The sequence below is a fragment of the Lutjanus erythropterus genome, chromosome 9, assembly GCF_056507025.1.
Source record: "Lutjanus erythropterus isolate fLutEry1 chromosome 9, fLutEry1.hap2, whole genome shotgun sequence".
NCBI classification, from domain to species: domain Eukaryota; kingdom Metazoa; phylum Chordata; class Actinopteri; order Lutjaniformes; family Lutjanidae; genus Lutjanus; species Lutjanus erythropterus.
Window position 1 is genome coordinate 12,371,146 of NC_139325.1, and position 72,089 is coordinate 12,443,234.

Here is a 72,089-nt window from a genome sequence, read left to right on the forward strand (position 1 = left end):
TTGCATACAGTCAAGGAAACATTTGATAATATTAACACATCTGGAAATTAAAAAAAACAAAACACCAAAGACAAATTGCAGTATTGTGTAGGAGAGACCGGGGAGTGTTGTAACACTGGGTTAGTTGCAATGCTGTCAGTTTTACCAATTAGATACGTGCTATGGTGGCATCATCAATATCATACACTCACAATTCCTATTTTAGCTCACAGTGTTAGTGTCATGTCTCTCTGAGCAACACTGTGAATTTTACATCCCAAAAAACGATTTTCAGGAAAGACAGTAAATTTTTTATCGGGTATTTGTTGGTATTTGTTGCATTGTAGATACAATGGTTTGACATAGCAGTTTCTCTGCTTTAATTTGATACTTTACATTGATGCTACCGCCAGTGCCACTAGCTAAAACAGTTATGTAATTGTTGCTTCCAGTGGGGACTGTTGTAACCCAGTGTTTTTTGTCACTTTAAAGTGTTCGCTTTATTCAAAACTATTTATTCTTTACTCTTCAGTAAAGTTATTTCATGAATTGGATAGTGCAGATCTGAAATCAGCAAATTACCTCTTCATCTATCACCAGCTAGTGTTACAACTCTCCCCAGTAGTGGGGTTTGAGTTTTAACCAATGAACTCTTTGTATTTGACATCAAGTCACATTATTTGTGAATATGTAACAACATCCAATTGAGATTTATTTGAAGAAGACAAAATGGGTAATATGAACCAATGAGTTACTGATGCTTATGCAAAAAATACCATCCCTGGTCTCCCCTACATCCCTTTTTAGATTAATAGTAAAAAAAACAAAGGTTGTGGTACAAACAGAACCTGTTCTGATACTATACAGAACCCTTCTAGGTCAGTCTGTTTGATAGAATAGTCACAGATCCTGTCACATTTTACAGTATGAAGCTGAGCAAAATAATTGAATCAACTCTACAAAACTGACTTAAACCATCATAAAAATAGACTGAGGCAGGTAAAAAAAAAAAAAAGCAGAATACTGATAACTTTTTCGTGAATGCAATTTCAACAATGAGGCGTTTTATCAGGATCCAAACAGATTTCTCTGACTCTGGTTTGTGATCCAGTACAAAGGCTCTCAGTTGTCGTTGCTTTGTTTGTTGATTCTGTGTCAGACATTGTTTGTTTGGTTTGAGGTATTTTGGAAGGGTATTAAACTATACGTTCGAGTTATGTGCAAAGTTGGGGGGTTTATAGGCGGCAGGCACACGCCAGGATTCCTCAGCAGGAGGAGCTTTGTCTTTGTCTCATCGTTGACAATGAATTTCATGCCGCTATCATATACAAACCAGAGACAACTGCCATGAAGCCTCACAGAAGACTGGTAGGCTGCATGAATTACATACATTTGAGGAAATAACACACCTGGAAGCATTAGAGGTGAGAACAAACATCAGGCGCACTGGATCAACATGCCCTCACTTAGTTAACTTCACTTCTTTGTGACTCCTGCAATCTTAGAAATAAAGATGCTAACTAGAACCATAAAGGGTTCTCTGACTTGTGCCCATAGGAGAACCCTTTTTAGTTCTTGGTAGAAGAAAAAAAAACCTTTCCTGACATAAAGGGTTATAACTAAAAACATCTGTGAAATGTTTCATACTGAACTCCTTTTGACAAGTTCTACGGAGAACCCTTCTATATTGTAATGGTACCACCCAGAACCCTGTCTGGGAGTTCTACCCAGAACCTTTCCACTCTCTAAGGGAGCTAATAAGAATCCACCCCAGGGGTTCTAACAAGAACCCTTTTAAATTCCAAGAACAATTTTATGTTCAAAGGGTTTTATTTAGACCTCACACAGGGGGGTTGTAATGAGAACACTTTTATATTTAACTACTTTTTTAGCTAGAACCCACTCAGGGGATTCTTTGGAGAACACATTTAAATTCCAATATTTTTTATCTCAAATCCACTCTGGGGATTCTACCCAGAACCCTATATTGTGGTACAAAGAACCCTTCACAAAAGGGCTCTTCGAGATTTCAACAATTCAACATCATTCCAAAAGGTCTCTTTGGATAAAAAGACTTTTTAATGGAACCCTTAGTTTTACAAAGAACTGTAAACAGAAAAAGCCTTTCTTCCAAAAAGGGTTCTTCACAAGCAAATGGTTCTGAGTGGAAACTCTTTTGGAACCCTTATTTCTAAGAGTATAACCATAGAGCAACAGCAGATGACACAATGTTCCCATAGAAGAACCTTTGTTGGACCCTGGTTGAACCTTTTATAAAGGTTCAGCTTAGAAGCCACTCAGAGAGTTCTGCCCAGAACCCAACATAAAGATTTATAGGTAGAACCATCCAAACCACCCAGGGGGTCTACCGAGAACCTTTTTATATTCCAGGGGTTTTTATCCAAACCTTACTCTGGAGGCTCTACTTAGAACCATTTTGTGTTATGGCACAAAGAACCCTTGACAACCCTTGTTGAAGGATGTCAACAAACCAGCATCATTCCAAAAAGGGTTTTTAATGGAACCTGTAGTCTACAGTGAAAACTGTGAACCCTTTCTTCAAAAAAGGATTCATTACGAAAAATGGTTTTAAGTAGAACCTCAGCCCTTCAGGAAAAATCCTTTTGGAACCCTTGTTTCTAAGAGAGTAACCATAGACTGACACCTCTTGACTATTGTCTCTAACAGCTGACACATGTATACTTGATGTCAGTGTGTAACGTAGAGTACACATTCCCATGCAAACACCAGTATGTATATCCCTGTTCTATCTCAGCAGAGGCAGACGCGAGTTATGCAGGTTAATACTCCCTCCCCGTGTTCCCACCAGCCCAGGTAATTTTGTTATTCCGTTTGTGCCCTCTGTCTACACCCACCCCTGTCTGCTGTACATAATGGTCCCAGCCCTGAGAGGAAGCAGGCATTTACTTATACAAAACCTTGAGGAAATCCCTACCAATCCTCAGGGCTCACGTTCAGCAGCGCCCAAAACACAAAGGCTATGCAAATCTGCCCAGCCTGCGTTTATCTACCCTCGGTTTCCGTTTGCACCACGGGAACCAGCATTGTGCCGTGCGTGGCGATTATCGCATGTAATTTACATAGAATACGCACAGGAAACAGTGCACTGATCTCTAACAAAGCAGGAAGGAGTCTCTATCGGCTCAGCAGCTATCTGACGGCACAGCAAAATTACAGGTTTAGCTGTGGGGTATTAAACCTACAAGGTGTTTTTTATTTCTGGTGTGCAGGGAACACTATCTCCTCCAAATGTTGCTTGTTTATCTGCCTTGTTTGTTTTATAACCCAACTCTAGCAGCCCCTTTCCGAGGAAGCCGCATCTTCAGCCGGGCTAATCTGCCCTCTGCCTGTGTTTCCTTTGTCACTGAATCCGTGTATCAACACAGCGAGGTGCAGCCAGATCGAGGAGGTGTGTAATTGCACAAAGACACTCATGCTAATATAGCCGGGAGAGTGAGTGTGTGTGACTGACTCAGCCGACGTGAGACATGTTGTGAGTGTGAGGAATGGAAGTCATAACACTGCAGCATGGCGTCATCCATACAAAGGCTGGTACTGTAAGTACTCTATCAGAAACTTGAGACATGAGGGTGAGATGAGAGATCAAATTCCTGATGCTGACGCTTTACCTGCAGGGCTGCCCGAGGAAGAAAACCCCTAGCTTTGACTGGGGGTCATCTGGAGGTCATTATACACAATGAATCACTTTCACATCTCGCTAAAGCTGAACGTTAAGGCCGCGGTGTACATGAAATGAAGTCAGACCTGAAACAACAGCACACAAAGCAGAGGAAACTTGGGAAAAGCAAAATGTGTTGATAAAAAGCTGGGCAACAAAAGAGGCTGAAGGACTTGGATGTCGTAGCGGGTGTCTGACTAGTCAAAAAGGTGAAGATATATTCCGTCATGCTCTGCAAACAACTATGCAAACGTTCATTCAGATGAGCTTGAAGAGAAGTCAATGAAGTGGAGAGGGAAATGATTTTCTGGTGCTAAACGGCATCATTTTTGACTGACCTTAACAATCACATGCTGGCTGTGAAAATCAAGAAGGTTCAGGCAATAAACTCGTTCAAACAATGCTGAAGAGAGACTTTATCCTGCAAAGATGTTGTTCTATCTGAACATATCAACTAAAACACACATTGGTGTGTTGAAAATAGGGCATTTACCATCCCATTCTCATCCGAAAATGTCACATATCGATGATTTACCACTACTTCTCGGTGTCTGATACTGAAGCACAAGGTACAGGCAGTTTGGCCAGGTTTACGAGAAAAAAAAACGCTACTTGAGTGGGTTTAGGATAAGAGATAAGACCACGATTGGGGTAAGGGTGGGCACTGTGACCCCAAATAATGTCACAATATTTCAGGATGCTCTGCGATAATAAAATTCTTGATGACATAACACAGTCGTGAAAAATAATTTTGGTTTAGAACCCACAATAGCTGTTGCACTCTCTTCGAAGGATTTTCAGATCTCCTTGTGCTCAACTGGGTGCTTCTGCTTGACGAGGCGAAATCAATTTATTGTATTGCCCCCTTTCACTGTTAGTCTGCTTGCACTCCTTCAATGTAAAATTATCACAAATTAATTTATAATATTGCAATATTGCCATTATCATGATATGATTTTTTTTAAATGAAAAAAATATGACACACCCCTGCTTTTGAGTTAAAATAACTCTGTGACATTATGTTGCATTTTGTTGTGATACGATACGAGGTGATATGATGTGATACTGTGAAAGTCCTGTGCTTGTTTCAGTCATCCATCCACCCCACTATGTCCAGACATGGATGCTCTTGCTTTTTATCTTACATCAAAAACCCAGTGCGTCTCATACAAACGCAGAGAGGTTTACATCTAAGTACGTTTAATCTGAAAACGTTACGTCCTGTTTTGTTACGGTTTCCAAATTGAAAATAACATGTTTCCTCAAAATGGTGCGTAACAGAGTTTAACGGCCTTTCAGGTACGTTTTCTTTGAATTGGTGGGTGTGTCAGTCAGCAGCTATGTATATAAACACAGCCGTATTAAAAAGCCGTTGCGGTTAAGTGCACTGGCGTACACAACAGGGCATTCAACAAACCACTGTTTCTTTTTAAATAAACGTTTTGCTCCATTTTGTCAGGGTTGAACAAGGCCCTGGTGCGTCACTTTCAGTTGCTAACGGGCATTGTGTATGTCTGTATAAGTCGCCGTAGCGCCTGAACTATCCGGTTTATTTTATAATCCATGTTTGTTTATAGCTTCCACATTGCCAAGTTTCACAGTTATGCCCCTTAACTGTATCATTTTCTTGTTAGCAGTGTGTGGTTGTTCAGAGAAAAGGGCAGCTTACTGCTTATGTATCATCTGAATAGTTGTGTTAATTATTGGTTGGGTTCAGTGTGGCCAGTCAGGAGACTATATCAAGCAGAACAGACACCCATCTGATTTTGTTCCAAGTAGACAGGCAAAAGTACACTGCCGTCATTAATATAACACTGATTCTTTCAGAACGAGCCCTCCAAAGGCCAGTCACAAGCCTAGCATGGGTTTCCCTCAGTACAATAGGCACCCTTACAGGCTTATCATCCCCATCATCTTCATCATTATAATAATCATTGGCAGTATGATGTGGCTCAGTCATCAGTTATAAGTATGACACCAGTAACTTTTTTTTTCTGTTAGAACTGTGTAAACATAAAAGCAGGCCTGTTGAAGAGCTCATAACAGTGAAACAAGGAAAAATTGAATCTCACCTCTCAATGGATAGCTTTAACCAAAAAAAGAAATCCTCTTACACTGGGTTAGGATTTGATATGGGTGCGATCGCTTTAATTTGCCGCAAAGCAAATGCTACAGAGTTAGGTTTGATACATGTTGAGTTTGGTGCACCACCATGACAAATGAACACACAACCACAAATGTATGACTGTTAACAACTGCTTTGGGGTTTATTTTACAATTGAGAAATAAATGAAACAAACTAATCGGTGCTAAAAACTTTTTTTTTTTTTACAATATTGTCGATAAAACATTGAAATGTATAGTCATTGTGCATCGCTTATTTATTTTCCACACCATTTCATGCATCAAATTGGATGCGAGTATAATTAAAATCATTTCTGTAAACCAAGCCAAAGAAGCTAAATTTGTATTTTCTTTAAAAAAGGACATTTTGTAGCTCTACAGCATATATCTATATACACCATCTGTTTTTATTTTTTATCATTTTTGTATATAAAATGACAATATAAAAGTTAGAGAATGCACACACCTTAAGATACAAAGAATGTTGAGCCGTTTCAAATGGTAAGATATGTCTTATGGAGTACTGACATTTCACTGGTAATCATTTACATGTAACGGACTGTTCTCTTTACAGTTGAATAAAGCGACACAATTTAGAAAGAGAGAGTTGTAACAAACCATACAACTGGAAAATTGCTATAAGGTGATACTTCACAACAAGGAAAAGTTTTTTGAGCAAACTTGCATACTGACGGCCATTCATTTTTCACTGATTGACTCGTAACCAGAAGCAGCATTTCAGTTTTTCCAAATGTTCACATGATCTTTTTTCTAGTACACTGACAGATTTATGAGCAGGCCATTCATCATCAAAAAACATTGCAGTGACAGGAACCCAAAAAGGAGAGAGGGGGGAATGAAAATCCTTGATCTTTTTAAAATCAATCTGATTTTGACAAATGCAAGATATTTCAAAACATGTCCTCTTTACAAATTCAAAATTCAACTGTCTAAGGTGCTACTTCAGTCTCTCAGGGTATTCTTTCATTCTTTTGGTGTATACATTTAATTATCACCTTCTTCATATCAAGTATTATACAGTTTTCTCTTCCACCAATTCTTCTTCCACTCACCACTTTTACCATTGAAGCAGTAGTTGTATTTTTGCCATGAAAAGATTAAAATCTTGTGTTTAACCTTGATTCACTAAAATACATGCACAGATCAGACAAATAGCATATAAATATATTACAAAATAAGTGTAAAAAAGCTTGGCAAAACAAAAACAAATCAACATGAAAAGACATGGTCCAGTCAGGCAGTTATCACAACAAAAAATAATAAGACCGATTTTTTCTGGCGGCTCAGTTCGGCCCAGTGCAGTAACTGTGAACAATGTCATTTTAGTGCAATGAAATTCTAATCAGTTCCACAGCCGTCAGTCTCTACCCTCAGCTCGAGACCCCGTTTAAACCTTCTCCATTTTGTCTAGCTTCTCCAGTTTCTCCAAAGCAGTGACAAACACCAAGTGGTCCTCTGGAGACTTGCCGTGGGTCTTGCTGAGGTGCAGTTTGACTGCGTGTTTGCTGACGAATGTCCGATTGCAAAGTCTGCACTGGTACACAGAGCCTGTGTCGTCCTCTGGTGTGGTCAAGGCTGACAGGGGGCTGCCGAATGTCATTTTGTCTGTGATCACCTTTGAGGCAGCCTGCTGCTCCCGTAGGTGCTCAGCTGACAGTTTGGACAGGTCCTTCAAGCTGAAGCCCAGGTGAGACTCCAGGTGGCTGATGTAGGAGGAGGGAGTCCTGAACTGGGAGGCACAGTCACCACAGAGGAACACGGGCTGGCACGAGTCCATGTTCTTGAGAAACTTGGTGCCCCCAGTCCGTCTCAGCTGGTACTTGACATTAGCCAGCCAGTGGGATATGGTGGTCATGGAGAGGCCTGTGAACTTACAGATGTGGACCCTTTCCTGGGGGCCCAGGTCAGTCATGGCATAGCGGCCCTCTGAGGTCTCCCTCAGGCTGGAGGCGAACTGTGCCTGGAGGATGAGGAGGTGCTGGGGATTCCAGTTAGATTGCCTCCCTTTCCTCTTCTGCACAGGTGAGAGGTCCTCTAGGGCGTCCTCAAACGCACTGCCGTCAGCATCCGACTTCTCTGAGATGGAGGAGGGAGTTGAAGATTTAGGCGTCAGTCTTCCAGTGAGGTTCTTTACCATATCAGAAATGTCCATCAGAGCATTCTCTCTCAGAGGAGAAGAGACGGAGTCAGGGAGGGAAATAAGGGGTTTGTTACCATTTATACTATTATTGGTCAATAGCACACTGCTGCTGTTGTTATTGTTGTTGTTGCTGTTAGTGGTGGACTTATGTTTGCTCAGGTCTATGGGCTGGTCATTGTTTTCGTACAACGGATAGTGGTTGATGGGCTCAGCTGGCTTGCCCTGAGGAGTTGGGTTGAACGCTGGCTTATCCATCATGCTGTTGCTAATTTTGTAAAGCATAGATAGTGGGTCTGCAGCTGGGCTTACTGGTTTCGAGGCTTTACCCAGGTGAGTGTTCATGATTGACTGGAGTGCGCTGAGAGGGTTGATGAATGGACTTTCTGGAGAGTGATCGGTTATGATGCCAAGACTGTTACCATTAGTTACAGGGGATTGACATGCCTCAGAGCCGTTCTTTGAATGGTTGTTGTGGCCATCTACTAAGCTCTCTTTGGGCTCCTTCTTGCAGATGAGCTCTGAATCTACACTGCCTGGGCTGCTACTTCTCATACCGGACGGTTTACCTACAGAAAGGTCATTCGGAGATGGTAATTGCTCTCGCTGCTCTCTCAGTGCAGGAGAGGGGGATTTTACTAATGACGGGGCCCGGCATCGGTCCAGGCTCACCATCTTCTCCTCCTTTTCTTTCTTCACAGTGGCAGCTTTCCCTGTCACCTTCTCTACAAGCTCCTCCATGGCAGTGACATTGCTCCTGAGGGGGGTAGGGGATGAAGGGCTTCGTGGCGAGTGGATGACCGAGTTGGGGTCATTTACCAGGCCTCGTAGCCCACTGTTAAACATTGGCTGCATTTGGACACTCTGGACCATTGGGGGTAGAACAGTAGTGGAGCTCTTCATGGCACCCTGCAGCTGGTAGGCTGCATGAATGCTAGGGTAGCCACCCCATGTGGGTGTGCCAGTCTGGGCCTTGCTGATGGCACTGGATACAGTGTTCTCAAGGGATTTAAGAATATCTAAACCCTCTTTCGGTGTCTCCTCCAGATCTTCTTCTCTAAGGTATTTATATGATGTGGCGTCAGTCTCAGATTTCTCACCTGAGTCATCTTTCTCCTCCTTTATTTTTTTCTCCAGTGGCTCACCACCTTCGACCTTTTCATCCTCACCTCCTTCCCTCTTTTCCTCTGAGCCAGAGGACAGGGCAGGGGACACCGGTTGGGACTTAACACTCGTGGGAACAGGGAGTCTGGTGGTGGTCGGTGGCAGTGGGATAGATTGAATCTTCTCTTCCACCACTGGGTCAAAAACCAGCTGTTTGCCCTTCTTGGATGCAGAATTTGTAACCTTCAAAAAATGACCTGTAACCATCATGTGGGCAGTCAGCTGTTGCAGTGTATCATGAGAGCTCCCACACTCCATGCATTTGAGGATTTGCGCTTTACGAGCTTCAAATTGCCACGTGTAGCTGGCACCATTTTGGTAGCCATAGCGGTTGTTTGGCGTAACATAGGGGTTAGCTGCAGATTTTGTATCTTTGCCAACATCCCCAAGGGATACGCTGCCACCACCACCACTACCAGCATGGATTGAGTCTGGGGAGCATGGGGAGACTATAGCATCTTGGATAGCTCGTTTTTTAGCTGAACTGGGCACCAGTTTAGTGGCCAAGGCTGGCACTGGTTCTTTGAGAGGCACTTTCTGGTAATGCTTGGTCTTGATCATATGAACGCTGAGATCTTGCAGAGACTCGAACGAGTGGCCACAGTACATGCACTTCAGGACCTTCTGGGCATCCTCCTTCCCCTCCATCTCCATCAGGGAACGCTTGCGTGGTTTGGACCAGCGCTTTCCCTGCTCCTCCTCTTTGTCCTTGTTGTCGTCTCGATAATGGCCCGTTTCATTCATGTGGACCGTCAACCCCACCAGTGTATCATAGGCAGCGCTGCAGTCTTTGCAGCGAAATTTGCTTGCACCAGTGAAAACAGAGCCATACAGCTTGTTGTTCTGCCGGTAGAGCTGCACTGTGCTGAAGAGGCTGGGCTCTGGTAAAAGGTGGTAGGGGGTCTGCTGAAGAGTTTTGGCAAGTGCTGCCTGGTGCCAGTCATAGGCCACACCACTACCATTACTAGCTGCACCACTGCTGCTCCCACTGCTGCTGGTTGCACTGTGGCTGCTAACAGAGCTAGCTGCTGTGCCGTTAGTATTGCCACTTGCGCTGCCTGTGTGGTTGACAGTGGTGCTGGAGCTCCTGCCGTTATGGTGACTGCTAGCCATGTTTACCACACTGCTCTTGTTTGTGGTTGTAGTTGTGGAGACAGAAGCAGTAGAGGTGGGTTCTGGGGTGGCACTGAGGGCACTGTTGACACTGCCAGCTGCAGCAGGCTTAGATTTCATGATGTCCATTGTGATACTGGACCAAGAGGCATCTGAGATGAGGTTTGCATAGACGGCTTTCATCTGTGCCAGGCTATCCTGGAAAGAGAGGCCGTTGTTGGGGCGGAAGGGCAAGGCTGCGCCATCCCTCTCCTGACCGTCCCTGGAAGAGGTGCTCTTGAAGTCTGGAAGTCGGTCGCTGGCATCACTGAGTGGAGACCCATATCCAGCATCAGGGTTCGTGCCATTGCTGAGTGGAGAGTCTCTGTAACTAGGTGGCTGGCCTCCATCTGCATCTTCCTCTTCCTCGTTGCACAGGAACTCATTGTCCTGGCCGTCTAATGAGAGGCCGTCATCCTGCAGGTGCTCTTCCTCATCTTGAACGGCTGCTTTAAGCTCGTCCTCGGGCATGTACGCTGGAGAGAAGGATAGCAAAAGAGATAAGCCGAAAAGAGGAGGAAAGAAGACAGGAAAAAGAGGTCAGCTCAGTGAAATTAAAGATTTACAGCACACTAACAGGACCACTGTCAAAATAACATGGAATGAATACTCAATGATAGGAAATGTAGGCTTTTATTCTCATCCAGTGTGAGTGTGTCTATATGCATGCATGCACGAGTTTGTGTGTATTTTACACACATGTGGCTCTGAAAGCCAGTGGTGAAAAAAGCCTCCAAGGGAAAAATAAATCACTGAGCTTCTGACAGTTGTCCTTTTCCTTCCCAACTCCCTATTCCTCCACACATGCCTCATGTTCCCCAGGAAATGACTGGCTGTTTGGCCTTGTTAGCCAGCTGCATGCTTGCATGTTCAAGTTCCCCCCTTTCTCTTTCTGTCTCTCTCTTCACCAAGCTTTACTGCCTCTCACTCATCCAGTCCATGAAGTTCAGCTCCTCACATGTTCAGGTTATGCAACTGATTGGAGAGGGGAAACACTAATTTGAAGATTTCACAGCTTTTCTTAACCCACTCTGATAAACTGAAGGTCATTTTTATTTGAGCTAACAAGTAAGAACTGGCAAAACAATGGTATTTGGATTGAGCATGCCACAATGATTAGCGAGGGAAGGAGTCTGGGGCAGACAATTTTAGCATTGGCAAAATTTGCTACTATCCTGTGATCCAAATGGGATGAACAATGTCTGACAAAAAGATGAACACAAGATCAAAAATTGAGGCATGGATGATCCCACGTCCAATATGCTTTTGTAACCAAAAGACTATTGGTATCACATGTTTACCGAATGTAATTCAGTTAAATAGTTTTGGAGCCAGGTGATTGACATAGTATCTAGTGTCACTGGGATTCAGATATCATGGGGGTACTGGGTGAGTGAAGAAGTGGGCGAGGGCAATGTTGCTCCCTTAATTTCTGTATTTATGTGTCTGTATGTTTATGCCACCATGTACAATGACTAGAAAACCAATAAAGTTGGTCAAAAAAAGAAATAAAAAGAATAAACAAGATTGAGACGTAACAGGTCTACCAGTAAAATAAAGGCAAATGAAATAGAAGGCTAGACTGTGTGTGCATGTGTGTGTGTTTGTGTGCGCATGCTAGGGAAGACACAGCAAGCATCAGTAAGTAGGAGAGACAGGAGGTGGTTAGGGGGGAGAACAAGTGAATGAAAAGAAGACATGGGGGAGAGAAAGAAAAAGTGAGCAGGAGGTGGTGGTGATGGAGGGTTTGGTGGGCGGGGGAGGGGGGGTGTAAGAGAAAAAGGGAGAGAGAGAGAAAGAGTGAGGGTGAGGGAGGCAGGGAGACAGGAAAGACGGCCCCCTAGCTTCTTCCTTTATCTCCTTCCTGCATGGTGAGATGTGTGTCCTAGATGCCAGTATCAGTCTCTCCTGATGAAACAGATGTGCTGTCAGCTTCAAACGGCACGCTAACCTGTCATATCATAATCTAAGTGGACATAATACCTGATATATATACACTGGCACCATTTACTGCTGCCTGAGAGGAGATGGGTGGAGGAGGTGGGGGAGGTGAGCAGCTGCACCGTCGACTGTGACTGCGTGATGATGTGCATGCGTGTGCGTGTGAGTGTCTCGGTAAGTGCCTGTTTGCGCGTTTGTCCGCATGCTCACCTTCCCGTGCCTATGCATGTACTTTTACGCACTCTGCAGCTCATACATGTTTGCTCAAACCTGAACCCACCGACCATAATATTGCCTATAAGTCTGAGTTCGCTGTGTGCTACTGATACACCCTTCTCCAAATGAGCAACATACTCCCCTAACGCTTGACAGGATTTCAGTGAAATGAGAGCACTACAGGAGAACCTGGCTGCGCTTCAATCCCACTGACAGACTGAGACCGAGACAGTTTCTAAAACTCCTGAAAATCCCTAACACAGCAGATTAGCATTATGTGCTGTACTCTCTACAACACATCTGCAGAGTGTCTTCTGTTACAGTGCCTTCCCCCTCGCTAACCTGCTTCCAGAACAGGAGGCTATCAATACATATCAGCCATTTAATATACAAAGCAGCCTGCAGAAGGGCTATCCATTCTTTACAAGCCCACACAAACAGTGCAAACGTACATTAGGAATTACCTATGTGATTCACTCTCATCGGCTGCAGCAAAAAAATAAGCTAAACCCCAATAATTGGCAATGCTTAAAACACACACTCACACACACATACACACACAGACAGCAGGAATGAGAAGCAGCAGATCAGAAATATCCCTGGGTGAGTGACAAAACACAGACTGCAACAGGGAGGGGCTTCGAACAATGAGCAGGTCGCCAGGGAACCCTTTGACGATCCCTGTCAATCAATGCCTGTCCTGCCATGTTGTCATGGAAACAACAAAGAGGGAGATATCAAAAGCACACAGACAAAAGACTGGCAGAGACAGACATCTGTAAAAATCACAGGCAGCAAGTGGACGGTTTCGCAAACCATAAATGTACAACATCAGTGATGAAACGTGGCTAACGGTAGTCTGAGATAAATGATCTCTCCATCTGTTTTGACGTGCTGCATCTATTCTGACAGGATGCTAAAATTTGAGGCACGAAGAAGGAGAAATATTAAGAGCAGCACATCAACTCTGTTCAATCACTGCAACTTGAAAATGTGGGATTCTGACTGGCGACTAGATTAAGCTCCTTCCCTCGTCCTGGACGCACATATGCAAAGCAACACCAGCAGCGAGGGGCGGGCTTGAGAAGGGGCAGGGCTGGCGTGCCGTCCCTGGCGGTTTGGTTTGCCGAGTGGGTGATGGCTGTGAGCAGGGCCATCTGCACGGGCGCCAAAGCGCCTGTCACTTTTGCTCGGGGACGTGCCGCCATCAAGGAGACAGGCGGCAGCGTGGCCAGGATAGCACTGCAGACTCACTGTCAGAAGCAGCAGCGATCAAGCCCACCACCAGCCACGCCAGATCACCAACAACACACACCGAGGAAGCAGGATTAACATCCCAGTGCATCACTGATCTCGTAGTACCTAGACATATGGTTAATACACTGTTAATAAAAAGAGATCTAATGTGTTAAGCACCAAAAAGGGTTTGTAGGAGCCTCTTTGCATGTTATAATGGCCTTTTTAAAAATGCATAACACACAAATGGACTGACATGCACACTTTATAATGCTGTACAGCAGGTATTATCAAAGGTTTCATGTCTCCGGCTACCTTGGACATTTATTTGATTAGAGATAAGAGCTCAAGTGTGTGTTTTGTTCTCATCTGCCTTTTTTATTATTATTGTTTGAGTGAGAGAGTTCCTGAAGGACTACACCAACTAAAGCAACCATTAAGCACCCTCAATTCTGATTTGAACCTAATGTAAAAAGAAGAAGAGAAAAGAATGTAATGCCTCATTCAGTGCTGCAACTAATGATTATTCTAACTGTCGATTAATCTGTTGATTATATTCTCGAATAATAATTAGTTGTTTGGTCTACAAAATGTAGAGCCCAGCTGACACTGGATTTTTGTGGTCAGTGTTGATACCAGTAATCCAATATTGATACATCCGCCAATATTCTTTACAACTAATATAATATACAGAATATAGAATACGTACATAAACACATTTTTTGCAATCATACATTTCTTGAAGAAAAAATGTCAAAATTCTCTGATTTCAGCGTCTCAGATGTGAATATTATCTGGTTTCTTTAGTAATCTGTGGTCGCGCCGACTGATACTGGATTTTTGGGGCCGAAGACAATATTGCTATTGGGAAATAAAATAATCCTGACATTAAAATGATATATCTGCCGATATTCTTAGGCAGAATATATACATAAACAAGCAGGATATTTTACAGTTTAACACAAAATTTTATTGACCAAAATGATATCAGGGCATTGAAACAGTAAACTTCCACTGCTATTTTGAAAGAAATACAAATAGATCAAAATATATGAATATATTAAACCTGAATAAAAAAAAAATCAAATACACATAGAACACTGTCTATAAAGCAAATAAAAACAAAAGAGTCTGCATTACATTCAGTTAAAAAGAAATTTCGGATGACATATATGCTGACACCAACATATATCGATATAGCTGTGACAGGCTAATATCAGGCTGATAATATCAGTCAACTGATATATCGGTTGGGGTCCAATAAAATATCAGAAAACCCAAGATGACATCTGAAATGTCTTGTTTTGTCCACAACCCAAAGATATTCAGTTTACTGCCATAGAGGAGTAAAGGAAACAGAAAATATTCACATTAATGATGCTGGAATGAGAGAATTTTACTTTTCTTCTGAAATAATCAAAATAGTTGGCCATTAATTCAATAGTTGACAACTAATTGAGTAATCATTGCAGATTTGCCATCTGTGATCAGGTTTGTGCATTTAACACTAGTTCTAGGAGAGACCAGACCATAGCTGAGTGTGTGTGCGGCTGAGTCCTGTCGTGCCGAACACACACAGGCAGTTTGATATGATGTTTTTCTGATGAAAACACTGCGGTGAACGCCCTGTATCCTGCCTCAACACAACACTGAGCCTCACAACGGGACAACATGATCGACCTAAGTACAGATCATCTCCAAAACATTCCCCCCTTACGTGCGGCTCAACTTTATGTATGACTTGATTTTTGTAAATGATATCAAAATGAAATGCGAGCAGCAGACACGTCAGCGTTTTGGCGAGGAGTAACAGCAGAAACATATCACTCCTTTTCAAAACTTTGCTATCTTTCTCCGCCCTGCCCCTTTTTTTGCCTTCTCCCTGTTCTTTGCTGAGAGTCTGCTGGTTGTTAAATCAATAAAACTCTCTGTTAGGCTCGCGGAGCTTCACCATTTGGCCGCTGTCAAAGCCAAACAAACCAGATAAGAAAGGCAGAAAGGCGATGAAACGAGGGAGGGAGAGGAAAAAGAAGGGGATGAAACCAGTCAGCCTCCCCTCACCACCACCTCCACCTCCACCACCAGCCCCATTTCTCCAACACCCCTCTTTCTATTTATTTACACACATTTCTTTATTTATTTGATGTGAGTTTGGGAAGAGGGGGCAATCACGGCAGTCATTTGCGGCACTAATGTCCAATCACGGGCCCCTTCACTCATGTGATTTAGGCAGTGCAGGAGTGGGTTCGTGGCAGAGGATGCTGAGGGGGGTGTAGGTGGTGGGTGTGTGGGAGGGGGGGCAGAGGCCGTTTAGGCCGGCCCCTAATAGGAAACTGGCAGTCTTATTCCTTCCCCAGATTCTGTTTGTCACCCCGCTCTCCATTACGTGCCTCTCAAGCCTGATGGCTTTGGACAGGAGCTGATCAAAAAGCCATCGCTTGACCTACACGCCGTGGCAGAACGAGACTCGTGCCCCGCACAGGGAAGAGGGGGGGAGAAAGGGAGATGAGATAGAACAGAAGAGGAGGAGGAGGAGGGGTGTATGTCAGTGTATGTGCTGAGAGGAGAAAGAGTGCGGCGGTGAGGAGGAGGAGGGATGAGGAGGGGAGGAGGAGGGAGGAGGGGGTGATAGCTCTCGGACCGGGACAAGAGGGCTGTAAATAAAATGACATTATTATTTCCTCTGTCCCGTCATGTAGAAAAGCCAATTATGGTAATGCTGCTGCCGGCGTGTCAGAGGGAATGCTGGGATGTGCTTCCCGTGAAGCGGCTAACATGAGAGCAATGCCCTGATCAGGAACACAGGCCTCAGTTTGACAAGAGACTGTACAGATAGGGAGAAGAAGAAGAGAGGGGGAGAGAAACAAGAGAGAGAAAGAGATATGAAGCTAACAACAAAGCTGCATCTGCTGCTTGTTTTCTTAACAGATAAATATTGAGCTATCTGCGGGAGAAAAGATTTTTTTTGAAAAATCAACCCATTACAGCTGACAAAACGAAGTTTGGGGATCCAGACTCTGAAAGGGGCAGAGTTTATTCTCACAGTTTACTTAATATCATCCTGATCGCATTTCACTCTCACCGTTACAGCTGTAAATTTAGTTGTGGAAATCCCTTTTTATTTTGCTACGGTTTGTACAGGTGCTGGAAATTCTTGAAAACACTTAAATTTAATATTTTTAAGGTTTGAAAAGTGCTTGGATTTTGGATAAAGTGCTTGAAATCATAATTGAATTACTGTCACAATAAATTGCTACCTGACTAATTAGTTAGGTAATACAGGATGCCTGTTTACTTACAGACAGGTGACACATTTTGAAACAAACTTTGTGGTGCTTTCCTTTCTTTGTAGAAAGTTATCACCATCACATGCTATCATAAGTTTTGTGCTTTATAGCACAATAACATCTGATTTACAGAAAAAATCTGCGATATGTTTACTAAATATAAATCATAAAATGACCATGCAATGCCATCAGAGATTAAGGAAACACTACAACCAGTGTCCTCCTTTGAATATGCCTGTTTCATTAAATAGAGTTCAGATTTATGCCGAACTTTTGCCAAATGAGTAACTGTTGGGTTATGAGCCTTTAGAAATCAATAATCTTTTAGAAAGGAGTAAATGTTTATAACGGTTAAATTGAGCAATATGTTAACGAAGTCTGGCAGGCAGAAGGATGCTCCAACTTGAGTGTATTTTCGGAGCAGTGGGTTTTTGAATTTGGGATGACGGGCTTCGCTTTACGTTGACTGACATCTGACAGTTATAAACAGCTGATCAGCTTACAGCATAAGACTCATCCTAGCTTGTTATTGTCAAATTATAATTTTGCACTCATCTTCCTTACTTCTACATATTTCTCCTTTAAACTTGGTTGTGTTTTTCTTTAATTTGCCACCCTTCCCTTGAATGCTATCACAAAACATAATTTTGGTCATTTGTAGCACAATAACATCTGATTTAATGCAATGAAAAAGTGAAATAATCATTTTGTATGTTTATGAATATGTAATTTACCACAGCTTTACGGTGCTGAAACAGCTTTAAAATGCACCTTGAAAATCTTTGAATATTGCTTGACTTTGACTCTGGAAAATGTCTAAGAACCGTGTTTTGTGAACAATCAACAAGCAACAAAGCAAACCCCCGTGAGGAGACGTGTCATACAGAATCTTATTAAGTGCAGCTCCGCGATATGAAAATGATTGAGAAGCCCTAGCATAGGAGAAGCTATCAACCCACAAAGTTCAGGAGTTCGTGAATTATACTCTGTCACACCTCAAAATTTGACGAGATGAATTATGCAAAGATGACGGTGAAAGAGCCGGATATTGAGGGTGAAGGCGATCATTTACTTTAGAAGCTAATTCGTTCTCATCTCATCTCAGGCTTCTCCCGGTATCCCGTTCTTAAAATTCCTCCTACGCTTGATAGGGGGGCTCTCCTTAAAATAATTCCTCAGCTACCTTTCTCTTCTCGCTCCCCTCCATCACCCCCTCTTTCTCTTTCTCTCCCACCCTTCTCCTCCTCCTCCTCCTCCTCCTCCCCAGCCTTGCTCACATGCCCACATGGGCCCCTCCCAAGCGGAATAATGGGAGCATATGGCCTAGGCAGCACCTACAGGGCCTTAAATAACTGCTGCAGCATTCCAGCTCGCTGTACCAATTTATCTCTCACCCCCCTCTCCACCCCATTTCAAAACACTCCTAGCCTGAGTTGAGCTCAGCAGACAGCAGTGGATGGGACATGTTGTGCTTCAGACACATAGCTACATAATGGACTGACGTAGAAAGGTGGTGTGAATGTGAATAAGTGCTGTGCAAACAGGATTAGTGGTGAAATTCTGTATTATTGGCAGATATTCAGTGAGTCAACCGGCAGCCTTTCCGGTGATCGTTTGTGCTGGTGGCTCCCTGCAAACACTTCACGTCATGTTAATTTACAGTAGGCCAGTAGCATTATGTAAAGTTAACGTACTGAACTCTTAGAGAGCAGTTTGTTAGTGTGTTTTTGCCCTGCAAGCAGGATGGCAATGTTGGATTGTCTGCCAGTCTGTTGGTTTAAAACTTTAAAATCTTCCCTTTAGAGACTGTTCTGTTGCCAGATGGGTTCAGGTTCAGCATCTTTAAAGTTGACATTAACACCTGACCAATATATCTGTTGACCAATATTATTATTAATATTATTATGTTGACCACTGTACAAAAGCTCAACTTCATAACCTTATTCACAGATTTAATTGAGACTGGATCATATCTTACAGAGAAAATATTTCATGGTTCTTCCTTTTATGTCCTCCAGAATATCCTGAAGGATATTGGATAGTATTAGTAGCTTACTTGTTGCAAAACCAGCCTCAACAGCCTCTCAGTGACCACAACGGGTAATCGGGGTGAAACCGGCCTCTGAGACTGACAGGGGATACTTGTTGCTAAAATAACTTAGCTAACTGATAAGTGCTGTTAGCTTGGTTAGCTGTGACTCAGCCCCATGGTGAAGGGAGCCAAACCCAACAAGAAGACCACCTCTGTACTGTAGTCTATTTCCTGTCGTCAAACTGGCCTCCATTGGTCTCAGAGGCTGTTTTTGTCCTGGGTCCTGCGCGTTTCCAGGGAGCTCTCGGGCAGGGAGTCAGCTAAGATGGATGCTGACCTCCCTACATCCCTACCTTAGCTGCAAGGATAGGGATGCAGGGATCCGGGTTCCATAATAAGTCCCTCGCTATTTGCCTGTTTTTAGAGGAAACACATAAGGAATAAACACTCTGTTGGCTGTTTCATGGGAACTTTATCACCAAATGTTTTATCAACATTTTAGGGAAGATATCAGCCAGCAGCTTCGAATGAAAGCATCAACTAAATATCAAAATGTGCACACCATAGATTGATGTGGGACATTCAGCTGACTAGAATCTTATTCTGTACAGTAAGGTGAGGTCAGAGGTCAGACAGGTAGCCGGTGTTAACCTGCTACAGGTCACGCTCTCATGTAAATATGTCAATATGTCCCACAGACATCCCTCTATCTGACCTCCACAGAGAGAATGATATATGGATCGTGGGAGGCCCATGTGGGGGTATTTATGCATATGATTGTGTACGGGCAGGTGTGAGATCCAAGAGGCATGTGGGCAGGTTTGATTGTGTGTGTGTGAGTGTGTGTGTGTGTGTGTGGGTAAGTGTGAGAGAGAGAGTGAGTGTGAAAGGTGCTGCTGTTTTATTTATAGAGCAAGCGCTATTTATACCCAACTCAAAGATCAGTTCAGAGAAGCAGCTTGTGGGCCACAGCCAAGATCGCTCTCCATTACTGTGCATGCACAAAACCAAACACACACACACTCACACACACACTTGCGCTTACACTAAAGCTGGGGCTGCAAGCACTATCGTCTCAGCTTTTTACACATGCATGCAGTAACAACACAAGGAGACATTTACAGTATATCCAGCCTTGTGTTAGTTGGTGAAGGGGTGGATGGGGTTGGGTGGGTGTGGGTAGGAAGGGGGGCGAGGGGGTGGGGGCACACTGACTGACTGAGTGTTCTTCATGGAGTACAGCAGGCTTTAACATGCTGGGGGATCAATACAGTGAACCAGCGCCAATCGATTGCAATTCATCTAGCCTTTTTTTTTTTTTTTTCAATTTCATTCTCACCCACTCACACTCCACATTGAGCCACTGCTGCCGCTGTCCTGCGAGGCAATACATAAATAAACATACACACATATGCATACACGTGAACACATAAACACAATAACACACACACACACCTGAGTGGCTGGAACGATTGCACCCCTCCATGCAAACGCAGGGTTCAATAAACCCGTATGGAATTTATTTATTTTTATTGAGCATATCAGCCCATCCTGGTCTTCTCTGCATAACAAGGCCTGTATAATTAAACCATAAATTTCAGTGCGCTCCTTTAATTACCACAGACAATGTCAGGAGGCAGCAGAGTAAACAAATGGCTTTGAAGTGAGCAAGGAAAAAAAAGTGCTTCGACACAGCAATGGAGAAGCTGTTCATTTTGGTGGGGATGTTGTTGCACTTGAAAAGGATGAAATGTTCAAAAGAGTGTATGTGCACGGGGAGTACAGTATGTATTTTTTTTTCTCCCTCCTGCCTTTTTCTAAGAATGCTTTTGAGGGATGCAGGTTCGCTGTGGAGTGAAGGGAGGAATAATCAGTGTATCGCTGCGAGCATGACGATGTGCAAATATGTATATTTGGATGAGCGTGACACGCTTGTGACAACTAATAAAGTGTGTTAGGAAGAGTGTGTGTTTAAGCATTTGTTTTTCCTGAACAAACACAAGGCGCAGGTCTGTTTCTGTACGTAATTTATTGGGAGCCAGGGGTTCTTGTCCCTCTTGACCATGACTGGAGACATTTGCAGATGTGTGTGTCTTATACAGTATATATGTGCGTGTATTGTGTGCGTGTGTGTGTGTGTGCACGTGCATGTGTGTGTTTGTGTGTGTGTGTGTGTGTGCTCGCGCACTTTAGGTCAATGTCAACACACAGACCTGCTTCCCAGCAGCTTAGCTAATTACACAAGAGCCCTGAAGGCCACTTAGAACAGGTTAGCTAATTAACAAACAGGCTGATTGCAGATTAATTGAGAGGTGTTCCTAATCTTCACCCCTAAACGCAATGACAAATGCTAACTGGCGCTAATTAGGCCGGTATGGAGAGCTGAGAGTGGAGGTTGTATTTACAGTTAGCGCAGCTCATATGGACATGTGGCTTATATCCAGCTGCCTTTCACAGCTTAAGCAAATAAAACTTCAGGGAAACTACTCTGCTATTTTCAGCAGCAGACTTTTCAGGCAGTTCACAATCTGAACAGTCTAAGTCTGTATTAATCAATTGATTTTTAATTAGTTTATGAATTTGGTCTTTGGTAGAATTAAGAGTTAGAATTTGGTATCCATTTTGTTAGTAAACAGTAGTGAATTCTTGTTTTTCTTGGCAATTTTAGCTGCAAATTTGTTTACTTTTACTTTAGTTTTCATATTAATATAATTGTCATGGTTGCTTGTATACTGTAATTATAATTACTGTGTCCTCTCAGTTTGGGCTCTGAGCACTAGGGCTGCAACTAAGGATTATTTTCATTATTGATTAAACAAGTGTTAACCACTTTTGAGGTATCTTTGCAAAAAATGTGTTTTTATTTATATATTCTAGAGTTTGTATATTATATTCTGTATGAACAATATCGGCTGATTGATATCAGAATCTTTTTACTCTTCTAAAGCTTTTTCACGTCAAGGACCTCTGACAGAGATTAGATAATTGATTTTTGCCATTAGATGTTTTATTACAGAAAGTATGCAGCATTTCCTCAGTAACTATAGCTTTTTCTCATACCTGATTTAGGTTTGAATGTTAAAAATCTTTTTAATTTCCTTGCTGTGGTGGTACAACACTGCTAAATGTATACAGAGGAAGCAATGGTATATGACACCCATCATCAAATAGCCATACATTCTGTCACTGTATTATTTATGAATGATATTACAGTGAAAATTAAATATTACCCTTTTTGCTAGGGACCCCCTGAAGCCCCCTCACGGACTCCCTAGACCCCCATTTGAGACCTTGTGCTACAGAGAACTAAAGAAACCAGACAATATTCCCATTTGAGAAGCTGAAATCACACAATTTTCTCAAAAAATACTAAAAACAATGAATCAATTATCAAATAGTTAGATATTAACTTAATAGTTGCAGCACTACACTAGGCATTATATTATACTGGCAGTAAACACTTCCACCAATCTCCCTGTCTGAGCTCCAAGTTACCTGTGGTTATAATATTCTGCACTTCCTTGGAAAACTCCCTCTCATATGTTCGCTGAACGCAGTGTTAAGACGATAATGTTTGCAGTTGACCTTTCAGTGTGTGTGTGTCTGTGTGTGTGTGTGTGTGTGGGATTTGGGTGCATTCATGTCTGCTCTAACATGAATGGCGTGCGCAGATCATGAAACCTGAAACGGCTGCGACACAATAGGCTACGGTGGATTACAACGGCAAAATGAAGAGAAATGGGCCCCTCAGCAGGGATCTGAACCAGCACCCATCTGTGGGGCGATCACCTGCCAATAGAAAACAGACCCCCCTCCCCGCCCCCCCCCCGCACACACACACACACACACACACACACACACACATACACTCAATCTTGCAATTTTCACAGCCACTAAAACTACTCCCCAAGGCCCGACTTCTTCCAACTTCCATCTGCCTGGATAAATTTATCATACAGCTCCCCTGTCTATCACACACACACCTGTGCCTTTTAAGCTGCCCACCCCCACTCCCCTCCACCCCAAACACACACACACTCAAATTCCACCTGGCCTCCTTCAACCTCTGACCCCACCCTCACCCAAGTCTCTCCTATAATCCCTCCCTCCATCCATCGACTCCTTTACTTCCTTCTGTCTTCTGCACCACCTGCGCTTTTAAATCCCCACATCAGGATGGACCACTTCACCTGAACACACACACTGCCAATAAATACACACACAGACACACACACGTACACATAAACACATGCAAGCGCCCTCACCCAAATCTCAGAGAACACACACACACAAATACACACAAGTATGTACAAACACACGCACACATGCACTGTCCCTGACAAGACAACAGCCAGCAGCAGCTGCTTCCATCTCCTAGCAACGGCCAGCCTGATAGATGACCCAACGATGGATAATTACCGTAAATCACCACAGCTCACACACTAAAGGAGAGAGAGGGGCGAGAGAGGTTGTGAAAGACCGAAAAAGAAAGAGAGAAAGAGAGAGAGAGCAGGGACTGAAAGGGATCAGAAATAGAGGACTGGGACTGGTCATGTGTGCACTAATGCACCTTGATGAGCTCAAATTCATCTGCCTTTTAGAGCACACACACACGCACAATGCACAAATGCAGACTCTCATGTGTCAACACACACATTTATGCAAGCATGATTCATACACTCCGGCACACAAAATAAACCTACATGAATATATGATAAAAACATACATCTGCATATATGAACAACACACATGCACACTAAGTGATGCACACTGGCAGTATTGTGGCTGTAATCTGAAACCGCAAGCCCCGCCTCCCTACAGAGGTGCTCAACTGTCACAGATTCACCTCTTTTACACGGAGGCGCCAATCAAAGGCCAAACGGTGCTGTAGGACGGATCTTAACACTAGAGCAAAAAGGGTGTATAATATACTGAACACACAACTGACGCCTGATTAAATATCACTGAGTTTTGGTTTGTCTAATAAATCTTTGGATGTTAAATGAGTTGCACTTTAAAGTGACAGTTTTGATTTTTGAGGACAGGCTGTACCAAGTACTTATTGATAGTCAGTGTATTACCTACAGTGGATGGCAGTCTGCACATTACCAGTTTGGAGAAGCAGAGGAACAACAGTCATGAGTCAATTCCATGGGCAAAATCAGATATTTTACCTTGTAGGATATGGGAGGTGCTGCTCTACTGCTGCCTTGATCTGTTTGCTTGTTTGTGTTACTGTGTGACTTCTGTGTTTTAAATGGTTAGTTTAGATATACAGAAGACACACAATAACACAAAGAAACCAACCAATCAAGACAGAGATAGAACAGCAACTTTTGTGTTCTGTAAGGTTAAATTGCTGATTTCACTTATGGAGTTTGGTTGGTTTGGAAAGAGTGATATATGTGGCTTATATAATGACAGTTTCCCATCAGAAAAGGCTCTCTGACAGCTAAATTAAGTGGTAAAGATATTCTAAATATTGTCTACGCTTAAACTGATATAGATTTTTTTGGGGAAGTAGGCTTTTTTTAAGTGGTTAAAATATGTTTTGTTGCTGACACTGTCCACAACAGTCCATTGTTTTACTTCTGAGCTGGTATTCCTCTCTGCTTCACCTCACTGGGAGCTTGCCAGCTGGCATCTACTGTAGCTAATACACTGACTATGGAAAACTCACATCAAATAATCTGAACTATACCTTTATATTCCCACTGAATAAGACTTTAAAATTTTATTTGTAATAACTTAATCTTTTAACTCTCCACTGATGATGATAAAACACATTTGCATTAAGTCATACCAGACTCATGCAGTGCGTTTTCCACACATTCTGAATATAACCACATGACAAACTATCTCCAGAAGTTTTAAATAATTGCACTCTGGACAAAGTTTACTTCAAATCATCAACAGATCTTCGATATGCACACGCAGCTGCTCCGTTTACTTCCCCTTCATTTTCTGCTCTCCCAGACATGCAATCTGTCCCTCTCTTTCCCTTCTTTCTTTCCTCGCTTCCCCCTCCCTCTTCGCCCCCTCCTCCCTCCCTCTCTCCCTCCCTGTGCGAGTCCTGGCTGCTGCAGACATTTGATCTGGCTGCCTTGTGATAGATTGACAGGTAATGAGGAGGTTGAAGGGGCGTTGGAGACAGGAGCAGGTGTTCAGCACAGTCTTTTTGGCCAGCACTAAGCTGCCATGTCCTTCACTGCTGCACCGCACCACTCTGCTTCCTCCCTCCCTCTTTCTCTCACTCATTCTTTCCCTCCTTCTTTCCTTCCTTCCTCCTTTTCCACCCCCCCCCCCCCTTCCTGAGAGAAGAGGACTATGCAATCCATCACGCGGTGACACGGTCGGACATAGACTGTCTTTATATGGGGAAAAACGCATGGGCCATGGAAATAAATAGAGAAACGAACATCGCGTCCCATGCTGGCAGCAGCAAACTAGGCCTCGGACTGATCAGTCAAACTGTGTCGAGGAGAGGATGAGACTGATTTGGAGCATCCAGTGTAAAGCGGACCGATACGGGATTTTTAGATGCTGATACTGATACTGATACTGATAAGACAGGCTAAAAAGATTGTATTACTCCGTTTTTCCCCTCAAAATGTACTCTTTTCAGGTTACAAAAGCCTCTGAATCAGAATTTCAAGATGACCCTTTCTCCTTAGTTACTGTTGCTAGGCCTGTCAAGCTTTCAATTCTTGCACTTTACATATGCAGTTTACAGAGACAGATTTAACATGGAAATTGGCAGGAATTCATGAGACATCGAATCTTCAAGAAGTAAACAAAAGCAGGTGCCTCATTTCTAGCTGACAAATGTAGCTAGCTAATATAAGCTAATGCTCATGTTTAACCTCCTTGTCAGCTGTGAAGTCCATCTCCTGTTGACTTTTTCCATCTGACACATTTTTAAAACGAGAAGCCCGTAACAGGGGTCTGAATAATGTAAAGTTACTTAGCCATTGTGAACATAATATTAGTGATAAAGACTGAGGCTACAGCTACAACCCAGCCAGATACTGGTGGGACGGTGAAATACGACACAAGCATGTAAATGATAGACAACAGATTTTGTTGGCTAAAATGATGACTCTTGCTGGCAGATTTCATAAATGTACACACATTTTAAAACGATGAACTCCTGAGGGACCAAGTATTTTGATTCTTTTACATGTAAAGAAATGCAAAGCTTGACAGGCCTGTGTTTTCTAGTTACAGTTGCTAATCTATGATTGGACAGCTGCTGTTAGGAGGAGGGGCTTAGCTAAAGTTCAATTCCAGAAATCTCTTAAAGGCCAAACTACTGACATTCCTCTTAGATTTAGCAGCTCTACAAGGCAGGGGAATGCTGGTTTCATTGCAGGATTTACACACTAACAGTAAGTTGGTGAGTAAATCCTCCCACACCACACTCAGGAGCATTTTCTGGTCAGCCACCCGAAACAAAAACATTACCAACACATTCACATTCACCTGCTGTAGTCAGGCAGAAATCTTCACTACATCATAGCAGAGGTGGGCAGCCTCGTCTGGCCCAATTCCAACGAGAAGCCAGTATCAGGAAACATACTGTACAGTATACAGCAGTCTGACGCTACACCTATCTGAGTCACTCTACACTTTGACCTGTTTCAATCCTGCTGACATAGCGAAGCACCGCTGTGCATCAGACCTCACAAACTAAGGAGGAGGAGAGAGCAGAGAGGAGGATGATGAGTGGGAAGACGGTGCAGGAATCTGAGGATGGGAAGAAATAAGGACGAGCTGAATCAAAGATGTGCTGCCGGTGGATATAAATGTTTTTAAATGTGCTGGAAAGATCATTTGCTTTGGTTCTGAGAGAAGGTGAATTGTTGCTTTGCTGCATTTAGGTTTTTGTGTTTCGGGTTGCATTTCACAAGTAAAAGGAAAGCAAAATGTATCAAGCAAAATGACAGTGGAATTAATTTTCCTTCATTTGTTGGGAATTCAGTAGTTCAGGAAGTGATAAGTGGTATGAACATACATCACTTTGGTGAAAACCAATGCTGCAGTGCTGAGCCAGTTAATAGGTGAACATATATGGCAAAAACTACATCATATGACATATGTGCTAATTGTGCTGGTAGATGAAAGTGAATCAGAAAGAAGGCTAACTAAACTTTTACTGTGGAAAAACTACCATAAAACACTTGATTTTAGAATGGAGTTTGGTATTACACTCTGTCCACTTGAAAGACCACTGAGAACAGAAGTTATTCTAACATGAATAATTCGCATAAATTTAGCTGACCTACCTTCTAATACTGAACCTTGTAAACCGCATAAAGTAACATCCCCTCTTAAAGTTGTAATGAGATCTGCTGCCTGGCAGAGACCTGCCCCACCACAATATCCAAGATCAAGGTGTTACACTTGACGGGTGGACTGTACTCTGAGCTGAAAGGACACAACATCCAAGACTCCGGCATAAGGCTGCACAAATAATCCAAATATTTTCTAAAATGCAGTATGGCCAGGTGCAATATTCAAGTCACTGCAGCTGCCTTTTATGATAAAGGTATAATGTGTGACAAAATAACATTACAATAAAGCACTGTAGTGCTACAGAGATGCCTTGGCCTACAAATCTTTTTGTCCAGGTGTAACAAAACACATTTGTTTGGCACAGACCATGATGTTAATAGTTTATAATAGTTTTAATAATAATAATAATAATAATTCCCAATAATAATGAGTCATAACACAATAATAGTGTATATGTATATAAAGTGTACTGTGTTTGTTTTATTTTATCAAATATTTTATCCTATTCTAATCTGATTTTAATTATCTGTATATATGTTATATGTGTATGTAGCAGTATGGGACTAAAACTTTCTTTTTGTTGTGCAACCCTGTGTTGATACCTTGATAACTGCTTAAAATATCTTTGATTTCAGGTTATATTTGTCTTTAACCTGTAATTCATGGCAAGATTAACCCAAAATGACTAGAGCTTGCTGCAGTTGGCTTGGATCACACTGGGAATTTTTTATACTGGACATATGGCAGGGGTCTAACGGCTCTGCTAAAGCTACTGTAGCTTTGAAAAACACCTTAAATGCAGCGAGGGCGGAGCTTGTATTGTCGTCATAGGAGCCAGTGGACAGAGACAGTGGGGGGAAAACAAGGCTTGGGCCTATAAATCCACCCCTCCAGTTTATTACCAAACATTAAAGGACATGTCACCCTCCTAAATCAGCAGGCCGAGAGGAGACAGCAGGGCTAAAACAGGGAGCATTTGCATGTTCTCAACATTCCTGAGAGGTGAACAAACTGCTCGACCACCATCCTCCAGTTATATCAACATGATAGTTCAAACAGTTTGAGATTACGCACTGCGTGATGAATGCCAACAGCCTGCTGTCATAAGCAAAGTGAGAGTTTGGATACAAAGAGAAATTTATGTGTCCTGTTATCTAGGTTTTGTTTTTATCAGGATTTTCCTACAAATGGATTTAAACGGTGAAATCCTGCACCTGGTCAGATGTCTGACCAGCTTTCTTACTTATTCATAACTACAAAAAACAGCCTCACCTGGACAGTCTGTCTACAGACAGTTTAATTATTTAAAATAACACCAGATAAGAGTGTGTAGAATTAAAGAGGAAGCCACCAAGCTTAAAATTAGCCTTTCCCAATTGTCACCCTACTCAAAGAGAACCTGTTTTCTGAAAAAAAAAAAAAAAAAAACGTCATTGACGCGCAATCACATTCAAACACACTCGCCTGTCAGTTTATAACTCTCCTACTCTCTCACACACACACACTCGATGACACACTCGCACACACACAGACCAAAACGTCGTCCAACCACACAAATAGACACCCACACATACACACTTTTTAAGCCCTCGCCTGGCATCAGCTGTCACACAACCTGTCTCGGAGAACTAAGCAGAGACAGACGCTGTCAACTTAGAGTGCCTCAAATGCCCACATCCAGCCAGGCAGAGGAGAAATCAAGCCTGTCTCCCAGTATAATTTGCGCTAATCCTTCATGGGAGATAGTAAAGTCTATGGCATATCTGCCTAATAGCATCAGTCACCGGCAGGTTCTAATCTCATATTTAGACCCATTTCCATCACGGACTGACGACAAAAGCACCAGCACAAAGTGTGATTACCTTCTTATTTTTTACATTTCTGCATGACTTGACTCCTGATAATGGCGGTGGTGGTGGGGGGATTTTAAAAACACGAGGAGCGAAAACTTTGAGGTTCTTTTCTTAGTGGAAGAAGAAGAAGAAAGTCATTTCAGGCAACTACAGACGACAGGTAGACAGAGAGAGAAAGGAGTAAAGTAAGTGGCGAAGTGTATCAGGAGGGAAAAAGTGGAGGTAAAGAGAGTGAAAACCTTTCAGTCAAGAGCCTGCACACATCTCCACGCACACCCTTATACACTCACACACACTCTCCTTTTCAAAGCGTTTACAACCTGTGGTGTTTGTCCTGCTCTGCTGGCTGCTTTACCACGTGCATTTGAATGCCGACTGGAGTGCATCCCTCTCTTTCAGACAGCGCCATAAAAGACGACACACACAATGAGGGCTCTTTTCAGCCGAGCGGGGCTGCCTGGGGGTAGGGAAGCACCTCCAAAAACCGCCACGGCACTTCAACTCTCTCGGGGGCACAATGAGGTGCCGAGCCTTGATGAATAATAAGAGATTATTCATAAAGATGACAAACAGAACAGAAACAAACTATACAAAGTGCGGGGGATGAAAAGTCCTTTAGCTGTAGCGAGTGTGTGCGTGGGTGTGCGTGTGTGTGTGTATCTCCGAGAGTGACCTGGCCAAAGGAGGGAGACAAAAAGAAGGGGAGGTATGGTGTGAGGATCCTAATGAAGCCGTAAATCAGAGTCCGATGAGAACAGAGTCTGAAGGAGGATCACATCGCTGGAGATCAATGCAGACAGACACACACACACACACTGAATAAAGACAAGAAACACTCAGCCGCAAACACATGCCAGAATTCCCAGACTTATCAAGGTACAAGCAAGCACATGAGCACACACATTCATTGACACACACTCTCATCTACAATCTATTAAACTTCCTCCGTCCGTGCTGTGCCCCCCCCCCCCCTCCCCAGAACCCACCCATGGGCTCAGGAGTCCCACCTCCTTGTTCAATCCCGCTCGTCTGAATAATATCAGCCGTGATGAATGGCGCCATAACTCTGATATCCACAATCAATCTCTGCTTTAAAGACACATCCATCTTCTGTAATGCTGATCATGGTGGTGGCGGTGCTCGCCTGACCTCCTAGCGCTTGGGTGGGGGTACAGGGAAGGTGGGTGGGGGGACTCAAGGGTGCCGAAGGAAGGGAGAAGGGGAGTGGTGGGCGGGGGGGCAGCTGAGTGATGTCTGTCAGCTCACATCTGGCTGCAAAAATAAATGAGGCTTATGAAGACAAATGAAAAGGGGCCATCTTCCCACACCTCCCTGACTCAGACACTCACACAGACAAAACACACCAAGAGGATGGAAGGACGAGAAAAGACAAAGAAGAGAGAGGAAGGAGAGAAGACAGTTTTTCTGCATCCCAAGGCTACTTATCTCATTCTCGACCTCTTTATAAACCAACTGTAAAAGGTTCTATAGGAATTTAGTGGAATAAACTAGTCTCATTAACTTAACCTAAATATACGTATAAGTTTTTATTTGTTCAAGTTGCTTCCCAAATGTTGTGCCATGAAAGAAGTCCAGGTGTTGCTGTGGGATTTTCAAACAACAACTGCAATATAAAACTGTACAAAAAGTTCTGAACAGACTTTTTCTTATTATGTACATACTCGTGTCCTAATGCTGAGGCAAAATTCTACACAAGAAAAAATCTTTCAAAAACCTTCCCTCAGTTTTTTCAGGCGCTTGCCGGATGGTGGGAATTATTAGAGTGTGACACATCAAAGGCCCTGATTGGTGCCTTATTTTGTTCCCAAAGGACACTCTTCCTCTGATTGGCTGGTGCTTGTTGCCTCTGTTGGTTAGGCTGGTTGAGATTATGGATGGGCAATCACAGGCAAGATAAATAAATAATCATTTTGTGATCTGTCTGGTTTAAATGGGTGTGTTGCTGAATTGTAGTAATTTTACTAAGTTACAAATAAATTCTTGAATGAGTTTTGTTTATAAATATTTCATTAGTAATACTGTCAAATTTTATTTGGGATTAGATAATAAATATATAATGATATATAATAATATATGATTGATTAAATTTAGCATTAATATGAGTATTTATTTATTTATTTGGGGACAGTGCATATTAATAAATGTTACTGCAAATATGCCAGAATTAGCCAAAGGGCTAGTTTTCATTTGTAGTAAGCTGAATGTTAAGTTGGCAACCAAAAATCAATATACAATTAAGAAACAAGTTATAACAATAATCAGGATGTAAAGGCACACTGATTGCAGTAAAAGAAGAACACAGACAGGTATAAGCAGAATACACAGATAGCAGTGTGCCTCGAGATTTTGGCTTCCCATTCGGTGTGCTTTGGCCACAAAAAGTTTGAAACCCTATTTTACAGTCATGCAGCCTTTAAAATGTGGAAAAGGCAACATTTGTACCTTATTAGATTAGAAAGATAACTGAACTCAAAGACAATATCTAGTCTCATATCATGATATCGTTATGATATCAATATATCGCCTAGACCTACTTCTGAACCTGCAAATATGATTGTTTTATTGTGCTTTAGCTAAACCTGGCTGCATGTTACAATCAATGACAAGCTTTCACTGCTGAGGAGCCTTTTCTCCACAAGAAAAAAAGGAAAACAAAGATATCAAAATGGACACTGACTGTGTGACTGAGGCTCTCAGCCCTGAACTCATACCTATGTCTGTGTGTACGGGGGAGGGGGGCAGGGAGGTACTTAGTGGGCTGAGGGGGTTTAAAGAGTGAACTATCCATGACCTGTTGGAAGGGTCACCCCTCAGTGACACCACCACTGAATATTCCTCTTAATGATGTACCACGTCTTTTAACCCCCGCAGACAAAGCAAGGAAACATTATACCGTCAAGAGGGCTCCCCCACAACTTCTTCTCCTTTTTTTTCTCTCCTTTTCCCCTTGCTCACTCACTCTCTCTGTCTGTCTGCTCGCCACCTCGTGCTGCCCCGAGTCAGATTTTTAATAATTAAACAGAGAATTTCACCCAAAGTTTTTCAGCTGCTCTTCAGGCTGTCTGATCTTCCAGGACCTGACTGGATTCTGCACAGGCTGCTAGGAGTAGAAATATACTCAGTTTAGTCTCGTATTAGAAAGCAAAAGTAGGCGAGCAGACACAGTTTTCAAAAATTGTGTGCTTAAAAGATGTATCAAAATTTAATGTATCTGAAATCCCTACAATGTGTAAATAAATTTGTCCATCTACATAAACTTAGGTCAGTCCTAAACTACGGAAATGCCCTTGTATCTAATATTGGTAGCCAGCAAAACCTGGTTGTGTTAAAGAGGTAGTTCCTCTTAACCTATTTGCTATTTATTATCAAGATTGTTGTGGTGTGAGATGCAGAGTCTTAGATACTGGCTGTAGAATCAGAAGATCGCAGAAGAAATCGTGCATCTACTTTTATTACAGGTTTCATTTAGGATCTATTTTCTTTGTACCAAACTACACCCGCCAACCGTATCACTGCATAGAAGGCAGCGTGCAACTAGTCATGGAAGAGAGGCTCGTGCTTGTGACAGCACAGGATGTAAACATCACTGGTGTCCTCCGCAAATGAGCTGTAACCTCTCTGACATGAGTATATGCACGCCTCCATTTGCAAGTATCTTGAGTAAGTGGGGAGTTCTTCCTTTTTTTTTTTTTTTTTTTTTTGAAGCTCTGAGCACCACAAGCCGAGCACCATCTAGGTCCATTATATTCGAGTGAAAGCAGACAGCTCTATAGCTGATATCTCCAAAACTCGGCAACTCACACCAAAACAAACTAGGTGGATAAATAGCACTACAGGTAAGAGGGAAAATATGTTTTAGATTTTAGATAAGACTATGCTCAGGGGTGGAGAAACATGGCAACAAAAACAACATGGCATTCTCTCTGCAACCAAACACAGGCAAATAGGCAGATTGCAACATTAAAGCTCTGTCCTCTCTCAAAGTCTAATATGTCTATTGTGGAGGAAGGGACAGGCACCCAGGTGAGATAGTTTATTGATTCTGGAAGTGGCCAGGATGGAGTTAACCCTAGCAGGGGCTGATGATGGGGTTGGACGTGAGGTTGGGATGAAAGGTGAGCCAATGATGGATGAGAGGAAGCTGGAAATGGAGTGCATGCGGTGAGGTAAGACATTAACACAAAAAGTTGTAGATAGGCATGCCATGACTGGACTGACACGGCTTACTATTGTAACTGACACGCCAGTTACAAGAGGCGTTCCTATGTACAAGCTGTTCTGCAATGTAATGCGTTCTTAAACGGGCCCTGAGCGTTCAGTGCTGCGACCCTGCAGACCTTCGACTGGGGCCCGACCAGCCGGGAAAGCTGTAATCTCTCTGTCAAACAACTCTTCAGTAGCAGGTATGGAGAGTGTGTGTGTGTGTGTGTGTGTGTCTGTGGGAGTGTGTGTGAATATAAATGTTTCCAGGCCACTAGAAGATAAAATGAATAAAAAATGGCAGTTATAATTTAATAATCCTGCAATAATAACAATCAGAGAGCTACATCTTTAACCACATGAGCAACAGCACGACAAACAAACTCTTGCCCTGGAGCAGCATAACACACACGCACACACAAATGTCAATAATCCAAGTAGCATGGTAAAATTGCTGCATTAAATATCTGTCTGCACCAAAACTTTAAGAAAAAAGTATCATTGATACCATATCACAGAATACCGAATCACAACGCACATTACAATGCCTCATTTAAGTGCAAGTTAGCATTACAGCCACACTCTTTACATGGCTCTGTCAGCAGGTAACACTACCGTTAATTCGTAGCTACATTCAACACGGTTAAAATGCCAAGCAAATTGAAAACCAAGTGTGTGTGAAGGGGGATACAATGATGTGTCACAATGACTCGCCACTTGAATCTATGATGGAGACACCAGTGATGATGATGACATCAGCCTTTCGTCAGGTAAGCAAGTACAACGTACAACTCAAAATGTATTTTACTGCTATTAATACTGTAATTGTTAGTGTTGAGTTGTTGCAGTTTAGTCAGGTTTCATTTATTGTGTGAATATGATATGAACATATGTTAAGTGTTTTGATATATTTAAGAATCCTTTAAACCAGGGATGTCAAACTCAATGATGGCCCTCAAAGAGTCATTTGCAAATTTGATGATAGAAATATATCTATATAAAAAATATATCTCTGCATTCAATTATTAGGCTAATTTAGTAATAACTTAAAAACATTAACTAGCTGTGAAAGTTGAAGTCTAAGAAAAATGTTACGCACACAACTATTGTACAATTTAGTTTTTAAAAATGAAATATACAAAGTATTCTGAGAGATGTACTTTATAGAGTGCACACTTCCGTAATGCAACATAGAATTGTATAGCATAAATTATATTGTAAGCTTTTGCTAGCCACTGTTAACAGTTATTATATTGTTCAATTTCAAATTCAAATTTTCTTAAGTGATGAAGATAGACATTCTCTGATGTTGTTGGCTGTTATTTTGTGCTTCTTTTTTTTCTTTTTTTTTATTTAAGTATCAGTTAAGAAACCGATTGGCACCATTGCCATTTTTAAAGTATTGTTTTAGCACTGGTATTAGAAAAAAAAAAACGAGTGATGCCTAACCCTATCAGTGGTTGATAATTTTATGAATGACTATAAACATATTCTGTGTAGGTTGTTACAGTGTTAGCTCGAAGGGTTTTGAATGCTCTTAATGTGATTTATTCTCTCAGATTTTCTTCAAAGTTGGACTGACTTTGGCTTTAAGGTATGGCAAGTGCCTGCTCTCAGTGGGGCAGCCGTGCATACACAAACACACACACACGTTCACACACACACACATATACACAGAGCGGGTGTGCGTGAGTACAGGGAAGACAGAAAACATTACAGGGCCCTTTTTTTTTGGCACCAGGCAAAGTGAGCGGGGCGGGTGGAGGTGGTTGGGAGTATGTGGGGGGGGGGGGGGGGGGGGGGTGAGGAGAGGAGAGAAAACGAGGAGGAGAGTGAACGGCGGGGGCGGGCTGAGGGAGTAGAGATGAGGGAGGGAGGGAGGGAGGAAGGGAAGGGAAGGAGGGGAGGGAGGGTTTGAGCGTTGGAATGAACTCTCTCAGGCTTTGTGGTGCACGTTTCCCAAGGCCCCCGCCTGGCCCCTTTGATAAATGACACATGTCATTCTGTCAGCTTGTGACACTGCAGCTGGGAGGCCCTGTGATGTATGGCTCTGCTGAAAAAGGAAATCAACTTTTTTCCCTTCTCTCTCCCCCTCTGTTTCTGTCTCCCTCTCTCTTCCCTTCTTCCTCCCACCCTCCTTCCCTCGGCCCGGGCCGAGTGCATGGCCTTTTTATATGAGGATTTAGGTTTCCTCTGGTCCAGTAAGTCCCCACCTCCCTCCCTGTTACAGCGATAGACAGGCATGCATGCAGCCAGGTTGCAGCTGGTTTGTTCTCCTGCACACTCACACACACACACTGACGGTGACGCAGCTATTATGATCGCGTACAAAGCCGTAACCCGAGGAAAAGGGGGCAACGCCACACATCGGAGGTGGATCCAGGATTTATGGCTTAAAGCCGAGGAAGTAAACAAAGTATGCACTTTTTAGTAGGGAAGGGGGGGGCAGGTGGAGACAGCGGGGGGGGGGGCAAGATTCCGGTTGGGCAGGATGGCTGGTGTCTCCCACTGGGTCATCTGTCATCCATGTGTCTGACTGGAGGACGAGCACACACAGCTCTGGAAACATCGCGAGTACACACACTCCCACAGGAACTGGGATGAACTAAGAAAAGTATGCCACACACACACACACACATACACACACACACACACACACGCACGTACGTACGTGGGCATGTACAGTATAGATGCAGTCAGATAAATATTCACACTCGAAAAGAGGTTTCAGAGCAAATACCCGCACTATCAATCTTCAAACGGTGAGAAAAAAAATGAAAACAAAGCCGCGGTGAGATTTTATTTCACAGGGCAAATGAGTCTAGCCAATGAGCTGCTCCCGTAAGGCCTGCCCTAACCCTCCCTTCCTGGCAGATTAGCCTATCACGGCATCCCATTGACCTCTCCACTCCATGCGCCGCCCACGCAATGGGTGAGCCAGCATAAAGAAGACCAAGCTCTCTCTTTCCCTTTTTTTTTTTCTCCTCCGTGTACACACTTTCTTACTCTCTCTCTAATCATATCCTGGTTCTTTCACTTCCTCGCTCTACCCCCCCAACACCCCCCACCTTCCCCTTTACACCCCTCCTCCCTCTCGTTTCTCTCTCAACGGCTGACCTGTTATCAGCACTCTAGAGATTTAACAGCCAAAAAAAAAAAAAAAATAGGCGAGCGTGAGTCAGGCGTGACGGAGGGACGTTTCCCAGTGTCGCCTCTCAATCTTCATGTGATCTCACACACACACAAATGCACACACACACACTGCACCCACAACTACAAGACAAACACACTGATTTGAAATCAAGCAAAATGTCCAAATATCATCACTGCCGGTTACTCAGTCACGTCCTGTAAAGATCATGACGAGGTGACGGATGTGTGGGTATGAAATCACAGGAATGAGGAACACCAGGATTCAGGCCATTCAGCCGGGCTGCATACACACTAATGAGTAAGAGTTCACTATGTGTTGCTATGGGGACCAGGGCTAGTTTGACTAAAGGAAAGCAAAAGAGCGAGAGACACAGGGAGGAAAGAAAAAGGAAAACAGCATGGAAAGAGAGGAGAAGTTGGGTGAGGATCTAAGAGACAAAGGAGGAAAAAAAGATTAGGGTCAGACATATTGATACATTTGTTTAGCAATATTTCTCATTAGAAGATGCCTCTTAGGTTTAATATGTCGGACTGTGTATTGGCCAGAATCTGTCAGTCCAATACATATCATGGTTATGGTTATGATTCAATATACTGCAATACTGTACTTCAATATATGAATATATGGATACTGCCATACTGATACCACCATATGCATAAAACCTGAGTAAAAATGTTTACTTTTTATGCAATTAAAAAAAGCTAATATCAAGTACATGAGTCTATGCACAGATCCAATACCACGTCATTAACTGTCCCCAAAACTCTTCTACCTCCCAGCTGTGTCCCATATGTCTTTTTTTACCCCCCCCCCCCCCCCACCCCCAGATGATGAAGTCATGTTCTGTTGCATTCATTCTCTGTATGTATTCTATGTTCATGTTTTATGAAGACCTGAGCCAGGCAATAAAACAATAGTAGCAATCATCCACACAGGGTTAGTAGTATAAAGCTGCAAAACGTATTAATATTCACTGGTATTGTTTTGGTACTCGGTGTTGGACAATACACAAACTTCAGGTATCAGGAAGGAAACAACGGCAACTAAAAGATGACCCATACGTCTAAAATGTAGGGCTGAGTTTTGGCAAGAATCTGGCGATCCAATACATATCATGATACAGGGGTTGAAATTCAGTCTGTTGCGATTGTCAGTAAGGTCATATATTGATATATATATATATATATTTTTTTTTTTTAATCAAATTTTAGGAATGCTGTCATAGGATAAAGAACCCTTTAAAAAGTTACTTTTTTATGCTGTCAGTAGAGTTGTTCTGATAATGACTGACCCCTCAGCATCGGACAATGTGCAAAGTTCAGGCATCGGAAACGGTATCAGAACATCTCTAAGATAGATAACAATACTGCAATCTAGCGGTTGGTGGTTTAAAAACGACACAAAATGAACCACTGCCACAAATCTCTGCATGTATTCCCATATCACAATACAGTGTTTTTGAGAATTGATACAGTATCACAAAACTCCTCAGGTGTATCTATATTTTCTTAAATCCCTACTTATATGGTGGATATATTTCACCATGTTTATTGTGAAGTGCAACACTGTTCTCAAAGGTGAGCTGTTTTGACTGCATTTAATAGTAAATTGGATTAAATAAAAAGGCAACAATATTTTTAGTTTTATTATTTTTATCATTGCTATTATTATTATTGGCTTAGAGTACTTTAGTATCATGTAATTCTGTTTGATAGAGAAAATATTTGTAATTTTTGGTGGCATGAAAATCACTCAAATTAACACCATGCAGAATTATAAATATGAGCTGTATACACAATCCAGCAGCGACTGTAAAAGGCTTGTATCTGTCTGAAACTAAAGTCAGAGGAACTGAGCCGGAGAGAGGAGGAGAAGAAAGCAAAAAACACGTAGAGAGGTGCAGCAATCGTCCGGACTGCGGCCACCTGGGGGTCGCGACCTGCCTACGACCCCTTCAGATGTGCACTCTGGCTGGGGTGGGGGGTGTGTGTGTGCATCATTAGGGCTGAGTGATGAGTGGTGGCCATGTCTGACGACTGCAGGGGTAGAGCCCCGCCACAGGACCCACACTGCATTTATAAATGCCAGAGGGCCGTCACAATGCCGTCAACAGCACCAGTGCAACAGCTGTGTTTGTGTGTGTGTGTGTGTGTGTGTGTGTGTGTGTGTGTGTGTGTGTGTGTGTGTGTGTGTGTGTGGTAAGAGGAGGGGGATTGAACCGCTGCTGGTATGAGCCCCCCCTGTTAACAAACTGCCTCTGTGACCCACAGGATATTGCTATACACATGTAGACAACAAACACATTGAAAACACACAGCGCCACTGCCACTGTGAGAGCATTCCTCCCGCTAATGTCCATCCACATGAATAGAGTGGCCACTGTAGCCATTTTGTTTTTGTTTAGTCTCCTTTTTGCCCAAAGTTTGGTTTGAGCGGTTTGATTTTCTCCTTTTAATCACAGCTGGAGGAGAGGAAGAGGGAGGCGTGAGGAAATGAAGGAAGTGATATGACAAGAGGGGCAGTGTGCGGAGGCAGGATCCCAGCAGTGTGTTGTTGTAAGGAGGCAGCGGCACTGGGACTCCAAGGTCAGCCGATAAACACCACATTCACAAGTCGAGAGCGGAGGAAGGTGGAGAACTTGCAACCTCCCTGTTCCTCCACCACCAACAACTCCTCCAGTCCTAGCCGAGCATTCGCCTCAATTAATCACCGGAATTGTTACACCATGGTAATACCAAAAACAATCTCCATGATCACACGCACAAACAAAATTTCAAATTGCTATCATCCATCTCACCTGCCCCAGTTAAAAAGCACAGGGAGGGGGACGGGGGTGGCTGGGTGAGCCATTCATTGGCCTCCGTCTCCCTCTCTGTTCCAAAGGCCCGGCCAGTGAGATGATGGTGAAAAATTAACGGCAGGCAGCCAAACAAGTAAAGGCGCCAGGGTGAGGGGATCAATGCACGGCATCCGCGGCGGGAGCAGCTATGTAAAACACTTGCCTTAAGTCAGCCGCATCCGGTTAATATTTAATCCCTCCATCCATCTCCACAAAGAGCATTTCCCTTTTAGCTTTAGCTGCCGTTTACTTTGATTACACACAACCGTTTGGGGTGGATAGGGTGGTGAGTGGTGGTGGGGGGGGCAAAAGCAGGAATGATAAGAGAGCATGGTGGGTGATTTGCATGGGGATGGAAAAATATTCTCAGGTTTGATAATCGCTTGGAGCAGTCTAGTGCCAGTGTGAGACAGAAGAGAGAGGAGGTAGGCCTGAAGAAAGAATTAAATAAAAAGAGAGAGAGGGAGAGAGGTTGAGGCATTAGGAAAAAAAAAAAAAAGGTGAAGCTCCGCAAAAACAAACTGAATTTCACTCCGAGGGGGTTGCCTTATTTAAAACAAGAGATATGCAAATAAAGCGAGGAGTAGCGAAATAACACTGATATTATCTTCCTCGGTTATTTTCCGTGGCAAATGATTTCTAGGGAGGAAATCCAAAACTGTAACTCCCAAGTGAACATGCAAATCCATCTGTGTATTCCTGGGGAGCCTCGTGCGCTCGCTCTCATGTTGCTTTTTCGCGTTGCTGTTTTTGCTTCCTCCTTCTACCGATTGAAGCTTCTCATGTTTATTCTGCGCCGACACTGAAAACTGCATTTATTACAGAAGCCAAGGAGTAATAACTACACAGCGTCAACAGCGTGGCACCATGCACATAATAACTTTAAAATTCATACAACATATGTGCATGTAAGGGGCAATTATATGGTGTATTATTAGAAATAAAGGTATGTAATACGAAACTTTATGTCTCTCTCTTTATTACTCATACACACATCCTGTCACCACTTTGGCCATAGTCTCATACACATAATGCTTTCTATTACACTTTAACAATTAAAGTGAAATTAAACCGCATGCCACCGCGCTGATTTAAACCTCTAAAAATTGAGAAAATATGGCAAATGGAGAACACACATGCTTAAATTTCCTCCTTTTTTTTTTGCTGCGAAGCCAGAAGCCTGCCGACCCAAAAAATGTGTTTGTCAGCCAGCGGGTTTACTGGAAGGGAGCCTTCGAGATGGGCAATGGCAACTGTTCATTTTCTCACTCATTGACCTCAGCTCTCCACTTTACAATTGTGAATAAAAGCGGCCCTGTGTTAGCCAACAGGGCAAGAGCACCAGAGGATCAAGGGAAAGCAAGATCTAGGTTAGTCTGCAGCCACTGCTTTGCAAAAGGTGAACACACTGCACACTGTCTGAAAACACAACCACACACACACACACAGAGCAGGGATGTAATGAAGGGGCTTTTTAACCTGTAGCATGGAGTTAAACACCATACAGCCTGATCTAAAGCTTTATAACTGAGGGTTATTTAAAAGTTCAAATCATCGTATTTTGACACGCACATAATCGCGTCCTTGCAGTAATGCTGAGTTACCTGAGATTCAAACAGTAGATCATGACAGCTACAAACGGACAAAACTGAACACCATCCACCTACAGACACATCACCGCGATCACTAATACGCTGAGATATTGACCAGCGAGCATCTGCCGCTGGCTGCCGTTTCAAAAGGGGGAAGAGAACCGGGGCTGCGGGGCCTGTGACAACACTGACAAGGGTAAAGTGTTATTTTGCTCGCACGCCGACAGCTGGACAAGGGGGTGGGAGGGTTGCGGGTGGGGGTTGTTGTAGGGATGGAGGGACGTGTGTGTTTGAGTCGGGAGGGGCGTTCGGCCGGCCGGGCAGTAATTCTTAATTGACACCTGTCAGGATAATGGCGGCAGTCACAGCTGTTGCGGGAGAATTTGTCCATCGTCCCGTTCATCTGTCAGCTCTAATTCCCATCCTAAAAGCTGCCCTCCGCCTCCACCTCACCACCCTACCCTCAAACACCAACCCACTACCCCTCACCTTGCAATCAATCCACCCACATCGACCCCTACCCGCTATCGCCACCTACTTCAGGGTTCAATGTTAATGTTTTTTTTTTTTACTTCAGTCCAGCAAGTGGGTCAGAAATCTACTTGCTTGAATTCAGTGTTTACTTGCGACTATACAAACTGTTTTATTCATTAGTGGTTATCAAATAACCGCAAAGACTATTTTATGCCCTGATGAAGACTCAGTTGAGCCGAAATGCGTTGGCGTACCCATGATTAAATAAAGGATATTTAAATTTATTATCAGAGTGCCTCAGATCATTCTAGACTGACAGCCGTTACTACACACTTTCATGGTCAGTAAGTTGGACTGTTAGTGTTTGCTTTATTTTCAATTCAATGTTAGCCCCATCCTTTAAGAGCACCTGTTTTTTTTTTTCCATTTTTTGCATTGCCAATACTACTTTTCTGACCCTTTGCAGCACTCCCAATTTTTTCTTCACAGCAAAGACTAAAATGGCTTGTCATGTTTAATCTAGAGCTGCAACATCTATAAAATGTCAGAAAATAGTGAAAAATGTCCCTCCCAGTTTCTCCAAGTCCACAGTGATGTCTTTAACTGTCTTGTTTTGTCAGTCCAAACACAAAAGACCTTCAGTTTAATATTATATAAAACAGGGAAAAGCAGAAAATCTCGACACGCAAAGCTGAAAACAGCATTTTCTGCCAAATTACTTTAACCATTAATTGATTATCAAAATAGCATCTTTTTTTACCACATGCCCAGTCGGGCAAGTGAGTTGCTAGATTTACTTGCCCAACATGGCATTTTACTTCCCCCGGGCGAGGGGGCAGTTCTTTTTGTTGAGCCCTGTTCGTGCTGAGGGACTAAACATCAGCAGGGTTCAACAATATTGTTTTTTTTTTCCCCTGACCAATAGGACAAGTGGGTCAGAAAACTACTTGCCTGTGGTCAGTTTTTACTTGCCCCTATAGAAATAGTTTTATTTATTAGAGATCATCAAATAAAATGAAAGACTAAAGTTGATTGCCATATTTAATTAAGAGCTGCAACGTCTGTCAAAATGTCTGTCCAAAGATAAAGAGTCCAAAGATATTCAATTTAATGTGATGATAAACAGAGAAAAGTGGGATATCTCCATATCTGAGGGGATGAAAACAGCATTTTTGGGCATTTCTGCATGAGCAGTTACTTTAATCATTAATCGATTATAAAATAGTTGAATTCCTATTTCCTGTATTCCTATTATTCCTATATGTTGAGCCCTGATAGGCGCCACTTGTTCTTTCTATCGCTCTTGATTCCATTCAGTTACTGGAACAACAGTACAAATAATGCCAAAAACAGACCTTTGTTATATTGCATTTAAACCAAAGTATTTGGCAAAATGTAGCACCCGAAAAAACAAAAAAATTCAAGAGCACACAGTTAAACTCTTCCACTCCTTTGCTCATTTGTTTCCCTTTCAGCTTTTCATTTCCCCAACGATCTCCACCTAACTTTGTCTGATGAGCTACAACCGACAGACAGGAGCACAGTTTAAAAAAAACAACATTTTTTTCATCCCTGTTTTTCACTCACCCCCTCCACCTCCTCCTCTACCACCAGCACTTCTCTCTTTCTCTCTCTTTTCTCTTTGCTTTTGAGTGGCAAAGAACGAGTATTTATCCAGAAGAGAGGGGGATGTGAGATGAGAAACATGCTGGAGAGGGGAAAAAGAGCAAGAAATAAAGGGAGAGGGAGTGCCGAGGAACGAGAGGAGAGATGAGAGGTACGTGAAGGAGACGGAGAGAGGGAAAGAGAGAGGTAGAGAGGCATAGAGGAAGAAGAGACGGAGGAGAGGGAGGAGTGCGCAGGGGTTGGGTGTCCCTGGATAGGGCTTTTGCTCTTCTGTAGTGGGCCCATCTCGTTTGTCTTGTTTGTTTGTTGGCATCAAAGAGCTGCCTCTCACTCCCCCTGCTAACTGATGTAATGAGTGGGTAAGCTACATGTTTTTTTTTTCCCCTGCGCTGAGGAATTCAAATACTTATTAGACAAAATATTCTGTAATTGCTCATCTTTTATTGATAGAAGTAACATGTTAAATTTGGCTCTAGCAGACTTTCCCATAGCCTCTCGAGGAGGCACTGCACTGATCAAGAGAGCAAATTTACCCTCGGCAACTGTAATACTTTACTTAAGAAAATTTGAGATGTCAATTTTTGTGCCTTAAATGTTGCACGACTACTTCTCTTGAACGCTTCCCCTCTTATCTTCCTCACGTCTCAAATTATGTGCCGGGGAAAAAACAAAACTAAACACAACATGCGAACAGTTTTTCATTAACAAGCTCAAAAGCCTTACATCCCCACTGTGGAGCCTTAACAAAATGTAATTACTCAGCACAACACAAATATTACATAGTAATTAAGCACACTTAACAAAGAGCTGATAACAGCAACAGCATGCCGTTTATCAAAGCTTTGAGCTCAATGTGAGTCGGAAGTTAAAAAAACGAGTTTGTTATGCTGCTGCAACGTTGAAAAATGAGAACAAATATTCTTTATTTGGGGGGAAATTGTTTTTCTATGGCAGTCAGGAGTAAGACTGCTTGTCAGCCCAGTCCCAGAGGGCTGCTTTCTATCTGTTTCAGACTTGATTTTCTCAGTCTTGGATTTTTTTTTTTTTTTCTTTTTTGGATCCCATGACTTGCTGCTGTTTTTATGTGCTGCAAGGCAGGCAACAAAGCACATCTGGCTGCTTTAATGATATGATTTCCCATCATACTAAGCCACCTCCATTATGACCTCCCACAGAGACATGCTGGCTGCACTTAAGCATTAGGTGTAGGTGTGTGTGTGTCTGTCTGTCAGTCAGTCTGACTGTCTGTGTTTATGGTTGACGGTGTGTGTGTGTGTGTGTGTGTGTGTGTGTAAAGTGCAGCGAGGGCAACACACTGCTAGTGATGGCAGCAGTGTGCCCTGAGGGCAGCTTTTGTTGAGAATGCCCCGGAAAGACTCAGAAAGAAAGAAAGAGGACGTGACGAGGAGGGGTATTACTGCCATGGTGTGAAATATATCCTTATCTGTGTGAACAGGAAAAGCTTAACACATGCAGCTTAAATCTCGCTAATACTTTCCATTTCAATATATTAGTTTTTCACCGATAATCAATACAAAAAAAAAACTTACATGGGGATCTTGAAACTGTTTTGGAAACAGGAATAGGGCTGCATAGTTAATCAAAATATCAGCAAAATTGCAATATGGTCAAGTGCAATATCCAAATGGCAAAAGCTGCATTTTTTATATATAAATAAAGGAAAAATGTGTGACAAACAGCTTTATAATGAAGTACTATAGTCCTGCAGAGATAGCCTGGCCCACAAGAAAACATGATCGCAACAATCATCATAATTTGTTGCAAATTTCTCTGCAAAAATTATCAAATCAATCTGTCATTATAATCGCAATATGTTTTCACAATCTCTCACAATTTCACAATATCCTGCAGCCCTACAAAGGAGTGCAAGAATTTTCTGTGTGCAAAAGCACTGCAATATGCAAGGATTATAAAGTAATGCATGCAACTAAGAAACTAACACCACACACACTCAAACACACACAGACTAACACAGGGGCACTTGTGGTGACTCAAGGCATTAGAGGAGCGAGCTGAGCATGTTTGACCTTTGACTGCCTCAAATCCCCGATGTAAATTTAACTAATAGTTTCGGAGGGTGGCGCAGGAGCAAAAGTGGCTATCGACGAGGTCGATCGATGCCACCTGCTAACGACACCACCGCTCCAATTAGCGTAACCTCTAGCCGAGTCCGACCGCACACTAAAGGGAATGCCCAGGAAACATACAGCACAACTGAAAGGATAAAACTGGCTGCTGTGGATCAATATGTGTTCCTGCTCTGTCTGATACCACCCCCCCCCCAACCCGTTTTGATCGGGTACGGTGAGCAGATTGGGTACGGTGAGCGGTTATGACAGTCAGAAGTGAGAAATATGTGGAGCTGCTGTTTAGGGGGTGTTTTCGTGCTCCTGTGGGAGAACAGAGAGGTGATCTGAAGGCAGGCCCCGCTAAAGAGGATGACTAATGCGTCGTGGTTGCCGTTACACTCGTTCAAGTTATTCATTCCAGGAAAACTAACACCGGTCAGTGCTAAGCTACAAACATACACACGCTCTCTCCCCCTCTCCTTCTCTCTCTCTCGCTCACACACACACACACACACACACACACACAAAAATACACACTTTTTTCACTGAATTCTTACATAAACTCCCCATTTCTCAGAAGCCTTAAAGCATCGGAAGTTACTTTCAGGCCAAAGACACTAGTTTCTTTGCTCAAAATCAACTTTCCAACCAAAGCAAGTCTGTTCTAATTCTCAGGAAGGAGGGTGAAAACCGGCAACATTAAAAGTGAAAAAAACCACACCTAGAGGTTGCACACTGCTGTACTCCTCGGGACGCTGGTGCAGACAGAAGGGTAGGGGGCACATACATCTCAGCATGCTGATTATTTCGAGGGGGGGAATATCACATAACAGCACCGTCAAGTAAGAGCACAAAGGTCGCTGTGTAATCGTAGCTACCCCGGGCATGCAAAATCATTAATCCCAGGGCACACTGTGATTCTCTTGCTCAGAATAAACTGCAGGCCTTCAGCAAGGCGGCTGCAAGCAGCACCGAGTTGGAGGAGGACGTCGAGCCAAAGTAGACCGTGTGTTATGATGTGCCGGTGATTTACTAGCAGGGCTGCAACACATGCAAAAGTGTAAAAACTTCAACTGTGAACGTCTGTATTTTTAAAAAACGGTGCCTGGGATTACTTTGGAGTGCTGATATATCAAGCGGCCTGAACAGGCCCGAGCTGTGTCATTAATATAAAAATAAATAAATCTCCTGCAACAGTTGGAAAATTTCCTCCCCTCACATTCCAGTCCGAGAACAAAGAGGAAACTTTGCGAAAAACGCGCAGAAAATTAAGCTGGGTAATTGAAAGGATTCAAAGTGAAAACAAAGGAAGGAGGAGGTAGAAAATGAAAAGAGGGGAGAGGGAAAAGGTTGCGATGTAGCTGGTCCTGGCTCGCTTATTACAAGGTTATAAGAGCAGTGGCGGTGGGGGCGGTGGGGGCTCACCGAGGTCATTAACTGGCATTGTCTCCTGACGTGATTAGTCAGGTAGCAAAGTCCATTTGTCACCTGCACAGGCAAATTGAGTTGGTGCTGCACTAGGGGCTATGGGGACTGTATAATATCAACTTGATTACATCAAGGCAGCTGCGGACTTGACACCTTACTGAATTTGTCAGCATTAATCGTTAGGGCCTGTCACAAATCCATCAGCTCCACAGATAATTAGGGCTCTCTCTAATGAAGCCAACGGGAAGCAACCTTACCCCCACCACCACCACCGCTGCTGCCACCCCCCCTCTTTATACGCACACACACACACACACACACACACACACACACACACAGTCTTTCTTATAATTAACCATCGTGCTCCGCAGAAATAAGAGCGACTATCTTATCTGCTCTTCCTCCTTGTCTTCCTCCTCTAAGACTATCTAAGCCTCCCTCGGATGAAAGACGGCGTCACTCCAGCCTGACTTTTAATTGTTCCTGTCCTCCTCACCTTTAAATCGAGTGGTTTAGTGATGAAGTGAAGTGGAATAACACATACATGAACATGCATTTGTGCACAGAAAAGTGAATACTGTGAAGAGAGAAATATATATATATATATATATATATATATATATATATATATATATATATATATATATATATATATAAAAATATATCTTTTTACTTGCTTTTTCATGCAGGTTTTCAAGGTTTCTATCCATCTTAGATTTAACTATTTGGGATTTCTAAATATGAATTCTGAAAACTTGATGAAGATGAAAGAGTCTAATAAAAACTACATATTTTTTTCTGTAAAATATGCTTTGTGTTTTGGGCTATTTTCTGTGGATTTTAACACCACACTCACACACTCAAACTTCAGAATATCACTTGAGAAAATCATGTTGGAAAAGTTGCATTTGAGAAAGAATTTAAATTACGTGTGAAAATCAATTTCTGTGCCTGTACCTGCCCTAAAAAATTGCTTGAAATTTTTAAGAAAATTTTAAATACAGGGGAGAGTAAGGAATTTAAAATATCAGGTGTTGCTACAAGGCCATGAAAGACATTTATGTATTTATTTATAAGCTGACTACATTATATGAAAATAAAGAGTAAAATTTCTACAACTGATTTTTTAAAACTCCACAATTCTGACTTTCGCCATTTCTGTGGTTGGAGCATATTTTCTGCAGGATTTGGCCATGAAACGCTACAATAAACATTACATAACAAAAAATATTCTCCAAAATAAAGGTTCAAGGTGAGAAAAAAAAAAAGAAATCTGTCGAGACAGTCTGCTATTGTCGTATTAATTGTCTGAGCTCTGATTTCCATGTACAGTCCCACCATGAGCAATTTCCTCTCTGAGCTGCAGCACAGAGAGGAAGCCACAGGTCAGTACCAGCTCCCAGTGGAGCATCAGGCTAGCCTAGTGTGTGTGTGTGTGTGTGTGTGTGTTAGTTTTTTGTTGCTACTGGGAGCATGGAGTGGAGGGCGTTATCTCTGACCGACTGTCATGTCCATGGAAGAATGGAAAGCATCCAGTCTGCCAAGCTGTGATTGACCATTACAACCCATGATGCGCATGGCACTCAGTGGACAGTGTAATGGATCAATGGTGTGTGTGCGTGTGTGTGTGTGTGGTGAGGAGAGGGAGGGGAGGGAGGGGTCACAGCGATGTCATGTTTTCATGCCTCCATCTACATGCAGAGAAACTAAACGGGAGTCATTCTGCTCCCACCATGGTCGACCTTTTCCAGTGGAGTATTTCACCAAAACAACCAAAACACACACATGCGCACATACACTCCCAAAGTCAAGTGAGGCCCAAAATAACTAAATCTGTCTCCTTTCTTCATATCGTGGGCCTGGAATCATGCGAAAAGTGCTTTTGCTAGAAAGGGAAAAGAGGAAGGCAGCGAGCACCGGTTGAACGTTCTCCATCCTACACTCCTTCTCATCCTCCTCCTCATCCTCATCACCACCACCACCATCACCACCAGCAGCAGCAGCTCCCCGCTTTAAATGATAAAACCTGCTGAGTTCAAAGTCTTCGTCGGCTGGCCCTCCTGTTCGACCCGCTTTGCACCTCATATTTCAAAATCTCTTTAAAATTCTGTAACTGTCTTTTGTTCACTCCAGTTGTTAATGCCTAACTTCAAAGGCTCGGCCTCATTAGCACAGAGGTAGAAACCCCTGTCACTCATTTACATTTGTTTAAAGGCTGCAGGGAGACGAGAGAGGAAAAAAAAAGGGGGGAGTCCAAATCCAAACCACTAGAAGTCAACCTTGTCGGTCCTCTCTGCCAAGACCTGGTTTTATCAGTTGGTCACATTGCAAATATAATACTCCCCTCCAGCAGTGGATATTGATTTCATTACTGGACTGATTCTTACAGTGAATGTGGGGTGAATTTGGATGGGAACGCGCAAAAAAACCCTCAACGTTTATCTCTAGGAAGAAAAGGCATTTGAAAAGGAATGAAACACCTGATTAAAAAGGAGTGTTTGGGTTGATTTCGTCTCTGATCTGCTCAACATACACACCGTGCTTTCATCTGCTTTTAGTAAAATAAAAAGGTGATTCTCCAGCAACTTTTTTTTTTTTGCTTTTTCCTGGTTGAGACAACAGGAGAGTGTGTGTTTGAGTGGGCTAAACCTACCAGAGGCATGCCTGTCTTCATGGAGGGATTTATTGATGTTTATCAGGGATGAATAGATCAAAGACTGCCACATGACAGGCGATCAATCACGCATCAAATCAAGGATGGCAATCCTCTAATAAAACAGAAAGAAAGGGAGAAACCGGCTCTCACCAGTTTTCTCCCCCTTCTTTCCCAGTCAATTATTCATCATTACTCACTCTTGAACCTCAAAAGCTCCCTTTTATCCCCCATAACATGCCATTTAGTTTATCTCACCATTCTTAAGAGAACTTTCCTGGCAAAGGAGGATAAAAAAAAATTCTCACATACGTGTGCGTCATTTGCGCAATTAAGACGCATTTTAAACACAACTGTGGGTCAGAAGGGGTCGACCTGCGCGCTGTGTTAATAACACAACAAATGTAATTTAAACAGAGTTGTAAAATAAATCTCAGCATGCAGCAGAAGTAAAGAATGTGATGTGGAAGGAGGAGATATTTCTTTTTGGAGCTTGTAAATAAAAACTAGTTGTCTACTGGGATGGGAAATGGTCGCTGTGGAGGGGCGGGTTATACCTGCTGATCGCCGCGGCTCTTGCTGCTTTCTCCTCGGCATAGTGACCGTCACTTTCCACGGTGCTTCTCATGCAGGAATTACAAACAAATCAAGTCTGTCAGTTTGGAAAAATCATCCCGTTTTTCGGGGTAAGGAGCTTTTTTTTGACGTCTTCTTTTCAAAGTGGCTGCTCTTTTCTGGACTTGATGGCTGGATCGGCTTCGAGAATACAGAGCAGGAAAATTACGAAGGGATTCGGCCAGCAGCTCCTGACACTTTCATGTCCATCAAAGATCATCTTCCTTCATGTCTCTCATGGCAGGGTAAAAAAGAAGCACCTTGAAACCCAAGTTTTCAGTTCACTCCCCCCTTGGAAAGAGAAAAAAAAAATCCCCCTAATCTCCAGCGCTGTTTGGAGGGGGACGAGACTTTGCTGCGCCTTTTTACGCACACCAAACCTAAAAAATAAATAAACTCTGGCGGCAACCAAACAAATAAGTCCCGTGTGAGCGCAGCGCACAGCTCTGATAAGTAATGTATCCTCGTGTTTCCTTCTCTTCTTGTGCCAGAGACCTGAAACAGAGAAAAGGGGGAGAGGAGAAAATAGACAGACAGGCATTAGATGGGTTAATGTCAGTCCCGTCACCACCACGCCACCTCAGCCCGGATCCAGCCTCACCAGTCCGGCGGAGACTTTTTCCTCCCTCCCCTCCTTCCCTCTTTCTCTCCCATTGAGGAGGAAAAAATAAATGGGACCAGCAGACTTTCTCTCGTACTTACGTTTTAAGAGTCGTGGAAATAATTTCCACCGCTCATCTCATCGCATCATGGACAGACAGAGTCGCTTTTTTGGGAAGGGGTGGCTGGTTGATGCGGTGGAGAGGATATCACTTGAGAGAGAGGGGGGAAACAAACAAGACGCAGGCGCATCCAAAAGCTTCGCCAACAAACAGATCAGGTCGACATGGACTCAAATATTTGTCTCTTTTGAAAAAAAGGCGAAAAAGAGGGAGGAAAACTCCAGGGGACTGATCCGAGGGCTCCCAAAAAAGAAAAAATGGAAACGCGGTGGATCCAGAAGCTGTTTCAGACAGTCTCAACTGATAGACAGACGCATCGAGTGGCTTTTCCTGCTACATTTTTACTCCTCCCCTCTCCACAAGCGTCACCCCTGACAGAGGAGCCTACCTGTCAATCTTTTTAATTGTCTTGTTTTCCCCCCTCTCTCTCTCCGTCTCCCTTTGCTCGAAAAAATCCCAAAACCTCCTACAAAGGAAAGAATCCTTTCGGAACTTAACGGCAGATAAACTAAAAACAAACTTACACGAGCGTGTATCGCAAACCACAACAAGTACTCCACATGAATAACGTTGTTACAACTTAGATGTCACCTTTAGATAATAAAAGCGTGGCACGAGTTAGAGGTTCGGCTCCCACTGGGGGTGGGACGAAGGTTGAATGGTCCAATATGTTGTTGTAACAACAGTGTTACAGGATTATTCTGAAAAGCGTCGATGCTTCCAGAAAATGACAGACAGATGACAATAGATGATAACACCGCTGCGTGAATGCAAAGCGAGCAACACTTTGACAAATCGCTGATGCAGGCTGTGGTTACAGGTGTAACATGTGGCCACAAACATGTTTCGGTAACAGCAGCCCCCCCCTCCAAAATAAAATCAAAATAAATAAGAGCGCGTTTACGCAAGACGCGCAATTATTATAGTTACTGTTCTGATGTTTTTAAAAGATCCGACGTGGTCGGGGTTGTTTTCGTGGGAGGAAAAACGGTTGAGGATATGTTAGGAGATGAGGATTGATTTGTTTCACCTTACTAGGAAGTGAGTGTTGTGTCCGGGAAGGGGAGGGACTCCGACGACAAGTCTGGGGCGCTGCTGTGCTGCTTTACAAGGCTGCACCAGTGCAACGATTTGATCCGAAATACTCGATTCAGAGCTTGTTGTTTTGTTTAACTAACAGAGAGTCCCGCTAGGAAGAATTCTGGTTTTTATTTTTGTGTAACAGCGCGTTTTAGCCCCCACAACCCGGCCCGGCCCGGCCTGCACGCTGCATGTGCAGAGAGGGGGGGAAGAGAGCCTTTAGCGCAGGCTAATGGCAGTCTGGCTTATCGCTGCCACTAACGTTGAAGTTGTCGGTGAACTTTGTCACATTTAGGAGCCATGTCCAGCCAGCTGCTGGCGAGGAACGGCAGAAGAGCAGTGTCGCTAATCGGCGGGGGGCGCAGAGGCACCGACGCACTTTCAGGAGTTCATCTGACTGCGCGGCGCTCCATCATAGACATGTCCTACTCCGCGCACTTCATGGATTTTAAAGGATCCTCCATACCGAGCAGCATGAAAAAGCTGGTCGTAAACAAGCTCAGTCCTAATTTCAGAGAGGCCGTGTCCGTGCAAACCGTCGCGGTCCCTACACCCGGAGACGCGGACTTGCTCGTCAGAAATCGGTAAGTTGTTGTTTTTGAAAAGGTGGGAACAGAAACCGCGTTCAGAATGAGCCAGTGAGTCTATTTATGGGTCATTATTTGCTGCCGATCTATCAGAAGTTGTAGAAAGGGCTCCGCTTACCTCGATTTACCCATGTCCAGCACCTGCGATCATCATCATCATCACAAGATGGCAAAATACGTGAGGAATAAGCGCTGTACTGTAATTCCAAGTTCCGCCCTCTCTGCATTTGTCTATCAATCCATCTCGGCATCTCTCTCTCTCTCCCCTCTATCTCTCCACCTCTCTCTCTCTCTCTCTCTCTCTGTCCTCCTGTCTCTCTACGTCACCAAACTGCAAACAGAAAGTCACGGAGGGGGGGCTCACACTGGCATCAGGAGATGGAGATGATGGAGAAGGAGATGCAGTGTTACATGGCGCGGGAATTGCAGTATCATTTCTCTCATTCAGCAGCAGCAGAAGAAGAAGAAGCCAGCAGTGTGTTCACGGTTACAGGGGAGAGTGAAGCCATCTGAAGTCAGTCTCCATGACACAGACTCAGTGATTACTATAGAAATTAATTTTTTTTTAAAGTATTTGACTACATTTGCTCATGCAAGATGGAACATGTATAAAATCGTGTGTTTTTGTAGGATTCCTGATTCTATTTCTGATTCCAGCTGGAGGTGATATCTTACCCTAATTTTGCTTTATTACATTACAGAGTGTATATGAGCCTGATCTGATTTCACATGTTAAATTAGCATAACATTAACACATCTCAGTGTTTATGGTGTTATTTCCTGCCAATAAATCACATATTATCCATCAGATTGAGTGTAAACACAGTACATTAGTGGCTTACTGCCTTACAAAACAGAAATCAGGTGCCTGTGAACTAAGACCTTTGACTGTTAGTGAGTTATCACCGTCATGGGACCAGAGAAGGTGTTTTAACTAACAGAGCAAATAAATATTTCAGTTTATGGTGCAAATTGAGAGCCACATTGTGTACCATATTGCACAGCAGCAGTGTAATCGTAATGAAATGTCTAATGTAAAGGTGTTAAATGAGGAATCTCAGAGTGAGAAATTCATAATTGAAAATATCATGACTGCAGAGAAAGAGGTGCATTCATTCACAAGGAAGAAATTAAACTTTTTTACATTTTAGATGTTAGACTTCAGACTTTATTGTCGTGTTACTGATGACATCATAGATTCAGATCCTTTCAACACACAGTAAGTCTCAAGATTTCCCAGGTTCTCCGCACAAGGTCTGCAACTAACGATTGTTTTCATTGGCGATTAATCTGTCGATTATTGTCTTGATTAAATGATTAGTTGTTTGGTCCATGAAATATCTGAAAGTGTTGATCAATGTTTCTCAGAGCCCAAGGTGATGTCCTCAGATGTCTTGTTTTTTTTCCCCACAACTCAAAGATATTCAGTTTACTGTCATAGAAGACTAAAGAAACCAGAACATATTCACATCTGAGAAGCTGAAATCAGAGAATCATTTATCAAAAAAATATAGTAATTAATTTAATAGTTGATAGTTAATTGACTTATCATTACAGCTCTACAAGTAACAGAATAAAAACACATTTCTGTTTGTGGAATTGTGGTGCAAATTGAGAACAAAGTGAACCATACTGCACAGCATCAGTGTAATCCTAATGAAATCTTAAATGTAAAGGTGTTAAATGAGGAATTTCAGAGTGAGAAATTGATAATTGAAAAGATCAGGACTGCAGTGAAAGACATGGATTCATTCACAAGGAAGAAATGAAACTTTTTTTCATCATTTAAATTGTTAAACTTTAGACTTTTTTGTCTTGTTACTGATGACATCATGGCTGCAGATTCTTTTGACATCCTCAAGTCTCAAGATTCCCAGAGTGCTTCACACTAGGGTTGCAACTAATAATTTTCATTATCATTCATCTGTCATTCATTTTCTCCATTAATCGATTAGTTTGTTTGGTCCGTGAAATGTCAGAAAATGGTGAAAAATGCCAGTCGCAGTTTACCAAAGCCCAAGATGATGTCCTCAAATGTCTTGTTTTGTCCACAGCCCAAAGATATTCAGTTCACCATCACAGAGGATCAGAAAATATTCACATCTGAGAAGCTGAAAGCGGAGAATGTGGACATGTTTTTTTGCTTAAAAAATAAGTGAAAACAATTGATCAGTTTTGAATATAGTTGGCAGTTAATTTTATAGTTGACAACTAATCTGTTATTCAACAAATCATTGCAGCTCTAAAACTAACAGAGAAAATAAATGTTTCTGTTCGTGGAATTGTGGTGCAACCCGAGAACCATGTGTATCACACTGCAGAGCTTCAGTGTAATCCTAATGAAATCTCAAATGTAAAGGTGTAAAATGATGAATTTCAGAGTGAGACAGCCAGAATTGAGAGGCTCATGACTACAGTGAAGGAAGTGGATTAATTCACAAGCAAGCAATTATCTTTTTCCACATTTTAGATGTTAGACCTAGACTTAAGACTTTTTGTCTTTCTACTGATGACATCATGGATGCAGACCTTTCAACATACAGTAAATCCTCAAGTTTCATGTTCCCTGAGTGCTAACAATTATTTTCATTATTGATTAGTCTGTCGATCATTTTCTCGATTAATCCATACATTCTGTGCTCCCTAAAATGTCAGAAATATTGAAAAATGTTGATCATTGTTTCCCAAAACCCAAGGACATATCGTCAAATGTCTTGTTTTGTCCACAACCCAAAAGTATGACAATTTACTGTCATAAATGAGTAAAGACACCAGAAAATATTCACATCTGAGAAGATGAAATCACCGAATATGGACTTTTTTTTTTTAATGAGACAAAACGATTGATCAATCATCAAAATATTTTTGCAGCTCTAAAATTAACATAGAGAAATAACAGAAAAAATATGTGTAAATTGAGAACCACATGTACCATATTGCACAGCATCAGTGCAATCCTAATGAAATCTCAATTGTAAAGGTGTTAAATGAGGAATCTCAGAGTGAGAAATTGATAATTGGAAAGATCAGGACTGCAGTGAAAGAGGTGCATTCATTCACAAGAAAAACTTTTTTGTGTTTTGGGTGTTTCTGATGACATCACTGAAGCAGATCTTTTCAGCATGCAGTAAATCCTCAAGTCTCACTCTGCCCCCTCATATTTAATCCATGTGTGTACTTCTGAGTAAAACTTACAAGTATAATCAGTAGCATTTGCCCGAGCTTTTCGTAGTTTATTGTTGTGTCTCATTCCCAGGACACCAAATACCAACATTTTGGGTTGGTCAATTGTTAGGAGCACAGCAGAATAATGAGAAATACAGGCAGAGGGCAGGGCCTCTGCAGATGCACACTACACACTGACATATTGTTTTTTTGTTTTTTTTTTGGGGGGGGGGTGTTGCATATTATTCTTTTAAATGTACACAAGTAAATTACCTGCACATGAGAGACAGAGGTGGTATCATATTGTCTGATGTGCTTTTTATAATGTTTTTTGAACTGGATTATCCTGAGTGCTTGGTCCAAAATTATGCATTTTATTTTAATAATATTTTTTGATAAGAATACTCTTCAAAATGATGGTTTACGTAATTTCGTTTGTCTTTCATTTTCGGTATAAACAAAACACAATATCAAAATTTCAGGCCTACATTTCATTTGGTATTTTTCACACATCAGTGACATCTATCATATTATTATATTATGATGCTTGTTGAGGTTTTAAATTTGCTGAATTTTGGTGAGAAGATTATTAGATTCACAAGTGTTTTCAAGGGTTTTTGAATGTGTTTAAACTCAGTATTTTTAGTTAAGTATGAAACTGATTCCATAGATGTAACATAGTCAAATCAAGGTGCTTTGTTATATCATCATGACCTATCTATAAAGCGCAGAAGCATTATCTACAAGCTCAAAGTACACGTGTGACATGCACAGTAATGAGGCACAGCAAGCGTGCCGCTCTAAAAGACAGTAAATGATTTATTTATACATTCCTTTCTCACATATTTGTTTCCAACATGTTACCAAAGTAAGATGAAAACAGCCGTCTTCGTGTTGAGGCAAGAGGCAACTATCTAAGATTTTTTAAAAGTGCAGTTTGTTGTGGGTGTCTCTGAAGACAATGAATCATGACATCATGCAATGTGTTTTGTGATACAAACCTTTCCCTGTCAGCGCAGGACTGTTCTCTTCCAGAGAAAAAGGAGTCATTGCCAAAACAAACCAGAGTGTTTGTGCCCTGTGCAGACATGTCTTCAGAAGGAAGCTGAAGTCTTGACCTTCAGACAGGAATTGAGAGAATATATGCCCACACTAATGACCACATGAAAGCTTCTGGACATGATTGTGAATACTATGTGTGCATTTTTGTTTTATTTTCTCACATTTAATCCACAATTCTTGCTTTTCTGTGTTTCAGTTTTGTGGGAATCAACGCCTCTGATATTAATTACTCGGCAGGCCGTTACGACCCCTCCGTGAAGCCCCCTTTCGATGCCGGTTTCGAGGGTATCGGCGAGGTCGTTGGCCTCGGCCTCAGCGCCAGCTCCCGTTACACCATCGGGGACACTGTGGCCTACTTCGGCAGTGGTGCGTTTGCTGAGTACACAGTGGTGCCAGCCAAGGAAAGTGTGCCTGTCCCCACGGTGAAGCCAGAGTTCCTCACGCTGCTGGTCAGCGGTGCCACAGCCTACATCGCCTTGAAACGTCTGGGCGACCTGGCCAAAGGTGAGACGGTCCTGGTCACGGCAGCCGCAGGAGGGACGGGACAGTTTGCAGTGCAGCTCGCCAAACAGGCCGGCTGTCATGTGATCGGGACCTGTTCGTCCAACGAGAAAGCCGGCTTCCTGAAATCCATCGGCTGCGACAGGCCGATCAACTACACCGCGGAAGATCTGGCGAAGACACTGAGGAAAGAGTACCCACAAGGCGTAGACGTGGTGTATGAGTCAGTCGGAGGCAGCGTCTTGGAACTCGCAGTGAACTGTTTGGCCAATAAGGGTCGTCTGATAGTGATCGGCTTCATCTCAGGGTACCAGACGGCATCAGGGATCCCGCCCTTCAGAGGGGGAACACTTCCAGTCAAGCTGCTCCAGAAGTCGGCCAGCATCCGGGGTTTCTTCCTGCCACACTTCTTGAGTGACTACAGGGAGGCTCTGGGCAGCATGATGCAGATGATTGCCAAGGGGAAGCTGATGTGTGAGGTGGATTGTGGTGATCTGGCTCCAGAGGGGCGGTTCGTAGGCTTGGAGTCAGTCTTCCGGGCCGTTGACTACATGTATGCTGGGAAAAACCTGGGCAAGGTGGTAGTTGAGGTGGCACCACCCTCTGTTAGCAATAGTAAGCTGTGATTTACCTGATTGATAATGCACTAACAAAATCATACTTGAACTCAAATGATTGTTAAGATAAAAATCAACAGTTGTAGAGCTTTAATTTATTTTTTTACAGATTATGTGGTCACACTTTATGGTAAAAGAAACATGAATTATCATGAATTCATACATGACAGCATGAAAAATGAAAAACATTATTTCATGTTCTAACTCATCAACTAACATGAATGTACAAGAATTAACTAAAGCCTGACAAATATATCAGCAGATTGACATCGGCATATCACAGCAATATCAGTCTATATCAGCATCAGCATATATGTTGTCCAGTATGAAAACTTTTTTATAGAGAACATAATGCAGATTTTTATTTCTTGGCTTTATAGGCAGCATTTTATACACCAAACTTTATTGTTAAACTGTAAAAAAAAATCCTGCCTTTGTCACAATTAATAATAATGATATAGATATACCGATTATTGGTACTCTCATTGATACTACTCGCCATAATTTGGTGCAAAAAATAAAATCATCAAGTTAAATTGTTTTTTCCTTAACATTTTTCCCTGTTTATGTAACATTATAAAGCTGTTTATTTAACATCATAAATACCCATACCAGTACCATTCAGCATTCACCATATTCAGAAGCTTATCAATATTTCTGTACTATCAGGAACAGTACTGGATTAGTACAGTTTCTCAACATCTAGCCCTACTCTATACTATATTCTGTACTGGTCACACTCTAGAATTAACAGTGTCTCATGCATGTAATACCAGAACATATGTATATATGGTAATTAATGCAACAACTGAGGTATTTCAATCATAATGATTTCTGAGTTGTTGATGATGTTCATGTCTTCTTTATAGTGAAGTCTGCAGTTAACATGACCAACCAACAAACCTGACCAGTCACAGCACATGTATTCTGTTGAATTCAAAGTGCTGTAGTCAAGATTAACTAAGCATTACTTCATCACGCTTGTGGCCCCTCAAAATAAATCAGCCATGCTATACTTAGGAATTATGTATTTGAAAAAACAAATGCAAATTGGAGCATTTTCCATTTCAATTATTTAGTTAGGAAGAAACAAAAAGTTAGTATGTGGTTTCACAAATATGCCACCATTAATCATATGTTATTCATCAGTGTTAAAGAAAGACAGATCAGTACTTCATTGCGTAATGCTTTGTTCATCATGAGTACATGAGCACTGCTGTGACTAAGACAGTTTTTTGGCCTCTCACCTTAACTACAGACTTTCCTCTGAAGACTTGAAAATCACTATTAACTCATAAATCATAATGATTGAAATACATTAGCTGTAGCCTTAATTAATGTATTATTCTTTCATAAAGATAATAATGCATGGGGTACTGTTAAGTCTTGTACATGGCTAGTAGAGCAAGAAGCACTGCATTAATGAATGCATGCTTTTTCATGCATGAAATCATGTATGAATTCATGACAATTCATGTACCCTCACTATAAAGTGTTACCAATTATGTTTATTTTTGTAAGATGAATGATATAACATAATAAGTAAAGCTACATGTAAATAAACATAATAAGCAACTTTATTTTCTTCTCTCATGGTTTTGGAAACTATATGCAACACAAAGATATTTTCTTAGTAGTATTATTTATGTGAATGAATTTACTATGAAAATAAATCTGAAAATCAACTAATAATATGCATTGATGATAATATTGCACAAATGTTCTAACTAAAAATCAGAAACTGTAGCGTCTGTAATCTTGCCCAGAAATTTTTTTTTTACAGTGTTCCCTAAGTCCACCTCTGAAATAATTTCAGAGCTGCTGCCATAATGTTCTCGCTTTTAGCACTCTCACGCACTTTATCTACCATAAATGTTTTATGATAGACTTCATTGTTTTTCTAATAGGGGCTTACATTGGTATGTGCTTGTCAAAAGTGAGTGCAGCTCCAGGTGTGCTTGGTATTTCATGGCCTGTTTGTGGCTGACAGAAACGGCATTCACACAATCAATCTTTTCATTCACATGCCCAGAAGCTGCACATAATAAAAAAAAATTAGTCCGGCTAACCAGGAGTTGGACTAGAAAATGCCATTACTTTTCCCCACTGGAAGTAAAGAAAATCACTTATAGTGAATGTGTTGTGAAATGCCCTTTGACATTTCTTTTTTCATTTCCATTTTTTAGTATTTAATTTAGCTGTGGAAACGAGAAACAAGGCAGCATAACATTTTTTAGGAAGTTTAGTCACATGGCAGCTCAGCTCTACATAAAACCTAAATGATCAGCGTCATACAAAAGATAAGACTTGAAAAATAAGGCTTTATTACAACTTTAAAAAGCCAGAATAAGTAGAATATTTCCAAGGTTAGAACATTTTATTTACCCCCATATTTAAAAAGCAAAAAGCTGATATGAGATGCTGTATGTTGAGGTCGTCCATGTTGTATTAATGTACTGTATGTAGTGTAAAACAAACACCTGTTCCTACCTGGCAGGGAGGGCTGTAGTGTTCATGCACTGTGAACATGTTATTTCCTCATCCAGGTGGCCACTCAAAATATAACCCAGTGTGAAATACGTTACAGGTGTGACCCCAGCATGCAAAGCTGCTACCTTCACCAGACGGTGCAGGAAATCAGAAACACACCAGGCCAAAGCTGTTTTGAATGTGTAGTGTAGTAAGTCAGAGCAGCACTAGATAGTGTTTGACATAAACAGTCGTCAGTTATAGTGTTTACCAGGGCTGCAACTAACACTTATCTTCATTATTGATTAATCTGTCGTTGATTTTCTCAATTATTTGATTAGTTGTTTGGTCCAATAAATGTCCACAACCTAAAGATATTCATTTTGTTGTCATAGTGTAATAAAGAAACTAGAAAATATTCACAGTTGAGAAGGTGGAATCAGAGAATTTGGACATCTTTAAAAAAAAAAAAGAAAAAGAAAAAAATTAACTGATCATCAAAATAGTTGTCAATTAATTTTATAGTTGATAACTAATCAATTGTGATTAGCAATGTTTAAAGTCCTATAAAATCTTTAATATACATTGTGTTTTCATAAGAGGTAAAGCTATGAAAATATTAACAGTATCATTTTTAAAATTATTACTTAAACTCAACGAGAAAATTATACATTTAGAAATCTACCTCTGGCCATTCATTTTTTATTGTTTTTTCAATATATTTTATTACCTTTTCTATTAGTTTCCCTCCAAATATTTCAAGCCAACATATACCTACTAAAGTTCTTGTTGGAAAGTTGTGCAGTGTTTTTGTGTTTTTATGATATATTGTCATTATTGTATATCATTAGATAGAGAGTATTGGGGAGTGAATGCTCCCAGAAGTCACATCATTTCTTTCAGCATTCTTTGTGAATAGAGAGAAGTCCGCTGTTGCTTTGTTGTTATTAAAATCTACAATATAAAGTTTTGAAGTTTGGTTAGGTAAAGGTGTGGTACATTCTCCTGTACACACATACGAGCGGTGGAAGAAGTACTGAGATCATTTATTTAAGGAAAAGTAGCAATTACTCTGTGTAAAAATACTCAAATAAAAGCCCCGCGTTAAAAACTTTACTCAAGCAAAAGTACAAAAGTGTTACCATCAGAATATACTTAAAGTATTAAAGGTAAAAGTATTCATTGTGTGGAATGGTCCATTATAATAATATAATTGATAGATTATGTAGCTGTTGCAACCAATGATTATTGTCACTGTCAGTTAATGTCAGTCAGTTGTTTGGTCTATAAAATGTCAGAGAATGGTGAACGATGTGGATCAGTGTTTCCCAAAGCTCAAGGTGACATCGTCAAATGTGCCCAACCCAAAGATATTCAGTTTGCTGTCAGAAAGGAGTAAAGAAACCAAAAATATAATAGATTCACAAGATGCTGGAATAAGAGAATTTGTTTATTTTTATTTGATTTATTTATTTATTATTTTTATTTTTTTTTAATTGGTCAAACGAATTATCAAAATAGTAATGTGAGTAATTTAAGACTTGGCAACTAATTGAGTAATAATTTGCAGCTCAGATCATTTACTCAAGTAAAAGTAGCAATACCACAGTGTTAAAGATACTGGAATAAAAGTCCTGCATTCAAAACTTTACTCAAGTAAAAGAACAAAAAGGATGGGCATCAAAATATACTAAAAGTACTCATTCTGCAGAATGCCCATTTCAGTATAATGTATATTATATTACTGGATTATAATCTATAATTTGATAGATTATTGCACATATGATTTTTATTTTGGCACAGGTAAAGGAGGGAACAATTTTGAATCGCTTTATATACTGCTGTGTAGTGTAATCTATAATAATAAGAATAATATACCTTTCTCAATTTATCAAAGACATTTAGTGGAGTAAAAAGTACAATAATTATCTTTGAAATGCCCTAGAAGTATAAAGTAACATAAAATGGAATTACTCATGTAAACTACAAGTATCTCAAAAATGTGTTTAAAGTGGCATCAAAGAACTTTAACATTTTGTTGATATTGGAGGCCCCCGTGGACAAAAGCGTTAATTTTCCCACCTTATTAAACACACAAAAAAAAGTCAAAAATAAAATTATCTAAATCTTTAAGTGGCTAATGTACTGCTGGGAAAATGTAAACACAGACACAGACAGACAGACACAGACAGACAGACTCATTTTATCTGATTTCAAGCAGAATCCAACCTGGTGGCAGGAATTAATAACAATTAAACAGAAATAACCAACCTTCTCAGTGATGGTTGTTGGCTTATATAGATCATAAAGAGGCATCAGTAATAAACTGAGACAGTTTCATAACCAGTTAAAAACTCCTTGTAGTAGCTTTACGTACTGTACTTGAGTAAATTTACTTAGTTACATCACACCAGTGATACATACACATGACGTTTAGCCTCTTACACTTGTTAAAACTGTTGACACATGAGATTTAAAACTCAAGTGGCTCAGTTTGAATTAAACTAATACCATAATTAAAGAAGAAATAGAAATTAACACTGAAAACACACTGAGTTTCTCTGATCAGCAGAACAAACAGCAGTCACCTCTGTGACACCTCTGTTTGGTCAGGCGTCATGATGTGAAAGCAAGCTCTTACATGCCAGCCGCGTGAAGGTGAGAGACGTGATGATGCACATGGATGCTGTAGATGAATTTAGCATGCTTGAGTACTGTGTGCATCCATGTTGCACCACAGCGAGAGGGAGGAGGCCAGGTTTAGCATCTCTTCAATTACCAGGAGAGGCCTCGTCTCAGCGTCCTCCAGGGCCTACCTGTACCTCCACTGATTAGTGAGCAGTCACAGCCCCAATTAGAGAACACAGGAACCTGGAGAGACAACACTCTTTATTTAATTGGATTGTGTTGCAGTCTGAGGCTGCTAACTGGCAACGTATTGAAGCAACCTGGAACTGTGGAGCGTAAACAAGACAATAAAGACAGAGACAGTCTTCAGAAGCATTGACAGACTTTTGTGTGATGGTAAAACTTTGGAAACATTTCTTCATCCGAGGAATTATGCTAAGCGTCTCTCTCGTTTTAGTTTAGGGTTACTCAAGTACTTCTCCTCGGGAAGGGTCATAACACAGCAGTTAAATTTAGATAGTTATGTATATGAAAGTAAACTGAGTTTACCCTTTTTAACCTGATGTAAATGTGAATGATTTAAATGCAGAGCACAGATAGTAACAAGTATTATGAAATGTATCACATAGAAGAGAAAAACTGGTGAATGTGCTGCTTTTCATTTTTGAGGGTGATTTTTTATTTGAATCAGTGTAAATGACTGGCTGATATTATTGACCCGATATTATCATACATGTTGTCCAACATGCACTGATGCAAAAACTTAATTTTTCTTTTGGGGGGGGTGACTTTACAATAAGATCACCCTTATAAATTATTTATAAATTGTTATTAATTAGGTTGTAAATGCTTTATAAATCAATACTAAGCTGTGACAACACATTAGATAAAAAGGGCCTGACCTGTTGCTTGTCAAATAGTGAGCCCACATTTATCTGTACTGTAACAAATCAAATTACCAGATTCACACACTAAGTCTTTGGCAATGTTGTTTACCTTGACATTTTCATCTGCACTTCACTATAAACTTAATAATTTATTATTATTATTTAATATTTTTTTCCATAATAAATGGTTATGGATCTTGCTAAATAGTGAACCCATGTTATATAGCATATGAAAACAGCTTGTTGATATATTTTTTTAATGATTTCTAAAGTGTTTACAGCCTAATTCATAACCTAATTATAAACCATCTATTAATCATTTATAAGGATAGTCTTATTGCAAAGTCGTACGTACATTGAGTAGCAGCATTTTATGTATATTTTATATCATTTTTCTTAATTCAGATTTAATATATTTTGTTCTATTTGTTTTTTTTTTTTTTAAATCATACATATTTCTAATCATCAAAAATACCAGTAAGTTTATTGTTTCAGTGCCCTGAACGCATTTTGGATTTTATATATACAGAATATAGACAGATATATTAATATCAGATTGGCGTGAAAAAAAAAACAGTGCTCTTCATAAAGGCAACACAGCTGATCATGTTCTGAGATTGGCTGATATTGGTGATGCTTCACCTGAAAAAGAAACTATGTAACTTTTGAAAGAAGGAATAATGCAGTCTTACAAATTAAAAGTTGAACTAAAGTACCCCTTGTTCATTTCAAGACAGTCAGGGGTTTTACAGTTAAAGCCTTACTTGGTCTAGTACGAGTACCACCGGCCTATGGAAGCTGATGTTAGCAAACTAATGATATGTATTGCTGTATAAATCACATTGCTTTGCCCATTTATGATTCTGTTTTCACGCTATGTTATAACAGTTACTATTAGGACGCAGTTACCACAGTGACTACTCTGGTACAAAGGCGTACAATGTATAGACTCACATTAAAAATTCCCTCTCAATCATCACTTATGATCCAGTAGAAATATGTGGTGGTATCTGCCATGCCCTGTTTTCTTCTTACTTTGCTGCCTTCAGGATGTTTTAGCAACCCAAAGCCTTGCTATTTGATTACTGTATATCAACTCATTTTGTCACATGATCGAATAGAGACTTGACATCGGACAACATCAACATACAGATTACCCAGCAATCATAATTCCATATCTGTATATGACAGAAATGCCAAAAAAAATAGAAATTATTCATTTACCTTAACAGTTTTAGTTAGTTAGATTTTCATAATTTTTTGTAGAAGAGGGATATAATTTTGTTTTAGTCTCATACTGACTATTTTATCAAAAGAAAAGAAAACAGTGATAGAGATGGCTTTGCCTCTACAAGGACATATATAGCAAGTACAGAACATAGGTTTATTTCCAAGGGCCTGTTCTCTGCATTGCTGGAGGGCCTGCTCCCTCTTTGGGTCCCTCCAACCTGAGGGCCCAAGTGCAGCTGGACAGTCTACATAACCCCTGATTCTTAAAATCAAACTTCTTGAAAACAGCTTTTTTTGTAGCTTTCTAGTCCATTTCAAATTTAAACCAAAGACCACATCACTGAGGCGGTTTTCATTGTTGCTCTTTAACATTTTAGGGTAGTGAAATTCTCAAAAGGTCTCTTTTTTTTCTCACTAAACCCTATTTCTCCACAGTTTCTCTGCGCTCAAACATGTGGCACATAACAAAGACATCACCCTCATAGTGTGGGATGGTAGTCTACCTCCAGGCGCCTGAGGGACACTGGCTGGCTGCTTGGTGCTGCCAGGATCCAGACAGTCCAGTTTCTTTCTCTGCAAGTCAGTCAGACCCCCTCAACTCCCCAACTCCCCGAGCCCCCGTCACTCCTACCTCCGCCTAATTACCAAACCTAAAACCCCACTCGACTAATTAGCCACAGCAGACCCAGGAACTGTGAGTAAAGGTAAAGAGATGGCTTCATTCAGGAGTGTGTGTGTGTGTGTGCGTGTGTGTGTGTGTGTGTGTGTTAAAGAGAGTGAAAGAAAGAGACAAGAAGAAAGGGAAATGGAATATTCAAGCCTCCTTTAGCGAGCACATCTCTACAGCCAATTAAAGTCATTTATTAAACTCTTTGCGAAACCTGAGTTGTGCATGACAGAATGATAGGGGAATGTGTTTGTTTGTGGCTGTGCATGTGTTTCTGGGTATGTGGATGTGCGTGGGGGTTGCACACACATATCCTCACACACACACACAGACGTCCACATGTGTCTCAGTATGGCTGGCAATCTGTCGGCTTTTCTGTCTATCAGCGGCGCGAGAGCTCAGTGGGACATAAATTACAATATGCAGCAGAACCACTTGTGTAAGTCTCAATGAAGGGGAGGAATAACTTTCTTAATCAAGTTCCCCTGATTAATTGTAATAAAGGTGTCATCCGTAAATGTGTCCTCCTGATTGAGTAATTCGGGGCCGGAGACAGTAAGCACATCCCTGGTGATTGGGGGGTTGGACAGAGTGGGGTGGGGGTGGAGGGAGGGAGGAAGGAAGGTGTGTGTGGAGGACATACTGAGACACAAATAGCTCCTGGGCACACTGGCAGCCTTCGCACAACTGACAGTTATGAAATACAATTATCAGTGTGATCTGCTTAAGAATTCATCAGCGGCTTCACCGGCCAGTAAAGACGTTCATAGAGAGTCGGAAAAGAGACAGAGAGGAAGGGAGGAGGGGGGGAGAGGGAGGGTGACACAAGAGGAGAGAAGGCCTCACTGATTAAATGAGATTTTTATTTTGTCCAGCAGATTGTTCACATTATGTTATACGACTGTGAGAGGATTATCTTTTCTCTTGTTTTCCTTTGTTAGAATCACCTGCAACCAACCTGCAACATTTAAAAACGCTGATCTTTATGACACATTGCGGTGACTCGGTCAGCATTGATCTGGTGATTTGCAGGTCAGAAGGTGTCATCAGGTGTAGGGTAAAAGCAGGCTAAATTTGGTTGAAAACTGAGAGGTTTTCCGATGTCCAGGCCTTTTTGAATTATGGCCTTCTAGTGACCCTTCGTCACACGTTGCGTATGTCTGAGCAGTTCAACCAAAGCCAGAGGAGATCACAATGTTCATTCTTCTACAATACAGGGCAAAGATTAGAGAAAATTCAGAAAAAAATGAAAAGAATTTGACGGTTAAGCATCTGAAATGTGATTGAAAGCCCTGAAAAAAATAGTAAGTGGACCTTGAATTTGAGAGCTTTTTTTGTTTTTCCCAAAGAGTAATTTCTGTTTCAGAATTATGCTTTTAATCTTGTCAATGATCTCACGGCCAAAGGTACTGGCGACCCTTTAAATTGTGTTTCCAGCAAAAATACCAAGAAGTTTTAGTCCCAGGAACTAATTTTCAAGGAACCAAAAGGTAGTTTTAGTCCATTTTATCTGCATTTCCACCATGGCCTAGAGACCAGTGAAGATTAGGCCAGCTAGTCTGTTGTCGTAGACACAAATTATGAACATATGCACTGTATCCCACAGTGAGAAATAGTTCAGCTCACTTAACTTGCACAAGATTTTCACATTTATTCCACATCCCATTCCCTCTGGATTTTGTCCTCAGCATAAATGCTCTGTGAGGCCTGGACTTTGTTGTCAGTCCATCGATCATATGCAGTCCTCTGTAACTCCATGTCGATGTGTTGAAGTACAATGAACAAAAAAACAACTGGTTTGCCTCTGCAGACTTTTAAAAAAGTTTCTGAGCTTTTGAAAAGTACTAGCCAAGAAAGCGGTCTTAAAATTATGGGTTAAAAATCATGTCCCTGGTCCTTGCAAGTGGAAAAGGCACTTCAGTTCTTTCAAAGGTTCTTAGTCCCCAGGGAAAGTTCCTGCTATGGAAATGGGCTTTTGTGGAGGGTCTTGAGTCTTGGGTTTGGCTCATCTCAACTCATCAAATACTTACTTTTTGTCACTCCCTTGGCATCTCATATAGGCGCCAATGGTGCCCCATGTTTGAGGTTTCAAGTACTTAATGTAAGTCACATGTCGTCACTGAAGCAAGGCAAAAGTCACATGATGCACATAATCTTATATAGAACTTTTCATAACATTTTGGATTTGAGATGCATGAACCCCAGTCTCCTGGATGAAGAGTCCTTAGTTTGTTTGTGCCATCCATCCACCTCCTCCAGATGCAGACTTCTCTCTATTCATACTACGTCTAAAGCCCTGTGCTTCTCATACAGCTGCAGACGGGTTTGCATTGAAGTCACTTGAAAGCCCGGTGTGTCTCTTTCAGCTGCTAACTGGAGCGATGTGCATCTGTATGAAGAACATCAGTATAAAGTTGTTCAAATAGTTGTTTCTATCAGTGTATTTCAACTTAGAGAAAGAAAAAAGTCATTTAAATGCTATACAACAATGGTTATATGTAACCATGACTTTTGACTTTTAACCTACACATCTAGAAGCTTTTTGTCCTGCGAATCACTGAATCAGTACTTACTGTGGTAGGAAACACGCCAGCATGTAGATCAAACCATTGTAACCCAGCCAATGTTTGACAGATGATAATTTGTTGGTTGATGTGGCCAAGTTCAAGAGCAACCCACATAAGAGCACAATTTTTAAAGCATGGTTTAACAGCATGATAAAAAAAAAAATCATATTAGAAAAGCTTATATTCACCACTATCAACACACTATGATAAAACTTTATTCTACCCTGCTGCACTACAAACATACTGAATAAAACATCAAAATAAGCACTAACATTTCTATTTGACAGATAAAATCACACTCAACAACATTCATCATCTCTTCCTACCTATATTAACCCTTTAGAGCACCTTCTGTGGCCTCTGGAGGGGAGTGAGGGTCCCTCACTGTGTCTGTTAAGATGTAGATATATATTCAGGTGAAAGGCAAGGGCACTATTCACCACCTCAGGATTAATGACAACATCATCGCCATCGCCATGCTGACCAGCCCCATATTTCCATTGGCTGGATAAAGAGGAGAGGGAAGACGGCGGAGGGAGGGGTGTGAGCATCCTGTCGGCAGGATGACGGACAGGTCCTCAGTCCAGCTCCCCCAGGTCCCCCCTGTCCTCATTCTTTACTGGCCTGAGCTGGCTAGCGAGGCAGCGTCTCTGCGGCCAAGGACACAGGGGTGTCAGCAATGCGTCTGGGTAACATCGTTCATCAGGCCGCATCGGTAATGGGTAGCTCTCTGTGACAGTGGTCATCAGGACACAAAAGCAAAAGGGCCCATAAACATCACATGACAGATGGCTGGGAGGACAGCTTCGGACAGGGAGGGAGGGATGGAGAGCGAGAGATAAAGTGAGATAGAGGAAGAGGGAGAAGGACGGAGGTGGAAGAGAGATCTCAGGCTGGATTGTTAAGTCTCATGAAAAGTCTCAAGTGCTGGATGGTTTATGAATGCCCATGTTCAATGTCAGCTGTGAAGGGAAAAACTGGAAATCACCAGGGAAACAGTTTGCAACTGATGTCCAACAAGAAGACCAAAATAAGCAAAGGGATGGCCCAAGTATGTCAGCTGATATGCTGAAATTTAAGTAGAAATCTGTAATATATTTACTGTACTAAATCATAAAATGACCATGATATGTCTTCAGAGATCAAGATAACAGCACTCCAGCCAGGATGTTCTGTTTTGAAATTTCCAGTACTTTTACTCAAATACTGCACATGACTACAAACAGGAAGTAGTTGTTCTTTCTTTGAATATTTCCACTTTATGTAAGTGTGTATATTTACTCAACATTCTAGAGGCAAATTTTTAACACTTTACTCCACTACATTTGTTCATTTGTTCATATTTTTTCAGATCAATTTATCCTATCCATATCATATGGATAGGATATGATATATCCTAAACATTTATCTCTAGATTTGGTGATTTTGAATCAGTAATATTCTAATAAACTAAAGGATGACATTCTACTTGATGGCTTAGAAAATTCTCCTGCTTCTTAAGCTAAATGTGTTATTTATCAAATGTAAAATGCATTCTGACAAAGTTAAAAAATGGGGTTTTCTTATGAAAATTTGACTTTTTAGAGATCTGTGGCTCACAGGACAGCACCACCACAAACATATGATGATATTATAGAATATAATTCACTGCTGTAGGTTAAACATACAATATGTAACTTCTGCCGCTACGAGTCTCTCTCACATTAAAATAATAATAGAGGACAGAGACTGATGATGCCACAAAGTAGCGTGGGGTCATGGGATTTGTCACCTTCACTGTTTAACAACCACCATTGCTGATGAAAATTTATCTGACATGACTCAGGCTGAAATCATGTTTATGAACAAGGTAATATTAAAGTTTTAGTTACATCATGTTTAGTCATGTTTGCAGACTCTCTCAAGCTCTGATCTATCCTGTTTTCCCACACATTCGAGCAACTGTAGCAACTAGCTACCAATGGCTAGCAGCAAACACACTTTTATCTTGAATAAATTATTTATTTCTCTGAGTTTGATATTGTTGAAAATACAGTATGTGGGATATCCCACAACTCAACAAAAAATATAAAATATGTTTAAATATGTTTTATTGCAGAATTATTACATAGTATAGCTTTTAACTAATCATAATAAGTAGTTAAAATGAGCTTAAATTATATACAGCAATAAAATGCAACAAATTAATAGGAAAACACTGACAGGGACCATTTTACTGCATAATGAATGATTTTACTTTAGACTTTAAGTGCATTTTGCTGATAAGACTTTTACCTCAGTAAGTTTTGAATGCAGGACTTTTAACTTGCAGTGGAGTATTTTCACAAGTGGTTTTTGTACTTTTACTTAAAGGACAAATACGCGAGTGTACAAAAATGAGAACTGCTATCCAAATAGACAGCATATAAAATAAGCCAAATCTCTATCTGTGGTTGAAACTTGTTGTTTCCCCATGTCTGCTCCTCCTCAGCCAGGTTGCCTGCAGGCTGCAGGGAAACTAAACCTATAAAAGCACAAAACCGGTGCAACATTACAATTGGACATTGATAAGCAGGGATGAGTCCTACATTGTCCTACAAGTCCACTTTTCTGAAAATATGCACTCTGGAGCTGCAGTTCAGTGACTTCCTGCCTTATTGTCTGCCAGACATATTGCTCAGTTTAACCTTTATAAACATCTACCTCTTCTAAAAGATTATTAATGGTCCCTAACAACTCATAAACAAACACTCACTCATTTGGCAGACATTCTGCATTAATTGTAATGCAAATAAAAGTGAAATGGGCAAATCAGCACAGATGTTCTGAACCAGAATTGAAATTTCAAAGGAGACCACGCTATCTGTGACATTGTTGGAGAAGGCACTGTTTCAACTTAGCATTTTTCCTCATACTCTGATGATGTATCATGGTCTTTTAATGATTTAGTATTACAAATTTCTCTTTTTTAGTGAAGGACCTAAATACCTTTTCCACCACTGCACGTCAGTGATGGCTTTGGCCAATTAGTAGGGTGAAACCATTTAACCTCCAGCACGGCGCAAACGGTTAAACGGAAGGACTGATGTGAAAGAGGTGTTTGCTTAAAAGCCGAACATAGAGAGAAGAAAGTTGTGCTTGAAAAGAAAGGATAAGAGATTGTTGAGGAGACATCTTCAGAGATTCAAGCCTGCAGCGCCGATATGTCAGAAGATTTCATCAAAAGGATGTTTGGCACCAACTCCGACTTTGAAGAGTTTGACAGATGAGCACAGCGTGCTGGAAGAGTTGGCCTGAGGACGATGATGTTTTTAAATAAATTACGGTCTAAGCAGACTGAGGTGAGGGTGAAAGTTAAGGAATAATTATGGAGGTGATGGCAATGACAGAACGCGAGAAACAGGTTGCGTGAAAATGAGGCGAGGTGAGGGTGTCGAGGGCTGTCATAGAAGTGACTGCAGAACCTGTTCTAGTTCCCCTTGGAGGGAAGACAATTGTTGTGTTAGCAACACCTTTGTCACCTCAGGATGTATACCTCCTCACGTGTTTACAGGGAAATCAGATCCCAAATGTGAGGTATCATCTTCAAAACATGGGGAAACGTGGCTCCCTGCCCTCCAAAGTGACGCCGCAGGCCGTGCTGCGTCTTTCTTTGTTTTCTGGAAACAGCCTTGCCCGTCCATTAATCGCCATCCATCCATCCTGTGCACCTGTATATAAAAGGGAAATTAGAATATCCATCACTCGAGCACAACGTCAGTGTGATTGATGGGTTAGTCACAGGATCCCCTCCGTTTCCTACCCAAGTCTGTGTTTCAGGAGTGAGAAGTGAACATTATCTAGCGCCATGATCAGATTTAGTCTGCACATTTCCATCTAGGAGAGCATTTTGAGTGGATGATACACAATCCCTACGAGGAGGCAGCCAGCAGAAGGTTTATGGAAATCTAATATCATAAGGCTTTTTGGTTTGTTAGACTTGTTATTCATGGAGTGGGCTGGTGACACTTTTGATGTAACAGTATAAGACAATGTAACGAGGCAGAATCTCATTTTGTTGAAGTGTTTCTGTCAAACTATGGTCTGAAGGATGATTGGG

The 72,089-nt window shown here is 41.6% G+C and overlaps 2 protein-coding genes across 3 annotated transcripts; one reads left to right on the forward strand and one right to left on the reverse strand.

Annotated features, from left to right (window-relative positions):
- Window positions 1–5,921: 5,921 nt before the first annotated feature.
- On the reverse strand, window positions 5,922–52,516 carry LOC146321128 (teashirt homolog 1-like). Of its 2 annotated transcripts, none has more exons than XM_084726173.1 (3): window positions 52,337–52,516; window positions 49,772–50,324; window positions 5,922–10,753 (listed from the first exon to the last, which is right to left on the reverse strand). In XM_084726173.1, the coding sequence occupies exons 2-3, from the start codon at window positions 49,809–49,811 to the stop codon at window positions 7,212–7,214; spliced, it is 3,582 nt and encodes a 1,193-aa protein (XP_084582299.1). In that variant the 5' UTR covers window positions 49,812–50,324; window positions 52,337–52,516; the 3' UTR covers window positions 5,922–7,211. The 2 variants fall into 2 exon arrangements, with proteins under 2 accessions (XP_084582299.1, XP_084582297.1); XM_084726171.1 differs by lacking the exon at window positions 52,337–52,516 and adding an exon at window positions 50,532–51,509.
- LOC146321129 (prostaglandin reductase 3-like) lies at window positions 51,637–58,099 on the forward strand. The gene is made up of 2 exons (XM_084726174.1): window positions 51,637–52,215; window positions 56,642–58,099. Exons 1-2 carry the CDS (start codon window positions 51,932–51,934, stop codon window positions 57,570–57,572), a joined length of 1,215 nt encoding a protein of 404 aa, XP_084582300.1. The 5' UTR covers window positions 51,637–51,931; the 3' UTR covers window positions 57,573–58,099.
- The last annotated feature ends 13,990 nt before the right edge of the window (window positions 58,100–72,089 follow it).

Bases quoted from the DNA above. Each gene is read 5' to 3' on its own strand.
- LOC146321128 (XM_084726173.1), bottom strand. From the start codon at position 49,811: ATGCCGAGGAGAAAGCAGCAAGAGCCGCGGCGATCAGCAG. The intron at 10,754-49,771 runs GTATAACCCGCC...CCTTCTCTCCAG, and splicing joins AGAGCCGCGGCGATCAGCAG to CGTACATGCCCGAGGACGAG.
- LOC146321129 (XM_084726174.1), top strand. From the start codon at position 51,932: ATGTCCAGCCAGCTGCTGGCGAGGAACGGCAGAAGAGCAGTGTCGCTA. The intron at 52,216-56,641 runs GTAAGTTGTTGT...TCTGTGTTTCAG, and splicing joins GACTTGCTCGTCAGAAATCG to TTTTGTGGGAATCAACGCCT.